The 68,916-nt window shown below is 37.6% G+C and overlaps 1 protein-coding gene across 1 annotated transcript; it reads left to right on the top strand.

Annotated features, from left to right (window-relative positions):
* Positions 1 to 25,971: 25,971 nt before the first annotated feature.
* On the top strand, positions 25,972 to 45,358 carry LOC148294998 (uncharacterized). The gene is made up of 9 exons (XM_088252339.1): positions 25,972 to 26,617; positions 32,439 to 33,570; positions 33,724 to 33,996; positions 34,127 to 35,173; positions 35,481 to 36,190; positions 36,479 to 36,566; positions 36,975 to 37,606; positions 37,727 to 38,675; positions 44,636 to 45,358. The coding sequence occupies exons 1-9, from the start codon at positions 26,136 to 26,138 to the stop codon at positions 45,356 to 45,358; spliced, it is 6,036 nt and encodes a 2,011-aa protein (XP_088108465.1). The 5' UTR covers positions 25,972 to 26,135.
* Positions 45,359 to 68,916: the final 23,558 nt, after the last annotated feature.

Below are 68,916 nucleotides of genomic sequence, written 5' to 3' on the forward strand. Positions count from 1 at the left end.
AGCTTGTGGATAAATAATGAGTTACTCTTTTAATAAACTCTTTAGTAGTTCCGGCTTGTAAAATAATATAACTATTTCAAGCTTTCAGATGTTGTTGTTTCGAATATTCTATGTGAAATATTTACTTTATTTATTTAAATGTTTCTTCACATTTTAGTTATAGTTTTTATTAAAATTCTATAATTAAGGTGTGAATCACGTCTTAACCCAAAATTACTTAAATCCGTGGGTTGGGGCGTGACAATTTTGCTTCCACGCAATACCACTTCACCTAATTTCAATCAAACCCATTGATATTCTTGCTTCCTGCCATGCTATTCAGATTTTTCAACAAATATCACATTCACCTTTACTTTAATGCTTCTCCTTTTCCAATAACTAAAAAAGGAGGACTAATTGAACTTAGTAGGAATAACATTAAATGTAAAGAATTTACTAATTACCTTCTCAGCTGCTTCCTTATGTTTCAGGAAAGGGCGTGAACCTCCTGTGTGTTCATATTCTTTCTTTTTCCTGTTATTAACATTGGCTTTGCACCTTTTCTTTAATAAAAGCACAAATAATTTGTTATATTCCTTCTAACTAATAAATAAGAAAATGGTCATAATCAATGAGTCACAATAGTACCTAATTAATTAAGATACCTGGTATTTCTCATCTGTGTACAAGTTATCAACTAACCAGTGCCACTCCTCTATTTTCCTATGAGTTACAAAGACCTTGTTAGTGGGAGGTGTGGCCCGTGCAAGCTGAAGGTCATGAGCATATTCCTTAAAGTGCTTATGGAGCTTTGCTTTCCATTCTTTATAACTCTTGCTCATATGGCCATCAATAAACTCCCAAATATCCGGATCCTCGAGGTCGACGTCAAACTTAAACTAACAATTAACCATAAAAAATATATTAGATTATCATTTAAATAGTAAACAATATCTCATTATCAGCTAAACATAAAAATCATCTGCAACAATAACCCAAAAAAGAAAAGCCATATCCATATCCATCAGTGTTGTCTAAAGTAAAAATTAAAGAAAGTAAGTGCTGACCTTCAGTGCTTTCGCCATATCCATCTTCTACTCCAAGGTTACTTTCTTCCACCCGTTTACATTTAGTGGAGCGTTTGCTCGAGTAATTAACCCAATCTCATTGACAAACATATTTTGGATCTCCACAGTTGCCACCAATTTCTGTTCTGGATTAATTCGCACCGGAATCAGTGTTTGTGACTTATTAACCACAGAACAAGTACCAAGCCCCACAGTTGGACCACGAGTGTTCCTCCGCTTTGACAAAGTCTCTGAACAATCTCCCTGGCCTAAAAACCAAAAACAACTTGTCTAAGAAACTAAATTGTTCGTACAATTGGAGTTCTGCTCCTGAAATCAGCTCAAATTTAAAGAGAAATTCATATAAACATCCATATAAAATTGGAGTTCTGGTCCTATATATATCTGCCAACAATTAAGTTCATATAAAATCCTAGACAAATCAGTTCAACATCATAATAAGTCCGGACTTCCAATCATTAGTCATCAGCTAGCATATTAAGTTCATAATAAAAATATCTTCAGCATCATTCTGACACTTCATGCAGGGACATTTGGTCTCATTCTTGTCATTTACGTGCCGACTTGCTGCTTCCATAAATGATTGAATACCATCTGTATAACGTTTACTCAATCGGCTTCTTTCCCAAATCCATTGCTTATACCATCCAGTAACACAATTTAGATGATGTCATATCTCATCCATGCCTGTTTTTGTCTCCTTATACAATCAATATACAAGTTTGTCTCCTTATGACTCCGGTAAGGCCCTATCCCATTCCAGAATGCATATTCTGTGCGATAGTTAGCATCTGCAACAGGTCTAAAGTATCTTAATTACTGAGTAGTTAACTACTTCAAATGAATTCTAGGGTGAAACCTAATGTGAACTCTTACGAACTGTGCTAATCACAAAAGTTTCAAGCCAATGCATAATGTCAAAAAATACAACAATTCCATAGCATAACCAAAACAAACAATTAAATATATATGAGTGAAGAGCATTTAGATGTATTATGTAATATGTTTGCTTGCCCCATAGTATCCATTTCTTGCTTATTACATTATTATCCAAATAACACGTTTGAGATAGTAACCTACTATAAAATATTAGTTATTTGAGTTAGAGGGAGATTAATTTTGAAAACTATATTAATAGGATCATTCTTTTTCTTCAATTAAAATTTAGAATTTTTATTTTCTAATATTATTACAATATTACTTATTCTTATGCCTTTGAAATTACCTCATCTCTTTGTAGCTGTAAACTGTAAGTGTTTTGCTTGCATTTGGTTTTACTTTGGGTAAATTATCATAGCCTCCCTTGAAAAATCTGGCCCTCAATGAATTACCAACATCCCAACATCTAAATCCTATTGTCTAATTGCTGAATCTGTGTTTTTTTTTCTTTTCCGAAGTACTGAATCTATTCAATTACTAAATATGTATTTAGAATTTTTATATCACTTATCAATTCATCAAAAATAATATGCAATCATACAAATCCAGCAAAATTTGTAAATTTTCATAACCCACAAAATCTTAACTACAAATCCACCAACAGAAGAATTGCATAAATTAAAAAAGTTCCTCTTAAACAAGCAATTCAACAATCTACAGAAAAATTGAGACAAATGAGAAAATTATATCAATGCTAGAAAATAAAATTCAAACCAGTAAAAGTCAAATAATAAAAATACCAGACTTAGTGTGTTTGGAGAGACCCAAAACTCTAATTTCAACCTTGCGAGTGCATACTTGCACAAGTTTAGTGCATCAAACACTCACAATTTTGGCCAATATCCAAACAAAGGTTCTAAAAGAATTTTTATACTCTAACCTTTTAATAAACCAGTCCCAAATAAGCTCTGAATCAGGACCAACTCAATCAGAACTCGTATCCAAATCAAGCCCTCCTTTGTGTGCAAACCATTTTGAGGACCTGATCACCAAAACAATATTAATTTCACCACTAAAGCTCATCATTCAACAAAACAAGACATCATAATTTTCTAATATCACTATGTAACTTGTAGTCAGTAACATTGAGAGCAATTGATGTGAAGAGATAGTTTTATCACTATGTATTTAAATCCCCAAATTTCTAATATATGATGTTCCATTTTCTTTGCATTATTTGAACCTTTCACCATTAGCAGACCTTGGACCCCAAGATTAGATTCTTCTTTACTTAATTTCATACATATTTGTCATAATTTAGTTGTCGCTTAACATTTGTAAAACTTCAATGACAACCAAAAAAAGAAGTTCTATAACAAAGTCAGAGTCATGGAATTCAAATTTGGCTTGATGACAGATAATTATCGACTTTGGAGGAATAAGCTTGTATTGCAACAAACAGAATATGAGACAAAATAACGTATAGCTTTGTCAATCATTGATATAAAGGTATTAAAGTTGGAGATAGAAAGTAAGCACAAGTTGTAGAATAAAACAGAAAATGAGACAAAATGAAGACTGGTTTGCAGTTGAAGTTACAATAGAATTTCAGAAAAGAAAATCATGCCATATAAATTTTCTTCCCAATGAATAAAATCAAAACAGCACAAGGTAATTTCAACAGTGACACAACACAACAGGTTTTAATAAAAAGGAAAGGATCAGTACTGTCTAACCAACCACCATATCAAGGATAACTTTCTGATGCTGATAGTATCTTTTGCAGGTACGAGGTTAACTCCTGAGGTCAAGGGTCATGTAGAATAAATCAAAAACTCACGGCAGCTAACTCAAGACAAGCAAACCAAATAACACAACAAGCAAGTAAAAACTCACAGACACGGAAGAGAATAGAAGGAAGAAGACTCAAGCTGGAAACTCAGAGAGAATATGGAAGAAAGGCTTTTGCCGTCTGATTAGTTCACATTCAATAATAATAGTTTTTACAACAACACTCTCATTACAAAACAAGAGACCAACGTCTCTTTGAGAGACAAACTTTTAGTCAAAAGAGAAAAGTTGCCTAGAGGACATCAACCGACATCATGCCTATAGGGTAAAACAAAATACCCTATTGAGTTAATAAACAAAGCCAAGCCTAGCCGACAGCATGCTTACATGCTTTTACAAAATATGGATAAAGTTGGATTCCTTTGGCTTGGTTTAACTTTCAACAGCCTCCCTTAAACCAAGCTCATCATAACTCTCCATTCCCATCATCTTCTTCAGGTTCATGAACGCATCCATCCTGAGACCCTTTGTAAATATATCTGCAATCTGTTCTCCAGTTGGACAATATTGGACTTCAACCACCTTGTCATTTACCAAATCCCGAATGTAGTGGAACTTCACAGGTATATGTTTAGTCCTCCCATGAAAAACAGGATTCCTTGCCAATGCAATTGCTGAATTATTATCACAATAAATTGTTGTGGGGCTCTTCTGTTCATGATGAAGATCACCAAGTAATTGGCGCAACCATACTGCTTGTGTAGCAGAATTTGTGGCTGCAATATACTCTGCTTCAGTAGATGAAAGGGCCACAACTTGCTGCTTCTTTGATGACCAAGAAATCATTCCAGAACCAATATGAAATGCATAGCCTAAAGTACTTTTTGCTGTTTCAACATCACCAGCCCAATCACTGTTCGTGTATCCTTCAAGCTTCACAGGACAATTAGCTGAATAGAAAATACCATCACTTTGAGTTCCTTTGACATATCTCAGAATTCTTTTTGCTGCCTGCATATGTAACTGTCTTGGAGTTTCCATAAATCTACTAATTAACCCAACACCAAATGTGATATCTGGCCTAGTAGCAGTCAAATAACGCAAGCTACCAACCAACTGTTTGAAAAATGTTGGATTAACCAAATTTCCAGCTCCATCTCTCTGTAGCTTCAATCTTTCTTGAACTGGAGTTGAAATTGGCTTGCATGACTCCATTCTAAAACGTTTGAGGATGTCACCAGCATATTTCTTTTGAGAAATAAAAGTCCCTTGTTCAGTTTGTTTCACCTCAATACCAAGAAAATAACACATCAATCCCATATCAGTCATCTCAAATTGAGATGCTAAAGCCTCCCTGAATTATGCAATCAATCTCATATTATTTCCTGTAATTATCAAATCATCCACATACAGACAGACAATAACAACATCCCCTTGCTGATTATTTTTTACATACAAAGTATGTTCATATGGACACCTTTGAAACTTATGCTCCATGAAGTAAGAATCAATTCTGGTGTACCATGCTCTTGGAGCTTGTTTAAGGCCATACAAAGCCTTTTTCAGCTTACACACCATGTCAGCTTGCCCTTGTTTTACATAACCTGCTGGTTGCTCAAGATAAACCTCTTCTTCCAAGGTTCCATTCAAAAATGCAGATTTTACATCCATTTGGAATATCTTCCAAGCATTATGGGCAGCAAGAGAAATAACAATTCTAACAGTATCAAGCCTAGCAACAGGAGCAAAAACCTCAAAATAATCAATTCCTGGTTTTTGCTTGTAGCCTTTAGCTACTAACCTTGCCTTGAAACGATCCACATCTCCATTCTGCTTGTACTTTGTCTTGTATACCCATTTAACTCTAATAGGTGTCTTTCCTTCAGGAAGAGAAGTAAGCTCCCAAGTGTCATTCTTTTCAATTGCACGAATCTCTTCACCCATTGCTTTAATCCAGTGCTCATGTTCACATGCCTCCTCAAATGATAGAGGATCACAATCTGCATACAAGGCAAAATTCACAATTTCTTCATCTGAGGCAACATTTCCTGTCATTTGATAATCTTGGAAGCGAGATGGCAATCGATGCTCACGTGTTGACCTTCTTGGCTCAACTTCCTGTTGAATTTCTGGTTCATTTACTTGTTGATCATCTCCAAAATGATAATTATCAGCTGCTGGAAAATATGTTGCAGGTCTGCTTTCATTCAAGGACCAATCCCAAGTTCCTTGTTCATCAAAAGTGACATCCCTGCTGATTATAACCTTCTCTGTCTTTGGATTATAAAGCTTGTAGCCTTTTGTGACTGTGCTGTAGCCAATAAAAATGCATTTTTCTGCCTTCTCATCAAGTTTCTTTCTAATATGATCTGGGACATGAGAATAAGCAATACATCCAAACACACAAAGATGCTGAATATTTGGCTTCCTGCCACTCCAAACTTCATAAGGAGTTCTTCCATTCACACTTCTGCTAGGAGCCCTATTCAAAATATACACAGCACAAGCAACAGCTTCTGCCCAAAAATACTTAGGCAAATTCTTCAATTTCAGCATACATCTCACCATATCCATAATTGTTCTGTTTTTTCTCCCAGCCACACCATTTTGCTGAGGTGTATACCTGGCTGTCAATTGATGTTTTATCCCATTCTTCTCTAAAAACTCATCACAGACTATGTATTCTTGGCCTCTGTCAGTTCTCAGTACTTTTATCATTTCACCACTTTGTTTCTCAACATAGGCCTTGAACTTCTTGAAAGTGTCACAAGCATCAGATTTGTTCTTTAGAATATACACCCAAGTCTTCCTGCTGAAATCATCAATAAATGTAATGAAATATTTTCCACCACCGTGTGAGGTTGTCTCAACACTACACAGATCAGAGTGTATCACTTCAAGAGGCCTTTGAGCTCTAAAGGCTTTTCCTTTAGGAAAACTGTCTCTATGATTTTTACCAAGAACACAGGTCTCACATAAATCATTAGGCACAGAAATATGAGGCAAGCCAAATACCAAATTTTTCTGAGCAAGGAGATTTAAACTGTTAAAATTTAAATGTCCATATCGCATGTGCCATAGCCAGTTATCATCAACCATCGTTGAACTGAAACAAGGTAATTCACAGTAACTGAGATACAATGGAAACAGCCGGTTTGGTGTCATTTTTACCTTTGCTATTAGTCTATGATTGGCAGCATGGATGGTGCAAACTCCATTGACAATTTGGATGTCATATCCTTTCTCTGACAACTGTCCCAAACTCAACAAGTTGTGCCTCAAACCAGGAACGTAGTAAACATCTGATATGGAATTGGACGAGCCATCCTTTAGCTTGATAGAGATTCTCCCTTTTCCTTTGGCTGGAATCTTTGTTTGATCACCAAATGTAATCACAGACTGCACAGACTCATTCAAATCACTGAACAAATCCTTATGCCCACACATATGATTACTGCATCCATTATCCAACAGCCACTTGTTTTTCTCATCATCATTTACAGCATTAAAAGCCAGCAACAAAGTTTCTTCACTGCCTTTATCATTTTCTGCAAACTTAGCATGATGCCCCTTATTTTCAAACCTCTGAGAATTGCATTCATTTTTATAGTGGCCATATTTCTGGCAGTTAAAACACTGAACATTAGATTTATCACGAGCTTGACTCCAACTGTTGCTATCACGGGCTTGGCTCCAATTGTTGCTTCTTCCTCTTCCTCTGCCTCTTCCTCTTCTGTTTTCAAATCTATTCTGACCCCTTCTGTAATTTGAGTTATGATTCTTGCCATTTGATCTTGCTTCATTGCAGGACTCCTCATTCTTAGAGTCATTCTTTTCCTTTTTCACGTTCACTTGGGCCTTCAATGCTTCTTCAATCCCAATCTCTGACTTCTCATTTAATCTTTGCTCATAAGCTTGCAGTGAACCTTGCAACTCATCAACTGTCAAAGTACTAAGGTCACGTGTCTCCTCAATAGCTGTAACTTTGCCTTCAAACCTGTCTGTCAAGGTTCGAAGTATTTTCTCCACAATCTGGAGCTCTTTCATATCCTCACCATTGGCTTTCATTTGGTTAGCCAAGGACAAGGTGCGTGTGAAATAATCAGAGATGGTTTCTTTTTTCTCCATCTGCAGTAGCTCAAACTGTCTTCTCATGGTCTGCAACCGTACCTTCTTCACCTTCTCTCTTCCAATATAGCTGTTGATCAACACATCCCATGCCTCCTTAGATGTAGAGACATGTGCAATCTTCTCATAGACTGCTGGATCAATTGCACCAAAAATGTACATCAAGGCCCTGCTGTCTTTCTTCCTATTTTTCACCAACTCTTCTCTCTGGTTCTGTGTAAGAGTTGCTTGATCTCCTGGTTCTGCAAAACCATTTAATACAACATCTGTGTACTCCATCACTTTGAAGAAAAGCTCCATCTGAGAACGCCAATATTGGAAGTTCCCCTTCCCATCAAATTTACCGACGGGGCACTGCACAAAGTCATTTCTGTTTGCCATTCTTCTTGAGCCTCAGCTCTGATACCAGATGTAGAATAAATCAAAAACTCACGGCAGCTAACTCAAGACAAGCAAACCAAATAACACAGCAAGCAAGTAAAAACTCACAGACACGGAAGAGAATAGAAGGAAGAAGACTCAAGCTGGAAACTCAGAGAGAATATGGAAGAAAGGCTTTTGCCGTCTGATTAGTTCACATTCAATAATAATAGTTTTTACAACAACACTCTCATTACAAAACAAGAGACCAACGTCTCTTTGAGAGACAAACTTTTAGTCAAAAGAGAAAAGTTGCCTAGAGGACATCAACCGACATCATGCCTATAGGGTAAAACAAAATACCCTATTGAGTTAATAAACAAAGCCAAGCCTAGCCGACAGCATGCTTACATGCTTTTACAAAATATGGATAAAGTTGGATTCCTTTGGCTTGGTTTAACTTTCAACAGGTCATGGGTTTTGGGGACATAATTGGTTTTTGCTGTGTAAAGCTGCTGTTATTATTATTATTACAACTTGGTGATTAGTTCTTAATGGTGAGGCAGTTGTAGTGTGCGATTGCTTTTGTTGTCTTATCTCATGTTCTAACTTCTAAGTCTTTGTTCAAAATTTTGTCATCATCAGACCACAATCGAACCTTTCACCATTAGCAGACCTTGGACCCCAAATGCACAAACTTATTACAGTCTAATAAGTGCAAAGTTTTGTCATCTAATAAGCTCAAATACAATACAAAAATTAAAGAAAAACATAACCTTGGACCATCATCAGACCACAATCGAACAAATATAGATGAAATTTAGAGGAAATACAAAAATTATTTGTTAAAGCAACTACCTTTTTCAAATTCTGCTCCTTGACTAATGATAAAAAAGCTGAATGCAAATTATGAAAGCTTCGGATTGGATTTTCACTTGACCTCAGAGACAAAGGAAGGAGTGGGTTTTGATATTGGGTTGGTGGATGGCTGAGATTTGGGGTTGAGCAGAGAGACAGAGTGTGAGTGAGAGAATGGGATGTAAAGATGATCAGTTGCACTAGGTGTGGCTTCACATCATCTCTCTAGGTTACAGAGATGACAGAGAGAGTGAGTGAGAGAGCGTTTGGTTGAACAAAGCAAAGTTTCTCTTGCCTTTTATATTTTTTGGTCTGAAGGCAAAGTGTTCTCTGATTTTGAAGTAAACGGGAAGAAAAGATAATAGAGCCAGGGAATTTATTGCGCACCCTTTCCAACGACCAATTTTTTTTTTCTCGTCCCTTTGCAATGACCACTTATATTAAAACGCTGTCGTATTACTAAAAGTATTGGTCACCAAAAGGTTTTAGAGACCTACCCTTTTGGTCGCTTTGTTATTGCCAAATTTTAGGCGGGAATATAATAATGGCGACGAAAATGAACCAAAACAGCGACCAAAAGTTTGGTCGCCTAATAATTTTAGATTTCGCGCCACCTAGCTCTTATCCCAAAGCATTGGTTAGAGACGAAAATAATATTTGGTCGCCCAAATCCGTTTTAGAGACTAAAAGGTTCGTCGTACAATGTGCCACTTCTCGTCGCTGAACATATTCCAAAAGGTTCCGCATGTGCAAAAATCCAACCAAAGTTTAGACGACCGTATAGGAAAATTTGGTCGCCATTTACATTATCAGAGACCAAAAATTATTTGGTCGCTCATTAATTTGTCGCTAATCACATTTTTCCTTGTAGTGTGTATTTATTATTATGATTTTTTTTCATTTTTTCAGTCTACTTTATTTATTTTTTAAAATCATGTAAAAATTTTCCGAATTTGCTCTTGAATTTAATAGAAAAGACAAAAAGTTTTTTTTTTGGTTCTACACGAGATCTTTCAATCAAGGACTGAAATATTGATAATATCGAGGATATTATCGTTTTTGGGGAGAGGGATATTTTGGAACATATCCGTGTACTTATTGCATAAATATTGTGGTTGATTAAACCCCAATTTTCAGTTTTGATGTGTGTCATTCGTTGGCACTGTGGGACTGGATCTGATTGTTGGCGTTAGTGGTTGTGGTTGAAGTTGGTTTTTGGTTGGATGGTTGTTGGTGAGTTGGGGTTGCTCGGATGGGAGCTTTGTAGGGGTGTGGGGATTAGATGAGGTCCATCCTTGAGATTTTGAGAACCCTGTGTGAAACTTAAATTGGGGCCTCACATAATCTAATACGAAAATACTATAATTTTTTTTTGCCATACCTTAATATCATAAAACAACATACATTTTCATTATGCTCAACATTACCCACACATTCATCCATAATGTTTTCAATATCTTGCAATTCCTCAACATCATCTTCTTGTGTTCATTGGAAATATTTTCATCAATTGTAGCATGTGATTCTTTAACAATGAATCTATATAGAGCTCCTCTTTGAGATTGAGTCAATTCCTTGATTTTTCTTTTTCTAAGTCGTTTTGTATATTCAGAAACGTATTTTCTAGTAGGTGGCACTGGCATGTTTGGATTACAAAGAAAAATTCCAAAACCCTATAACCTGGAAGATAACCCCAACAAGAAATAGATAAATATTTCTAAAAACTATGTTTTCTTATATAACCAATCATCAACATGTTAATAATTTAATAAAATAAGTCATGTAATATATATAAATTGAAATTTAGATGCGTACTTGGATTTGAATTGAGATTTGGTTGAATCTGACTATATGATTTTGAGTGGTTTTTATGAATTTAGGAATTAGGGTTTTCGCTTTTTGGTGTTGAAATTCATGAATTTGAAAGAATAATAAAAAATTTCCAAGGATTGAAAAAAGAACCAAAGAGATTGATGAATGATGGTGATTACTTACTAGAAAATCAGAGTTTAAGAGAAAGAAGAAGCTGTGAAGTTTTTTTTAGTTTTTTATTTTTATTTTTTTGTGTGGAAGTGTTAAGGCCCAAAAAATCCAAGGCTGGGCTCAAATATATTTTTAGCCCAATACGACACCTAACTTGGGAAGAAACTCAACTTGGGTACGCAAGAGTTCGTCATATGCACTTGCACACATGCCACGCCATGCAAATAAGCAACATGCCACACTACAAGCTTAAGTGGGCCCAAGCCACGCGAATGCCTGGGGCTTGCTGAGCGGGTTGTGGTATGGATGGTTATAAGCATTCACGAGGCTCATTGATGGGCTAAGAAGTGGAAGTTTTGGGCTGCTTAGGAGCACCAAAACTCAAGCCCATTCCTTTAGCCAAAACATATGGGTAAGCATGAGAGAGAAAACCCAATAGCCCATCACCTTAACAAAAGGCCCACAACGCTTGGAAAAATCCCACATCAGTCAAAACATCCTGCACCTTGTCAAAAAAACAAAGGAAATAGGCTGCTTCCAATAGCTTGACAAAATCAAGGCAAACTCACAGGTCGCTGGAAACAAAATAGCCCAGCCCAGCACCTTATAAAATATCCAACATCGTGGAAATATTTAGCATCTTTGTTAAAACCAGATCGAAGTCAAACCATCACAACCAAGCAAACCCATGTGCTGATGGAAGTAAATCACCTTTTGACTAGCACCCTTACCCATTCTTTCCTTTGCAAGCTCTGGTGGGAAAACAAAAAGGAAAAGTAAGAGGCTCAAAACAACGGTTAATGGGGCAAAGTGGGCCATTTTAACTTTTAGGGGACGATGTGAGATTTGACCATACTTTTAGAGGGTACTAGTGTAATTAAGCCTTTATTATACGAGATAGTAATTGTTACACAAAAGTTGCAGTCACTTTTCCTTTAGGTATTTCATCTGTTTTGGAAGGTGAAGCGTTGAGTCTTAAATATGATCTTATGGGCTTTTTTGTTTCACAAGGTTAGCACCAGGATTAGACTATTTAGCCCTAATACTTATTTTACCAAACATGGGTTTATTTAACAAGCTGACTAGCTAGGACAAGAGAAGACCCTCACTAAGGCCCTATTTGGTTCATGGGAAAAGGAGGCTTGGGGATGAGATATCAATTGCTTTCCCATGTTTGGTAAGTCCATGCATGGAAAATTGTTGCCTTACACATGGGAAAGTAGGGGAAAAGTGAAGCCTTCCTCCCTCCTTGGGTTTTGTTTTCCTACTCATGGGAAAGTTTGAGAATGGGAAGTTATTTCCCTTCAAATCCGTTTTGTGAACCAAACGAGGCCTAACAGGGTTTATCTTACCCCACACGCAAACACGCGACAACCAAAAACACGTGTGAAGCGATCGAGCGACCTTCGTCTTCAACCTAGCCAAGCAAACTTCGTCTGGTCTTCACCTTCATCTTCGTCTCCGTCTTCATCTTCATGTCCGTCTTCATCTTCATGTTCGCCTCAATCTTTGTCTTCGTCTCCGCCATAACTATCAACCAATTGATGTTTCTGGTTCGAATTTTTGTGGTTTGTTGTTCAACTTCAGATTTCTCTTTAATAATTATCCATCCACTTAAGTATTTGCTTGAATCTCAAATGGGTTTCTTTATTTCTTGATAATTTTTGTTGCCATTGTTGTATTTAGGATGACGTTTATGTAAAATTACTTTACCTATATATAGAAATTCTATTATGCGGACGTTCGAACGTTATTATCATGCGGACACCAAATAATGATGACTGTTGCCAATTTTTTTTTTTAGCATAACTTTAATTTTTATATATAGCAATGCCATGGCTATGTTTCCTTGCATACAAGAAGTTTACCACAAAGTCAAATAAAAAAGAAGTCATATACTTAGAGGAAGTTGAAATGTGCACGTCAGATATGTAAGGTAAAGTTGAATTGTTTTAAAAAAAATTCAAGAAGATAAACCTATAGCTCCAATACAGATTTGTGGACAATGGTTTTAACATTTATATATATATTTTGGTGAATAAGAGGGGATAAACCACAAAACAAACTACTCAGATTAGTTTAAACAAACCAATCGAGCTTTAGCAACTCCTAACAAATCATCAACAATTTTCGAGCCAAGCCAAAAGGAAGCAGAATAAAAAATGCACAGTCCAAGATCCATAATTTTTAACATTTATCTTTATATATACAGATTTGTGAACTTTAATTGTTTGTTAAAGCTGCCTATCTTAATTATATGAGTAAGTTGCAGTTGTAGCTTAAAGATACTAAGCTGTATTTATGTCCTCTCTTTACTTTGCCTAAGTTTGTTTTCTTTTGTTAGTCTTAATTACTTAACTACTGAGTTTTAGCGTGCAAATTGGTTTCTTGGCATAGGGCTGCAGTTCGTATTACCTTTCAACATTTTTGTTGATATTGGCTCACTTAAAGATGTAGAAGGAGTGAGGGAAACAGACAGTCGAAAGAGTTGCAGTAGTTTTGATTGGGCTCTACTGCTCAAGCAGAAACTACAGGCGCTCAAGAGGCAGAGCGGTACTTCTCACTTAGACCCAGGTACTCGAGCGCCTGCTTGAGCGACAGAACTCAGACTCGAGCGAACACAGGTGCTCGAGCAGGAGGCACGGATCCAATGTGTAACCCTAGCGAATCTAGACATATTTTCTCCTAATTTTGGAGTCCTTTAAGTTTTCTATTCTTTATATAATTGTATTAAAGTCCTATGACATATAAATAGGCACTTTAGCGCTAAATTATTGTAACGTGAGAAAGCTAAGGCATCAAATTGGGTTTGAGCCAAGGGTGAGAGAAAAAAGAGCTAGGGTTTGTGAGAGATCAAGGAGGGTTCTTCATTATAACCAAAAGGGTTCTTCATTATAACCAAAGGGGTTCTTTCATACTAGTGAATTTCTCAAGGATCACCAAGAGGACGTAGGCACAATGCTGAACCTCTATAAATTCTTGGGTTCTTTGTGTGTATGTTTACTTTGTGATTTTGTGTGTGCTTTATCTTTGCTTGATTTGTGCGTGATAGTTGAGTAGTCCATCAACAACAAGGTCTTAGAGTGTTTACGTACAACCATTTTTTTCTTTGGCTAGCTGGGGCCTTAAATCATATTGCATCTGCTAAATTTCGGAGTTGCTTGCTCCTTTGTCTGTCTTTCATTTGTTGTTGTCTTCGGTTACTGTTCGGACTCAAGCAAAATTGAAACCTTTTATATTTGTTTTCAGTGATTAGATTTATCCAAAAAAGTTGTTCATGTATTTTTATAATGAAATTCATGATGATATCTATTGTCAATCATCTACAGATATTTATAAATTCATTATAATGTTTTTTTTAAAATTATTGAATAACAATGCTCCTTGATCTGACTTTAACTTTGAGTCCATCAGTTTGTGAATATAGTTTGTAGGTTTTGGAATTTGAACTACTCTAGCTCATAGTTTGTGTTACACTTTTAATTATTTTTAATGCATTACTTTTGATGCCAATGTTAGACAGATTAGTGACCACTAAATACCCTAAAGCCCAATTTGAATACCCTTTAAAACATTCCACTAAAAACAATTCCAACAATTGCAATCACACTTAATTATTGGGAAAACATAGAACAGTGCTAAATACACTTTAAAGATTAATTTTGATGCGGCTTGACACTCTTTTTCTCGCCGAGTTGGTGCTGGGTATTATTATTCGTAATGCGCAAGGAATGTTTGTGGGCACTAAGGCCGTTCCTTTCTTGGTTGAGTCGGAGATCATGGCCGAAGCTAATGTGGCACTTGAGGCTTGTCTCTTTGCAATAGAGCTGGGTCTTACTTGTGTTTGCTTTGAATTAGACTCAAAGGAACTCGTGGACAGCATCAATGGCAACATTCGAAGGGGATGATGGTGTTTGTTCCTCATTCTCACTAGAATTCGCGATTATCATCACAACTTCAACCATTGCACCTGGACTTGGATGCACAGGTCTGGAAACCAAGCTGCAGATCATTTGGCAGCTGTCACAATATCGAGGTTGAGCTCGGAAGTCTGGACATCCAGACCCCCCACCTCACTTGTGCATGTTCTCAACAACGATGGTCTCCATTGCCCGCCAATAAGGGCCTAATGCTGTGTGCCAGTCTGGATGGCTCTGACTCCTCTGAGCTTGAGGTTGTCTTGTTGTTTCTCACCCAGCAATTGGTTATCTAGACGCGGTCCTTGTGTTGTGTTAGGTGTTTTTAATATTGTTTCCTCTGTTTTGCTGTCAATGCTCAGTGATCATGTGCTGGCCAGTTTGATAATTTAGGAGTCTCTTCTTTTGGGTTCTCCCCTATTATTAATGAAGTTCGATTCATTCGATTTGACCAAAAAAAAGTTCAGGCACACCAAACATTACACATGACTAAGTCCAAGCTAAGCCAGTCCTTGAATTTAGTCATGCCCAGCCCAATCCGATGTACCAAATGCCCAGTACATGGACAAATCATTTTGGGAACTGATTTTCCCACTCCCTTTTTATCCACTTACACTTCATTTTTCTAAACAAAAAGGAGTGTAGGTGGATAAAAGGGGAGTGGGAAAATCATTTACCATTATTTTTTCAGTATCTTTATCAAAAGCAACACTAAACCTTTACAACAGTTGCATTTATTCCATATTTCTGGATATCCAAGACCTCCTATACATTTCTATATTTTTGAAACTTGACATTTATGTATTGTGAAGCAAATATGGTTGTCGACACAGCAAATTTTGGACACCATCAATATAACTTTTGTGTTTGGTTTCATAATTTTCCAAATGAAGTGGCTATAATACTTTTGTATCTTAAAATAAATTTAGGAATACTTATGAGATCCTCTTTGTAATTTTATTTTATTTATAAAAAAAAAAAACAAAAGCTGCGGAAAAAGTCGTTAGGTTTTGAAGCTGGCCATTATTTGTTTTTGCACCTTCACATTTCCCCGAAAGTGGAAGGCCAAGAAGCTGCTTGAGAATTTCTGTTTGTACGTACAAAGCTGTGTGACCATTTCATTAGGTGGATCGTAGTAATTTGTAATGTTAGGGAGGGAGATTTTTGTTTACAACTATCATCTCAGAAGACCTTTAAGTCTTGGTATGCAAACTCATGACGACTACGTTAATTCGTTTCTTTTCTTTTTCAATTTCACAAGAGACTTTTTAAGTCTCCATGCTAAAGACTTTCAAGTCTCCACAGCCATATGTAACTCACACGTGTCATATGTAACTCACACGTCGAGTAGGTGTTGGCTGTCCGATTGGACTAGTTAAAAATGATGAAGAGTTTGCAGAGAAAGATCAACTAAGATTTCTTTTGCTGGAAAAAGGAGGATGATAGATGTAGTGTTCATACTACTATTTTTTAATTTCGATTAAAAAAAAAGGTACTATTTTTAAAATTTTGAGAATTAGGATTTTTGCTTTTTGGTGTTGAAATTCCTGAAATTGAAAGAATAACAAAAATTGTCAAAGGGTTGAAAAAAGAACCAAAGAGATTGAAGAATGGTGTTGATTACTTACTAGAAAATCAGAGTTTAAGAGAAAGAAGAAGCCATGAAATTTTTTGTTTTTGATGTGGAAGAAAGTACTTTGATACTCGAACAAAAGAGATTGATATATACAGCTACTGGTTAGCTTAGTTTGATGTGCGGTGGCACCACTTGCACAAAAATTGGGGTCCCTGTGCGGTGACACCACTTGCATAAAAATTGGGATCCATGTGCGGTGACGCCACTTGCACCACCCAAGGTTGCCTCTGAAGTAGATGGTGATATTAGCTGGGGCAGGGCAAGGAAGGATGGAGAGGTAGGAAGAGACATAATTTTTTTTTTTTTTTTTCAAAAAAGGTTTAATTGTTAAATTATTAGAATTCTCGCACGTGTCATCCATTTCAGCAAAAAAGTAAGTCCTACTCATCCCACATCATCGTTTTTAACTGATGATTTAACGAACTTGACGGTGGGGGCCAAAATGAGACTCAAAATAACGGTCAATGGGGCAAAGTGGACCACTTAAACTTTCAAAGGACGATGTAAGATTTGACCATACTTTTAAGAGGCATTAGTGTTATTAAGCCTTTATTATATGAGATAGTAATTGTTACACAAAAGTTGCAGTTACTTTTCCTTTAGGTATTACATCTGTTTTGGAAGGTAAAGCGTTGAATCCTAAATATGATCTTATGGGCTATTTTGTTTCACAAGGTTGGCACCAGCATTAGACTATTTAGCCCTAATACTTGTTTTGCCAAACATGGGCTTATTTAACAAGCTCACTATCTGGGGCCTTAAATCATATTGCAAATATACTTCTATATTTTTGGGTTGCTTGCTCATTTGTCTGCCTTTCATTCGTTGTTGTCTTCGGTTACTGTTCGTACTCAGGCTAAATTGAAACCTTTTAGATTTACTTTCAGTGATCAAATTTATCCAAAAAAGTTGCTCATGTATTTTTATAATGAAATTCATGATGAGATCAATTGTCAATCATCTACAGATATTTATAAAAACAATTCCAACAATTGCAAGATCACACTTAATTAGCGGGAAAACATAGAATAGTGCTAAATAACACTTTCCTGCCACTCAGTCTAAGGCACACCAAACATTGCACATTACTAAGTCCAAGCTAAGGTAGTCCTTGAATTTAGTCATATCCAGCTCAATCAGCCCTCTATATGGACAAATTAGTTTCCCAATATCTTTATTGAAAGCAACACTGAACTTTTACAACAGTTACATTTATTCCATATTTCTGGATATCCAAGACCTCCTATACATTTCTATATTTTTGAAACCCGACATTTATGTATTGTGAAGCAAATATGGTTGCCGACACAGCAAATTTTGGACATCATCAATATAACTTTTGTATTTGGTTTCATAATTTTCCGAATGAAGTGGCTGTAGGGGTCTTTTTGTTCCAGCAGCCTAACAAATGGGCTTGGACTGCCGTAAGAAGAAAACGAACAGAAATTCCCCAAGTATCTGAGTTCAGTAACCAAGCTCCTAAAAGAGTTTTTGAAAGGTTTGATGAAACCTTAGAAAAACACCCTCAGGTTCTTTTCACCAATAGCCAAATAAACATGATAGATTGATTAATGGCTTAGCATGAGGAGCTCGTGGCATGGGAGCTAAGCTTTCACAAGTTTAGCAATTTGAGAGAGAGAGAGAAGCACAAATTTCTTACAGAGAACGAAGGTTTGGAGTAGGGCAGAGGAAAATTAGGAGGATTTCTTCCTAATGGGAAGATGAAACAACTAGAGGCGAAAATTGGGTGGCTTGAGTAAAATTCCCAGTTTGCTTGACAAAGCTTGGTCAGGCTTTGGATGATGATCTTTGCTGGGTAGAAGAAGCTCCCTTTTATAGGCACAAAGAATCCCTAATTTCATCTAACCTTCTTCTCCCTTTTCGTTGCTCCTTCCCACTTGATCCTATTTTATGTAATTTTCCTATTCAAGGCGCATGGGTAAGGAGCCCTTTGTGGTTCCAAGGTTTTGACACAGCTGGTCTTCTCCATAAGGGTGAAGCGCCACCTGCTTTCCCTCTGGTTTTTCAAGATAGAGCTTGCAGTGGAAAAGAAGATGGATAGAGGCTTTTGTCTGATGGATATTCTTCCTACACTCATGGGTTTCCGTTGGTCTCTGTCATGGCTTCCTATTTGACCATCTTGGAGTCCTAACAAGGGTGGAGCATGGTGAAAGCTTTTCTACAAGTTGCTGGGCTGGGCACGTGTGCAATATTGGGCTGTCAACACGTTATTTCCAGTGCTTAATGGGTTTTCGTCAAGCTACTGGGAATAGCCTATTTAATTTTGGGCATTTTATTGATGCTGGCTTTGTCTAAGTGCTATGGCAGACTATTAGATATCCTCCTAAGGCATTGGATCATTTTCTCCCCTCTCTCATGCTAACCCATGTGTTTGGGCTCAAGAAATGGGCTTGAGTTCTGGGGCTCCCAAGCAGCCCAAAACTTCCATTTCTTGGCTCATCAATGGGCCCCATGAAAGCTCGTTACCATCCATACCACAACTCACTCAAGCAAGCCCCGGGCATTTGTGTGGCTTGGGCCCACTTAAACTTGTAGCGTGGCTACATGTGAAATAATGATTTCATGCTTGGCATGACATGTCAATTGGTGTGCTTGAATTTTATAGTCTTTGAAAAGAGATATAATGCTTGACAAATTAATTAGCATGAGCTTGTAGAGCCAATGCCTTTTATAGGCTCATTTTAATTCTTAGCGTGATAAATTGCATATTTATTTGGCATGGCATGTGATCGTGGCTCGTGAAAGTGTGCATGACGAATTCCGCATGCTCCGAATCGGGTATTTTCTTAGTAAGGTGTCGTATTAGGCCAAGAATTTATTTGGGCCAAATCTTGGATTTTTGGGCCTCAACAGTGGCTATAATACTTTTATATCTTAAAATAAATTTAGGAATTCTTATGAGATCCTCTTTGTAATTTTATTTTATTTTTCAAAAGAAAAAAACAAAAGCCGCGGAAAAAGTAGTTAGGTTTTGAAGCTGGCCATTATTTGTTTTTGCACCTCCACATTTCCCCGAAAGTGGAAGGCCAAGAAGCTGCTTGAGAATTTCTATTTGTACGTACAAAAGCTGTGTGACCATGTCATTAGGTCCATCTTAGTAATTTGTAAGATTAGGTAGGGAGCTTTTTGTTGATAGCTTTCATCTCAGAAGACCTTAAAGTCTTAGCATGCAAACTCATGATCAACTAAGATTTCTTTTGCTGGAAAAAGGAGGATGATAGATGTAGTGTTCATACTACCACTACTATTTTTTAATTTCGATAAAATAAAAAGTACTACTTTTAAAATTTTGGGTTAATTTTTTTAATATAAAAAAAAAAATTGTGTACGTTCGGTGACGTAGCATACAGTTATGATGCATAGTGACATAACTCAATGATGCTCTCATACCATGCCATGTGGACAACCACCCCATATATGTAGATTCAATTTCAAATACATATGAATGTATCATTCAGAAAGGAAAAACCTTGCTATCACCACAATAATGCTTGAAAAATAATCCTACGTGGTTTGAAACATTTACTAGTATACCTTGTGATTAGTGTGGCAAACAAGTTTAAGGGGAAACGTTTTAAGATGGAGTAATTTTTTTTAGATGCAAAGGAAAATTACTAAGACAATCAATGCGGGATCTCTAGTAACACATATTTTACCGGTCAATTAAAAAATGACATGTGGAAAATAGATATTCATTTAGTCAACTAATTATACTAATTAAATCCTATTGAGCATTGTTCGATCTTAGTAATTTGTAACGTTTGGGTAGGGAGTTTGCTGTGGACAGCTATCTTCAAGTAGACTTTGAAGTCTTCGTACGCAAACTCACGCATCTGCGGACGGCGATTTCTTTCTTTTACTTTTTCAATTTTTTGGTTCTACAAACACACTGTTAAGTCTACATACTTGAGTGTAAACTAAAGACTTTTAAGTTTTTTAAATAAGCAGTCTCCCACAACTTTACCAAACACTTTTCCTGGCAGAATTTTTTTTAAAGCTGCTTTGTAAGCACAGCAATCCCAAACCCAAATTCAAGCCTTGTTCGCTCAAAGCAACTCGTATGTATCACTTGAGAAACTTATTATTCAGTTCCCTTAACAAAGAGATTGATATATACACTTAACAAAGAGATTGATATATACTGCTACTGGTTAGCTTAGTTTGATGTGCTGTGGCACCACTTGCACAAATATTTATAAATTAATTATAATGTTTTGTTTTAAATTATTGAATAACAATGCTCCTTGATCTGACTTTAACTTTGAGTCCGTCAGTTTGTAAATAGTTTGTAGGTTTTGGAATTTGAACTACTCTAGCTCATAGTTTGTGTTACACTTTTAATTATTTTTAATGCTTACTTTTGATGCCAATGTAAGACAGATTAGTGACCACTAGATACCCTAAAGCCCAATTTGAATACCCTTTAAAACTTTCCACTAAAAACAAGTCCAACAATTGCAAGATCACACTTAATTAGTGGGAAAACATAAATAGTGCTAAATACCCTTTAAAGATTAAATTTGATGCGGCTTGGCACTCTTTTTCTTGCCGAGCTGGTGCTGGTATTTTATTCGTAATGCGCATGGAATGTGTGTGGGCACCAAGGTCGTTCCTTTCTCAGCTGAGTCGGCAATCATGGCCAAAGCTAATACGACTCTTGAGGGTTGTCTCTTTGCAATGAAGCTGGGTCTTACTTGTGTTTGCTTCGAATCAGACTCAAAGGAACTCGTGGACAACATCAATGGCACCATCTAAAGGGGATGATGGTGTCTGTACCCCATTCTCACTAGAATTCGCGATTATCATCACAACTTCAACCATTGCACCTGGATTTGGACGCGCAAGTTTGGAAACCAAGCTGTAGATCATTTGGCAGCTGTCGCACTATCAAGGTTGAGCTCGGAAGTTTGGACATCCAGACCCCCCACCTCACTTGTGCATGTTCTCAACAACGATGGTCTCCATTGCCCGCCAATAAGTGCCTAATACTGTGTGCTGGTCTGGATGGCTCTGACTCCTCTGAGCTTGAGGTTGTCTTATTGTTTCTCACCTAGCAATTGGTTATCTAGACGCGGTCCTTGTGCTGTGTTAGGTGTTTTTAATATTGTTTACTTTGTTTTGCTGTCTGTGCTCCGTGATCATGTGCTGGCCAGTTTGATAATTTGGGAGTCTCTTCTTCTGGGTTCTCCCCTATTATTAATGAAGTTCAGTTCCTCCGATTTGACCAAAAAAAAGTTCAGGCACACCAAACATTGTACTTGACTAAGTCCAAGCTAAGCCAGTTATATTGCCAAACATAGATAGAAATTCTCAAAATCCAATATATATAAACTCAAGATACTCAAATATGCCAAAACCCAATTATATTGCAAATACTTTTAAAAAATATTAAATTCAACTATTGAACATATAACATATTCAATAAACCATTAAATCAATATGCAAAACTTTTCCATCATAAATCCATGCTTATTAATTTAAAACAAAGTCCACTCACAAATAGTCCCACGCTACTTGACTCTGAGAGGGTCCCGCATGCTGCGTTCACGTGTTCGGAGCACCTATTTCAGAATACGAGTACGGAATTAATAAAGAATGCTTCGAACGAGAACTTTAAATTAAAATCCTAGTTTCCCGAGTTTCAAGTAAAGGCACGAGGAATGAGACATTCCTAAAGTCCAACTATGTGTTTTGGAAGATGGAATAGCCTTGGAAGATGCTCGATCAACCGGGCAGTCAAAATTTTCCAAAATGGGTCAACTGGGCCCACAGGACCCACGACCTCCGCTTTACGATTCGAAAGTTCCTAAGAGTTCAACAGGGTTCATAATACATGTCCTGCAAGTTTGGTCCAAAACGAATGGTCTGATCGCTCACGATCGCATGATCAGATGATTATCGTTTAACGCAAACTTTATGTTATTGAATCAGAACATTCGGGGCTCCGATTCAAGATCCGCGAAATCCTACATGATCCTAGGGATGCCTAGATCAACATATACTGAAATGGAGTCGATCCAACGGCCCGAACATGTCAAACCCGGATAACCCCTAATATGAGATATCCGATCGACGATCAAACGATAACCAAATTCAAATATGAGCATACCGTCTTGCTCGGGACGACATGGGGATCATTTTAGAACTCAAAGACCGACCAAAAAGTGGCCCACGCGCGGGTAGCGAGTGGGTGACCAAAGCAATTTCCGGCGATAAGAAAAACTCCAAAGCACCAGTCAAGACTTATACCTACATAATCAACACATTGAGTGGAGCAACTTTTGTTGTTGGACCAACCCTAAAAAGTCACCGGAAGTGGCCGGAATTAGGGGCTGAAATCGGCCAAACTTCCATCGCTTATTTGACCATCAAAACGCAAAAATTTCTCCTAAACAACACAACCATCAGTTAGAACACATTGAGAGGATGAGAAAACATACCAAGTTCGAAAGATTTGGTGGCTGGAGGAGTTCGAATGAGCTCCGTGAAAAACTCACAAACACGGGCCTAATTTCTGCGTTTTCCGACCAAACAAACGGCGGATCGTGGCTGAGCTGGGGTGGGGCTGGAAGCGGGAGGTGAGGCTGTCCTTTTGGGACCGGTGCCGCCAAGAATGGCGGCGTGTGGCGGCGGTGTGAAAAAAAAATGGGGGAGGGGGCTGCTGTTGTGAGAACCAGAGGGGGGGGGGGGGGGAGAGAGATTTTCAGATTTTATTAAAGGCTTTTTGTCACAAAACGTCCATGACGTTTGCGAAACTATCAGATTGCATCCTTAAAGTTTTTTTGTATCACTCGTGGTCCCTAACGTTAATATGGGTGCTCTCAAATAGTCCCTCCATAAAAAAATAGTTAAATCCCCAATTTTATGAGGGATATAATCGTCAGATCAACTCCCTTTTACCTTCTCACCTTCTCTAGTAGTTGTCAGGTTTTCACAACCCTCTCCAGCACCTCAAGTGGGATCACAACCTCCTACTGCACACAATTCTTCATCCCAGCAAGCCTCAACATCACAAATTGTCCAAAGAAGGAAATTAAAGTCTCCAGCAAAGAAAGGAAGGACATGGAGAGTTTGAGATGATGTTTTATGGAACTGTAATTGGAAAGTGGTCTAAGGTTTTTGATGGAAGGTTTCGAGGGGTTAAAGTGATGGAACTGAAAGTAGTTTTTGATGGAAGTGGTCTAGGATTTTTGTATGTATGGAAGTTATTTTTTATGGAAGTCATGTAGGGGTTAATGTGATGGAATTGAATGTGGTTGATGATGTAATTGAAAGTGATTTTTTATGTATGGAAGTGGTTTTTGATGTATGCAGTTGGTTCAATTTGTTCACAGTGGTTGGTAGTTTAGTTTATTCAATTTGTTCAACGTGTGTTGTTTATAGTGCAATTTGGTCATGTTCTTCCCTTCCATTTTCAACGCTTGATCTTTGTCCAGAGTAAGACATTCTTTTAGCATGTGAAAATGGAACTTCAGCTTTAGTTGCTCTCCAATTCCAACAAGAAATGGAGGGAAATGGTTCTAAATTGGCAGCAAATGGGTCTGAGGCGTTGAAGAGGTTAAAAGGGATTGATTTGACGATTATATCCCTTAGAAAATGGGGATTTAACGATTTTTTTGACGGAGGGATTATTTAAGAGCACCCATAGTAACGTTAGGGACCACAAGTGATACAAAAAAATTTAAGGATGCAATCTGATAGTTTCGCAAACATTAGGGACGTTTTGTGATAAAAAGCCTTCATTAAAACCATTTCAAGAAAATTACGGTTATGCCACTGGGTTTATTTTGATCGTAACTTCCTCGTTACAACTCCAATTCAAGCCCACTACATGTGTACGGACTTATCTCGGTACGATCTACGTAAAAGTAGCGGTCATTTCCTTGAAATCCTTCCGGATTAAAAAGTGACCAAATTACCCCTACCCCGAGGGAAAAATTGGAAATTGATAATTAAATTAGAGTCGGGGTGTTACAAGCATGTTCTATTTTTTTTTAAATTCTTCCCCTCTGATTTTTCTTTGTAACTCATCAAATATTTCACTATAACGTCAACGAATAGAAAAACCTTGTATTAATATTTTTTGTATAGGCAATATAATATTTGATCATGTGTAATAAATTTTAATCTCCCTCTTTAGAAAAATGTAAAATTAGATTTCACTAGTATACCTCTAAAGTGATTTAAATATAATTTTTACCCAGATAGAGCACGACATGGTATAATTATTTCTCATGAGTTGCTTAGTCCAACAAAGTCTTTAGATATAAATATTCCAACCAAGCAAGATAGACGAGTTGAAATATATAGCTTCAGGATAAGCAAGAAAGGAGAACGATTTTTGGATGAACTGTTCAACTTTGCATATCAGTCAGAAGCAGAAGGTAATGACGACTCGTACTGAAACAACTTAGGAAAAGAAGAGCTACACAATATAGACAACATGATGGATGCATAATGAAGTCATATCAGCAAATGCATGAAGTCCATGTGAATAGATCATCCCAGCAGATGCATCATCAATCCAAACTTGTTGGCACTATACATAAAGCAAAATATGAAGTTTTTGTCAGTATGTGAAGAAGCCTTCTCAGGCAATTATAAAAGGATTAAGGCAATTATTGTCCAAATACTAAAAAAATTTGTCCTTCTTTATGAAACCTCCCCCATTTGGGCAGCGCTGAATCAAGAATGTCCCATTATTCTTCTGCTAATGGGTAGGAAAATGATAAGGTCATGACCAAGAGGTTAGTGTGCTGACTGGGCAGATAATAGGCCATTGTATAAACATCTTAATACTATATAAATGTTATAAGTCCACTCCTATGTTCACACACACAATTTTAATAACAATGGCGAACACGTGTCATAATCTAAATTATAAATAATAATTTATAACACATGTGTCCTCTCCTAATTGTTTGGATTAAATTCGTTGTTGTTACGTTGTATATAGAATACATTATCTTCCTCACCACAGTCACCTTATTGAAAATATCATACGGTAGGTACCTCATCAATATGACAAAGTACCCCATCTGAGGAAAGTTTCTCGACTGTTAGGTAAAGCATAGCTACTAGAGAAAACAATATAAAAAGTGGATTGTAATAACAACTCCCTCATCAAATGTTTCTTTACATGTCACACCTGACCTGACGAATAAATGAACATGTTTAGTCATAAAATAATATTATATTAACTAGACATAATAATTTACTTGATCCTTTGATCATAGTTTCTCAGTGGTTTTCCCGTACTCTTTCCCAGGGAATTAGTTCAACCAGACGCTACTTAATTGATTATAAATATCCCACTAATTCAAGCCTTGTTCGCCCACAGCAATAGAACTTTCCATCTCTCGTCCATTGCCTTCAATCGATCAAAATCATTGTTTCATCTTCATCCTCCTGCTCTTCCTCTATTTTTCTTCCTGCTCGATCGTCTTGTTCTTTGTCTCTTACTTTTCTTGTCGATTCGATTGCACCAGCACCTAAATGGCTTCAACCTCTTCTTCAACCCCTACTATATGGACACATGATGTGTTTCTCAGTTTTAGGGGTGAGGACACCCGAAATAATTTTACGGACCATTTGTACCATGCTTTGATCGATAAGGGAATTAATACCTTTAGGGATGAAAAACTGAAGAGGGGAAAAGACATTGCCCCAGAACTCTTTAAAGCAATTGAAGAATCGAGGTTTGCAGTCGTCATTCTTTCAAAAGATTATGCTTCTTCAACGTGGTGTTTGGTTGAACTTGCACATATTGTTGATTGCAAGAAAGAGAAGGAACTCCAAATTTTCCCGGTTTTCTATCACGTAACAGAATCCGAGGTCGGAAATCAAACTGGTAAGTTTGGCGAGGCCTTTGCTGAACATGAAAAAGTTTTCAAGGGCGATATGGAGAAGGTTGACAAGTGGAGGAAAGCTTTAGGGGAAATAGCCGATATCAGGGGATGGGTTTTGGATAAAGATAGGTAAATAATATTTCTACTTCTTCAATTATTTGAAACTTTAGAGTATTCTTATCTTGTATATGCCCATTAACCAAAATACTGAAACTTGAAGATGATGATGTTTGGCGCAATAACGATACGGGCACTAACTAGCTTTTGTATCTCATGATATTTATTACTCATTTTGCCATATGAAATAAATATGAAAGAAACTGACATCCTGATTTTATGCATCGATCTTTACTAATTCGAAATTTGAATTATGAATTATATTTGAACAACAATAAATATATTCACCACTAATATATAGGAAAATAATAAAAGTCATATTAAGGCATTTGCAAGAACATAAAATACCTACAATATAGGTTTGGAAGTAAGGGGCTTATAGCTCGAGTAGTTAAGGGCATTTACTCATGCACCCAAAATCCCATGTCTGAATTTCCCCTCCCTCAATCGTTTGAAGATTTGGAAAATCAAATAATAAACCTATATATAGCATAGTTTGAAAAATAGTATAGGTTTGGAAATAAAATAATAAACCTATGTTAAAGGTTGAAAAACATTCTAAAAAAACTGAATTTATGTAAACACACACAAGAAAGTAGGGCGAGGACACTCAATACATATGATCTACGATATAGGATGAAACAATTTCAAGAACAACATACTTAAATATCATGCAACTGCTAATCAAAATATCCATGCTTACAACATATCTACACCATAAACAACTATCTATAGGAAAAGAAGAAGACAACAAAAGAAAAAGAAGATGAGAAAAAAAAATAGATGAATAATAAAAACTAAAAACTAATGTGATAATTATAGATGTTTGACATTATAGATCTAATATTAAATGTGATAATTATTGAATAAGTATTGACCTAAAATAAACAATCAGATAATAATTAAGGAGTTGAAAACATAGTCAACGAGATCTAACCGAGTAGAAAATGACATTGACTTACAAATCAATTGTTTTTTTTTTTATATATAGAGAAAAACGATAATTGTATTCATAAATTAGGTACCAAGACCATCGGCCACAAGGGCAAATACAAATACCCACAAAGGGATAATACAAATATGGAAGCATGGTAACCACAAAGTGACAAGACCCGCCCCAAATTCCTCGGAACCCGAGACGAGTCCTGTGGAAAATTCCGACATCACACCGATGTCAGGCCCACTTACTAAGAACCGAGACTTTCTGCCGAAATTTCGGCAGAGTCTCCCCTGTAAATTTGACTTTTCCCAAATTTTCAACCTGTAAAAAAAATCACAGTTTATATCCCAACAGGCAGCACACACAATACAATGCACACAGTTTACAGAATAGGCATCCAACCTCCAAATAAAATCAAGGCAAAACCACTACCAGTTATACAAAATAACCAAACCTAAAATCAATCGTTTACTTCAAAAAGGTCCTCAGACCTATCAAAACCATGTACACTGTTTAATAGAATTCATTCAAGTGATAACTGAGGAATAAACAAGCATTTAATCTCGCTCAAGCTTAAATCAAGCTTCAGGCATACCAACATATTCAAAACCGAACCCAACAATAATAATTAGGATTCGCATCCAATAACCACCCCAACATCCAATCACATACTCAGAATCGATCAAATCTTTTAAACATAGTATATCTCGCGGCTGCACCTAGGTGAGACCCCAAGCTACCTACGTACCCTTGGCTGAGGGATCAAGCCACATGTAGTTCTTTTTCAACGGTCACAACTCCGATAATATAAAATTATTTAAAGTAAAACCAATGAATAACTTTCGATTCCTTACTACATCAAATTCGACAAGGCAACCCCTGAACCTTTATGAGTTCCTTTACTTTTATCAATTCTTTCCACGCAACCATATCCTATCCAAGGCGTATGTTGCCGAACAACACTTCCCAAAACCAGGGCTTAAACATTCATACATGTACAGGGTACTCATAAAGCACAATCTCACTAATCTCAACCCAAAATCAAATCCACACATACATATATGAAATGTGTACGCCTATACATGAATAAATAAATAAATAAATATATATATATATATATATATATATATATATATATATAATAACACCCACCTCTCACCATCATCATGTACCAGGGGAAAACAATCCAACTGGGGATCGTTTGACTAGCTCACAAGTATCCGTCCTCAAATGACCATGTGGCTAGGGACAAGCCGTCCAACTGGGAGACTAACTCTCAGCCAGCACGTATGGACGAAGAATCAAGACCCGTACGCCTGTAAACAGCCCTACGAGCGTAGACTACCCAATTAAGGGTCTACAGCGACACCTCGTTAAGGTATGGCCCGAGATCCGTCATATCCAAACCATATCCATATATCCATTTCCATGTATCCTAGTGTCCATATCCACTGCTTCCAAGTACCCATTTCTACTGTTTCCAAGTATTATCATCCAAGAGGAGGTACATATGATGGCGGAGTTCGTAACCCATACATAAATATTATATAAATAATATTCCCTTCCTTAATTCAATTTTCCCACAATACCCCTTCATAGTATAGACAAAAAAACTCTCACGCATAAAATCCATAACCGGGGTGGTACCTAGGGTAGTGCTAATAGCACTCGAACTAACATTCTAGTCTCACAACAACATCCCAAGTACCCCACACATAATCAACAAAGATAGCACTTTCTCAATTCTTATATATATATATATATATATATATATATATATATATATATATATATAACTCAAGATACTTGGATATGTCAAAACCCACATATTCACAAATACTTTACAAAATTAATCAATTCAGCTATTAAATATAAAATGAAATTCAATAAACCATTAATTTCAAATGCATAAAATTTCCATCACAAAACCATGCCATTTAGTGAAAACAATGTCTACTCAGTTCCTAATAATCATAACCGAGTCCAAAGACTCACTTTCACAACCCACCAAATCGAGTATCCCTTACTCATCCCTTTCATAATTTCAAGGGTAAATTACTCAAATGGTCCCTAAATTTGTACACGGTTTACATTTTGGGGCCTCAATTAAATTATTTGTTCAAATGGTTCATCAACTCTATATTAATCGCTCCATTGGTCCTACCGTCTAATTTTCTGTTAGATTTAACCAAATTTTAAGGTAAATAATGACCAATTTGCCCTAATATTTAACGGAAATACTGACAGAATGTAACGGTATATAGGACCATTGGAGCGAATAATATAGAGTTGATGGACCATTTGAACGAATAATTTAATTGAGGCCCCAAAATGTAAATCGCATACAAATTTGGGGACCATTTGAGTAATTAACCCTAATTTCAATTATCAAAATAATATCCAAGAATTTCATAAGATATTATAAACAAGCTCACGCTCCCAAAATGATCAAAATAACTCAATGAACGGTCAAGACTCGTTCACACGGTCGTGCTAGTACTTCACGAAGGGTGAAACTACCTCGGAAGACTCGTGGTCAATCGAGGGTCAAACTGTCCAAACTTGGTCAACCAGGACCGTGGGGCCCATGACCTCCTATTTCCCATCCGGAAGTTCCTAGGAGTTCCACAAAGTCTAAGATACACGTCCTGAAAGTTTTGTCCAGATCATACGGTCGGATCGCACACGATCGCACGATCGGACGGTTATTGAAAAACACAACTTTAAGTTATTGAATCGGAACATCCGGGGCTCCGATTCACGATCCGTGAAATCCTACACAATCCTAGGAATGCCTAGATCAACATATATTAAATTGGAAATGATCCAATGGTTCTAACATATCGAACCCGAAAATCGCACAATATGTAAAATCCGATCGGGGTTCAAACGTTATCCGAATTGAGAGAGATCCACAAATTCCCACGTGCTCGTGACATCAAGGGGATCGCATTGGGGCACAATGCCCCTTTGTTACAGTGCCCACGCGCCGCCACAAGGGCAGCCGGCGCGTGGGTGTTCAAAGATATTGCGGCTCGCCAGAAAATCTCAAAATCATGGCCCAAGACTCCTACCCTAGGTAATACACCTAATTTGGAGCCACTTTTGTTCTTGGACCTACCCCCAAAAAGTGGCCGAAAGTGGCCGGAATCGGAGGCCGAAACCGGCCAAAACTTCTATCGCTTATTTCAGTTTCAAAATGCAGAAATTGCTCAAAACTAACACAACCAGAGGCAAGAATAGCTCAAGAGGTTCAAGATCCATACCTGGTTCGTCAGAAATGGTGGCCGGAAGTGGGAGAACGAGCTCCCCAAAGTTTGCTAAAAATCTGCCCAAAACCGCCTGTTTCGTGGCTGTTTCCGGCGACCACGACGGCGGATCGGGGCGGCGGCGTGTGGTGGCGGTGGCGACTTGGAGAAGTTCCTGCCGTCGCAAGCCAAAAAGGGTGGGGGGTGCTTGGGTCTGTTCCAGATCGTGAGGGAGAGAGAGAGATGGGAGGGTTTTCTGGTTTTTAATTAAAAATCAATTTCAACTTATTTATGAATATGCCACTGGTGATGTTTTGCTCGTAACTTTCTCGTTACAACTCCGATTCAAGCCAACAGCATGTCTACGGACTCGTCTCAGTACGACCTACGTAAAAGTACTAGCCACTGCCCCGAAATTCTCCCATATTTAAAATGACCAAATTACCCCTACTCCGAGGGCAAAATTGGAAATTCATAATTCTTGAAATTAATTAATTCACTATTCCTTTTATTTTGGGTTGGGATGTTACACAAAGGGTTAATCCATATACAAGCCACAAAAGGCCAGAGAAATTTCAGCATAAAAGTTGCATGCTTGAACAAACCAAGTATGAATCACGGTGCCACTACCGTCAACACAGACGCCGTCGCTGCCTTGGAGACAGAGATCACCATCGAGATTGCAGCCAATCACCATACAACTAAAACACCAACCAACAAAACCCCAAATCCAGTAGATGGGGAAGGGGAAAATAAGTGTGGGGAGGTAAGGAAAAGAGAGAGAGGGAGGAGTGGCCTCCTCTCCCCTCCCTAGAACAAAGCAAAAGAGATTTGAGAGAGAGAAGGGAGGCTAGGGTTTGAGAGAAACAATTGATATATCATATGTTTACAGACCAGTGATCTCACGTTCGAATCCCCGTGACATCTTGGTAGTATCTAGTGTACTTGAAAAACACCGCTCCCCCTTGTAATTTAGGTTATCGCTTGTATTTTATAAAAAATAGTTGAAAATATAAGAAGTTATTAAGGGTTAAAAACACATTAAAATTTTTGGAAAATGGGAACCATAAATATTGGCCGACTCATTAGCTTACTATGGAAAGTTTTTTATTGTTTGCCAAGTTCCTATGGTAAGTTTGCTAACATAGAAAGATAGTCAATGGGCATCCAAAAATAAAATTACTCTGGTTATTTCGAGAAATTTTTATATGTTCCAGGTACACCACGTGGATGGTGTACCATCCAATGAACATAGGACATGTGGAATTATTGTCTAACTTACTGTATTTCTTTTTATGACATGTGGCGGGCTGTATTGGAAATATTTCATATGTCCTCCTTCTATTGGATGGTACACCAGCCACGTGGTGTACCCGGAACACCCAAAAATTACTCGGTTATTTCTGATGAACCCTAATACTTTTAGATTTATATCTAATTTTTTATATTTAATTTTTATTATGTTTGCAGGAGTGAAATATCAGAAGTTACTCAAGAAATATCTAAAGAGATTTCAAATAAATTGTCCTGCATGCTAATATCTATAAAAAATATTAGCACTGATGCTTTTGGATTTATATATAATTTTCTTAATTATTGGCTTATCTAGGCTTTATAAAATATCTAATTTGTATTCTGTTTTCAGTAAGGAAGCAGAAGTTACTCAAGCAATAGCCGAGAAGATTTCAACTATATTACACTGCATGCCGTCATTTAGTGAAGATTTAATTGGAATGGGTCCTCGAATGGAGAAAATGGAGTCGTTGTTGGATCTTAAGGAGCGTGATGATGTTCGTACCATAGGGATTTGGGGGATGGGGGGTATTGGCAAGACAACTCTGGCGGAACTAGTGTATAACAAGATCCGCGACCAGTTTCAAACTAGCCACTTTCTTCACGATGTCAGAGAGGAATCTGAAAAACAGGGTCTAGTTTCCTTGCAGAACGTTCTTTTCAAAAAACTCCTCCAGGGCTCCGGGAATGACATACATAATGTCCATATGGGAATGAGTTCATTGAAGACACGACTGCGTACTAAAAAGGTGCTTATCATTCTGGACGATGTTGATCATCAGAAACAAATAGAAGCTTTAGTTGGAAATGATTGGTTGGGTCAAGGAAGCAGAGTCATTATAACGACTAGAAATGAGCAATTGTTGAAGGCATATGGAGCGCACCACATATTTGAGGTTGAGAAACTGAACGATGAAGAAGCCTTTCAGCTCTTCTGTAAGAAAGCCTTCAAGAAAGGCCATGAGATGGCTGATGACTACACAAAGCTGTCCAAGGGTTTTATCAAATATACCAATGGCCTCCCTTTAGCTCTTGAAGTTCTGGGTGGCGCCTTGTGTGGGAAAACGGTAGCTCAATGGGAGAGTAAATTTGCTAAACTGAAAGAATATCCTGATGACGAAGACATTGTTCCTGCACTTCGAATAAGTTACGATGGATTAGAGGAAACAGAGAAGCAAATCTTCTTGGACATTGCATGTTTCTTCAAAGGAGATTATCACAGTCGTGTACATCCAATTTTGGATGCTTGTAACTTTCATCCAACAATCGGTATTAGTGTCCTCCAGGATAAATGTCTAGTTAAAATTATTAAAGGAAACAGACTGTGGATGCATGATTTACTACAACAAATGGGTTGGAGTGTTGTTCTTGAAGAATCTTCTGAGCCAGGTAAACGCAGCAGATTATGGGTTAGTGAGAATGTCTTGGAGTATAAAGATAGCAGGTCGTGGGATGACGTCAACACTGTACTCGAGGATAATTTGGTAAGATATCAAATAATATATATGGTACATGTAGGCACCATTTTGAAACAAACATAGTATGCATATTTGCTCATTTTGAAACAAACCTAAATTTTTCAGATGCAATAATTCTTATACATCTTACACTTGAACCTTTATGATTTTGTGGTATAGGGAACAATTTCTGTTCACGTTATATTCCTAACCTTGCCTGCAAAGGAAGAGATAGAGTTGGATGCTGATCCATTCTCAAATATGCGCGGACTAAAATTGTTGAAGATTTGTAATGCCAACTTTTCTGAATGTCCTGAATATTTCTCTAGACAGTTACGGCTTTTGGAATGGCATGAATATCCTTTAGAGTCCCTACCCCCAAGTTTTCGGCCATCTTCCCTTGTTGAACTTAGGTTGCCTAACAGCCGCATTAAACAACTATGGCATGAAATGGTACTACGATAACTTTTCACTTAATTATATATGTTTTACTTGCATTCAATTAGACAGAAATTATTAATTCCAAAACTAATTACTACAATAAGTTTGTTTAATTACTACTGTTTTCTTGCCTTCATAACAGCGCCTCCCTATGATGGAAAAGTTGACGCTAATCGATCTTTCCAACAGCAAATGCTTGACCAAGACCCCAGACTTCAGTAAGGTCCCAAATCTTGAGGATTTGATTCTTGAAGGTTGTGAGAAGTTATCAGAGCTCCACCCAACAATTTGGGATCTCCAACATCTGGTTGTGTTGAGCTTGAAGGGTTGTGAATGTCTAGAGAGCCTTCCCCACTCCATTTGCTTGGAATCTCTTCAAATTTTTGTTCTTTCGGGATGTTCAAGACTCGAAAGGTTTCCAGAGATTGTGGGAAACATGGGACACTTGTCAGCACTTCATTTAGATGGGACCGGGGTAAGAGAGTTGCCGCTATCAATCGAGCACTTGACTGGCCTTATTGTGTTAAATCTCGGAGAATGCAAGAACCTTTTGAGTGTTCCAAGCATCATTTGCAGTTTGGCATCCTTGGAAAATCTATATCTGGCAGGCTGCTCACTGATTGACCAACTGCCAGAAAACATAGGGAGGCTGGAACTTTTAAAAGAGCTTGATGCCAGTCAAACTGCCATAAGAAGATTGCCTTTGTCTATTTTACTTCTCAAGAACCTCCAATGGTTACGTTTAATTGGTTGTAAAGGTTTGCAGCTCCCTCACTCGTTCTCGGGTTTATCCTCTTTGGTATTGTTAGATCTTAGCGGATGCGGTCTAGGAGAAGGAGCAATTCCTGATGATATTGGCATATGCTTATCCTCATTGCGGAGTTTAGGTTTGAGTGAAAACAATTTTGAGAGCATACCTAAAAGCATATCTCAACTTTCTGAGCTTAGAGAACTTACCTTGTTCAAGTGTTGCAATCTGCGATTGTTGCCAGAACCTCTTCCATTGAACCTAAAACATATGTATGCATATGATTGTCCTTTGCAGACAAACTATCCAAAAACCTTGAACGTATGGACTTCTGCTGAGGGTATCTATTTCATAGATTGCCGAGAATCAAAGGGGGTTGAATTTCACCCACTGCCAATTCCTGAAGAGCATTCTGAAGAACTCTTTCCTATATGGTTTGAGGTCTCTCTCTCTCTCTCTCTCTCTCTCTCTCTCTCTCTCTCTCAACATATATACAGTTGTAAGTTGCCTTAAGGCGCCTTCCAGTTCCAGCCCAACAGGGGAATTATATATATATATATATATATATATATATATATATATATATATATATATATATACATGATATATATATAATGATCCTATATCAGGTTGGATCACCTACAACCTCTTTTGGTGAATTGTAAAAAGGGATCCTGGGGCTGCTCATACATACATGATATATGTGTGTGTATATGTATAATGTCATTGTTTTTCTTATTTTGTACAGGAAGCGATTGATCGTCAGCATGAATTTGAAATTCGTGTTCCGTATACTAGAATTCCAGATTGGTGCAGTGAGTATTCGAGTGGGACTTCTGTAACAAGCCAACTATCGGATCCAGAAGATAGTAATTCGTGGATGGGAGTTGCCGTTTTTGTGTTTTTCGAAATTCTTGAGAAGAGTTCGGAAATGGAAGAGACCTTCTGTCATTTTCACGCCTCGGATGGTCGTCTTCTAAATCGAAGAGACTTTGAATTTAAAAACTTCAAAGTTGGGTCGTATGCAGTTTGTTGCTATCAGCCAGCACGCAAATTTGCAGGGAATTTGAAAAAAGAAAGGGGAGTACTTCGAGCATCAGTCTCAACAAATCGACCCAGTTTGAAAGTGAAAGGGTGCGGAATACGTTTAATCTCCCATCAAGATGCGGCAAAATTTGCCCACGATTTAAGTCAGACTGCTCATCAACCCTTCGATTGTAATTTTGGTCCACATTGTAAGCATATGATAGATGAGGCGATGAAATTGGAAAGTTCTGGTGACGTGATAGAAGTTGATTACTTTCTACGGGAACTACCATCAACTTCAACTGTGAATCATGGCAGCAGCAGCTCTACCACAACTAGTACTGATTCTAGCATCCAGCCAGTACAATCGTTGCTTTCAAAGCTTTATGAGGTTACTATAGTGTCTATCTCTCTCTCTCTGCCTTTGTTGGAGTTATATTATTAGCATGCATATAACCATATGTAGGGGGCGGATCCGCGGCATCATATTTTATACAAAACTTTTGACACAATTTTTGAGCCATTAGATTGCTCCACTTTAATGGATGAAATTAAATCTTATGTGGTATCACTTAAAATTGTTTCTTTTTGTCACAGTATTTAGATATTCTCTGTTTTTCTTTCTCTAGCTGGTAATGGTAGTTGTTGTGATGGAGATGCGTTATAAAACTTACAAGAAATAATAATGGGTTAAGAGAACTTAATTAAAATAATTATCAGCAGTAACTGCAGCAAGAAGAAGAAGGAGAAGGAGAGATTGCTCAAGAGAAACTGTTCAGGCTATATGAGGGCTGATTTCAAATTTTTTGTAAAGAATGAGAGAAAGATCAACAATTTTTTTTGGTCTGATGAAAGAAAGAGTTGGCAGAGAAGAGGAGAGACAAAAAAATGTTTTGGTGACAGAAATTTACTTCCCTAGAAACAGAGAGAAGTGAGCGAAAAATATTTTAATTTAATTTTTATGTCAAAAAGCTAGGTAAGATTTAATCTCATCCATTAAAACTGGAGCAATCTAATGATCCAAAAATTGAGTCAAAACTTGTGTATAAAATATGATGCCATATTGACAAAAAAACAAAATGATGTCATGGATTCGCCCCATATATATATATACTTCATAAACGACAAAAATAAAAATTTATATTTAAGGCAGTTGTTTTTGGAAGGTCTCAGCCATGAATTAATTATTTACTACTTGTGTGCTCAATATGGACAGGGAAGCAATGGACGCGAGAAGAATTTCTTTTTCAGTTTTTGTGATGAAGCATTACGAATTCCAAACTGGTTCGACCATCACTACTTGGGGAATGTAGCAATGTGTGACCTTCCTCAAAATTTATTTGATGAAAGCAGATGGGTAGGAATAGAACTCTATGCCATAGTTTCTTGGCGTCGATCCCTTTCACATCTCTTTCTTCTTCCTTCCTTCCTTTGTGTTGATTTGTGTGACCAAGATGGCAGTAGAATACAAGGATCTGCTGTAATAACTAATCGCCTCCGTCAGCAAGTTACAAGGTTCCATGAAATTGTAGTGTTCCATGCGCCGCGTGCGTATTTCCAACAACATCAGTGGAGTCAATGCCAGGTTCTTAGGGCATTCTTTAGATCCCCTAACTCAGATGTGGAGGTTGAAGTTTGTGGGACCCGCTTAGTATACGAGGAAGACTTGGGAAAGTTGATCCGTTTATTAACAGATTTAACATTTGGGAGATCAGATAAACTTGATGCGCTTTATGCCCAAGCTTTTTCTGCACAAACAATGGAAAATCCCCTTCATAAAGCCCAAAGTGTGGGCAACATTGATGCAGAAGAAGGAGAAATGCACACTGATTCCATGAGGATCCAAAGGTCATATATATACATGTTAATATTTTGTGTGCGTGGATTTCTATATATATATATATATATATTCTCTCAATCCTGGCATAATATTTAAATTACTTGGACTAATATAAGTTGTACTTATAGGCAGCGGTTAGCTGAATCTGGACAAGAGTTTCTGATACCAATACTGCACAAGTATAGATGCTATCTCAAACAAAAGCATGATGTCAAGGAGGGTGGTGAAGTAATATTACTCCACTCAAAACGCTTCACGTTTGACAACAGCGATTCCACCCAACAAAAGGTTGCAGAAGAAGATGCTCGACTGCCGTTGCCGTTTCCGGTTGGTCATGTACACGTATTGGCTGAGTCTCGACTCTATGGAAGCTATAGTCCAGCACAATGGAAAATGTACCTGCAGGCTTTCCTTCAAACCTACCAGATGGCAACACTCAGTCTTAAAGGAGATAAAATTTCTGTTTTCAAGCATTTCAATCCTTGGAGCACATACAATTTTTGTTTCCCTCGGAAGGAAATTCTAGAGTGGTTCAAAGGTTGGACTACTATGTCATCCATGATTGAAATTGAGCTACCTCCAAAATTGTATGATAGTGGCGATTGGAGGGGACTTGCTATTATTTCTTCTTTTTCAGTCCATGAGCATCCAACTGCCACCCTTGAAGATATGGGCTCCCAAATTGCTGTCAAACTTCTGTGTCACTTGAGAATTGGTGATATTTGCTTGAATCCGGTCGCCATTTACTCCATCACTAAAGAGAAATTCAAGTGGCAGCATGTGCGGGGATTTATTTGGGTCACCTACATACCCCGTGTATTACTATCACAGTTTAGTGCTGCTAATTCTGATATTGTAGGGGCTAGAATTTACAGTTATTGCCCAGCCTTGACAGTGCATGAGTGTGGTATCCGTCTCTTGTATGAGCACGAAGTGGAGGAATTTAAGCAAACGATAAGCCAGTCTTGGACCTCCTTCTTCGACAATGTGGATCTCATCCATCAGTTTGTGGAAGGTATCTCTCCGGAGCAGCCACATCAAGATCTTAGGAGGCATACCAGTAAAATGCCACAACATGTGCTGCTCTCTCTCTCTCTCTCTCTCTCTCTCTCTCTCTCTCTCTCTCTCCAACATCAGCTATCTTAATCCAATAATATTTATTACTTTGATTTTATATTTTGTAGGACTTAAATGGAGAAGACATACTTCACGCAATTTTATATTTTGTAGGACTTAAATGGAGAAGACATATTTTGTAGGACTTTTGAAGGTTGAGTAGAGATAATGGAGAGTGTAGAGAATTTTGGGAGCTATGCATATTTTCTGATTTCAACATATTTTCATTCTATTACACATCAAAACATATATACATGTAATAACCCTAAAACATTCCATGAAACATTCCCTAAGACATTCCATGAAACATTCCCTAAAACAAGGATTACATTGCTCAAGAAAAGTATTCCCTAAAACAAGGAATGAGACAAGTGCCATGAGACAAGGGGTGTCTTGTGTTTCATGTCTTTGTGTTCCACAAAGGACAATCACACAAGAAGCCAATATTGCTAACACTCCCCCTCAAGTTGGTGCATAGATATCACCAATGCCCAACTTGACCAGTGAGTTGTGGAATACCCTGCTAGAAACTGCTTTTGTCAAAATATCGGCCAGCTGGTCTTCGGACCTGACAAACGGAAGCTGAATTTCTTTATTGTCAAGTTTTTCTTTAATGAAGTGCCGATCCACTTCAACATGTTTAGTACGATCATGTTGGACTGGATTGTGTGCAATGGATATTGAAGCCTTGTTATCACACTGTAGATGCATTCCTAATGTAGGTGCATATCCAATCTCTGTAAGCAATTTCTTTAACCAAAGGAGTTCGCAATTTCCTTTGGTCATGCCTCTGAATTCGGCTTCTGCACTAGACAAAGCAACAACATTCTATTTCTTGCTTCTCCAAGTAACCAAGTTACCACCAACAAATGTGAAGTACCCTGAAGTTGATCGTCTATCAGTGACATTCCCTGCCCAATCTGCATCTGTATAGCCACTGATATTTAGATGACCATTTTTAGAGAACATAAGTCCTTTACCCGGTGCGGACTTCAAATATTTAAGAATTCTAAGAACCGCATCCATATGATCTTCACTCGGACAATGCATAAACTGACTAGCAACACTTACAGCATACGCAATGTCGGGTCGGGTATGGGATAGGTAGATCAGTCGTCCCACCAATCTCTGATATCTTTCTTTGTTAGTGGGTACTTGATTGGGATATTCCCCAAGGCGGTGATTCTGAACGATTGGAGTGTCCACAGGTTTGCAATCCAACATTCCCGTTTCTGCCAATAAATCTAGAACATACTTCCTTTGGGAGAGAAAAATGCCTTGCTTTGATCGAGCAACTTCAATGCCCAAGAAGTACTTGAGTCCACCAAGATTTTTCATTTCAAACTCCTTTGCTAAACGTTGTTGGAGTTGAGAAATTTCCTGCTTATCATTCCCAGTAATAATCATATCATCAACATAAATGATAAGAGCTGTTACCTTTCCTCCCTTGTGTTTTAAGAACAGAGTATGGTCAGAATTACTCTGCTTAAAACCATAATTCTTCATTGCCAAGGTAAAACGCCCAAACCATGCCCGGGGAGACTGTTTCAATCCATATAATGCCTTCCGTAATCTGCACACCACATTAGCAGGAGTAGATGTAACATATCCTGGTGGGATATCCATGTAGACTTCTTCTGTGAGTTCTCCATGGAGAAAGGCATTCTTCACATCAAATTGGTGGAGAGGCCAATCAAGATTTGTTGCAAGGGACAATAGCACTCGAACAGTGTTAAGTTTTGCAACCGGGGCAAAGGTTTCTTCATAGTCAATACCATATGTTTGCGTGTAACCATTTGCCACAAGTCGTGCTTTGTAGCGTTCAATTGACCCATCAGCATTGTATTTCAAGGTGTAAACCCATCTGCATCCGACAGTCCTTTTTCCCCGAGGTAAACTCTCCAGTGTCCATGTGTGATTTTTCTCCAGAGCATGCATCTCTTCCTTCATTGCGTGAACCCATTTTGGATCCTTCAATGCCTCACTCACTTTGGTTGGAATATAAATTGCAGATAATTGGTGCACAAAGCCTTGGAGAGGTGCAGATAATTTTTCAGCAGAAACATAGTTTGCAATTGGATACTTCGATGCTTTGCCATTATCCGGTGAATACCGAATTGGTGGTTTTCCACGGTTCTGTCTATTGGGTAATTGATAGCTAACAGTGTTATCAACTAAAACATTAGATGTAGTAGAATCACGTACCTCAGGAGTATTCTCAGGAGATTGATCTGCTGGTACTGAGATGTGAGGGGGGTCTTCATCATTATCATCGGCGAAGTAGGAAAAAATATTGTGCTCTCTGCTGTGGAGCGACCGGTCGCTGGGCTCTTGGCGACCGGTCGCTTTTGTACAGATTCGAAACTCATCTTCAGCGCTTGGAAGCGACCGGTCGCTGGGCTCCTGGCGACCGGTCGTTTCTGGACAAATTCGAAACTCAGCTTCAGCGCTTGGAAGCGACCGGTCGCTGGGCTCCTGGCGACCGGTCGTTTTTGTACAGGTTCGTATTTCAGCTTCAGCGCTTGGAGGCGACCGGTCGCTGGGCTCCTGGCGACCGGTCGTTTTTTTACAGATTCGATTTTCTCCTTCAGAACTTCTGAGCGACCGGTCGCTAGGCTCCTGGCGACCGGTCGCTTTTGGGCAGGTTACATTTTCTTCTGGACTTTTGGAATCCGTTTTGCTCCAATCTTCAAGTTCTTGAATTTCCAGGGCCTCCTTGCCTAGTGGTTCTCTTTGTATGTCTCTGTGAGGCGGAGAGTTGGACATCGGATCATGAAAAAACATTTCCGATTCCATAAAAGTGACATCCAAAGTGACATATGTACGACGACTGGAGGGGTGATAACATCGATATCCCTTCTGATGGGCAGCATAGCCTACAAAGACACATCTGATAGCACATGGATCAAGCTTGCCACGTTGATTCTTATGGAGGTGTACGAATGCCACACAACCAAAGACTCGGGGCGGAAGCATCTGAACAGAGGGCAAGGGCCCATGTTGGGCAAGTGCTTGTAATGGAGTCCGGAAGTCTAAAACTTTGGAAGGCATTCGGTTGATGAGGTAGACTGCAGTGACTATAGCATCATCCCAATGATGGCGAGGAACATGAGCTCCAATCAAAAGAGCTCGTGCTGTTTCAAGGAGGTGTCGATTTTTTCTTTCCGCAACACCATTCTGTTGAGGAGTTTGAGGACAAGTGGTCTCATGAATGATGCCATGCATTTGGAAGTAGGTCTGAAAATCATGGTTGATATATTCGCCTCCATTGTCAGAACGGAGAACTTGAATCTTGGTAGAGAATTGAGTGTCAATTTGCTTATGAAATGACTGAAATATAGGGAACACATCAGTTTTATTTTTCATCATGAAGAGCCAAGTCATGCGAGTACAATCATCCATAAAGGTAATAAACCATCGGAAGCCAGAAGTTGTGGAGATAGGTGAAGGACCCCAAACATCAGAATGTATCAAAGCAAATGGAGCACCACTTTTATTTGTACTTAATGGATAAGAGGCTCTGTGGCTCTTGGCCAAGATACAAGTATCACATTGGAAATCAGTGGTACAGGAATTTGAAAACAAATCAGGAAATAGATGTCTCATATAGCCAAAAGACGGATGCCCCAAACGTCGGTGCCATAGCCAAAGTTGTCGATCCTTCCAAGTCGATGAGTGCTTCACACTATGTGCCTTTCCCATACTGAAATCATCCACATAGTACAACCCCCCTCTCTTAGTACCACGACGAATGATCTCCTTCGTGAGAATATCCTGAAATAGACAGAAATCGGGATACATGAGTACACAACAATTTAGTTGCTCAGTAGCTTGGCCAACAGACATCAATTTATTAGACAACGATGGGACAAGCAAAGTATTTTGAAGAGTAAGGGATGGAGAGAGGCCAATGGTTCCAGCACCGACCACGGGAGAGGTAACACCATTTGCGTTGGCAATACTTGTTCGTTGTGGTGTAGTTGTACTTAGAAAATCAGTTGGATCGAACGTCATATGATCTGTGGCTCCTGAATCAATAATCCAACATGTGGAGTCACTTGTATATGATGTATGAAATACATATCCACAGTTACCTGAGTCACTAAAAGATGGAGAGTTCTTTTCTGGTGCTGAGGTAGATTCTTCATGAGGAATTAATGTTACCGGAGAGTCCATGGTGACAAGGGCAGCACGACCCGTTCCTCCAGTAGCAAGTTTACGAGCCTTGAGACCCTCCCACCATTCTGGATAGCCATGTAGTTTAAAACAGGTTTCTCGAGTGTGTTTTGGATTCCCGCAGTGAGTGCAACCATTCCCATTTGTGGGAGCCTTGGGTCGAGAGGATAGTGGAGTAATCGACTTGTTGGTAGTGGTCTGTAGTTGGAGAGAAGCAGCAACTGGGGTTGTAGTTGGGCGAGAGGGTCGGTATGTTCCTTTTGTTGCCAATCCTACTCCGGTTGGTGTTGGAGCTCCTAACATCACAGCTTGTCGAATATCTTCTCGTCGAACATGAGCATAGGCTTGCTCTACTGTAGGGAATGGACTCATTTGGAGCACATCACTTCGGGCTTTGTCAAGTCGGTCATCCAAACCATCCAAGAAAATATAAACTCGATCTTCTTGGATGATATCATAGTATTTCTTGATATCCAGCTCACACTTCATTTCATTTGGACGACGAAAATCGACTTCTCTCCATAAGCCTTGGAGATCATTGTAGTAAGTTTCAATCGAACCTCCCCCTTGTCGCATACGGGAGATTCGCCTTTTAAGATCATACACCTGGGAGGTGTCAGTGCCATCAAAGTAAGTTGTGGCAATTGCATCCCATACTCCTTTGGCCGTCGGGAATCTAATGAAGTTGCCAATCAACCTTGGCTCCATGGAGTTGATTAGCCACCCTTTCACAATTGCATTTTCTGTCCGCCATCGGTTGAATGTAGAGTCTGTCTGAGGAGGTGCTGGGAGCTCACCCGTGAGATATCCCAGCTTGTCTTTGCCAGCAACATACATCTCAAGAACTTGAGACCATAAGGCATAGTTGGAGCCATCCAATTTAATGCCAATTTGTACAGAGGAGGTTTCGTAGGTAATTGTCGGAGTCGGAGTCGTAGTCGATGTTGATGCTTGTGTCTTCATCAACTCAGCCATTTGAGTAGCAAATTCTGTGAAGGTAGGTTGATAAGGAGTAGCCGGATCGGTGGTGCTACTTTCAGTGGGAAAGAAATCGTTTTCTCCCATGATTGCAGCAACGATTCGAGACTAGAGTCAGCAAGATCGCTGCTCTGATACCATGTCAAATTAAGGAGAAATATTGAAGGTTGAGTAGAGATAATGGAGAGTGTAGAGAATTTTGGGAGCTATGCATATTTTCTGATTTCAACATATTTTCATTCTATTACACATCAAAACATATATACATGTAATAACCCTAAAACATTCCATGAAACATTCCCTAAGACATTCCATGAAACATTCCCTAAAACAAGGATTACATTGCTCAAGAAAAGTATTCCCTAAAACAAGGAATGAGACAAGTGCCATGAGACAAGGGGTGTCTTGTGTTTCATGTCTTTGTGTTCCACAAAGGACAATCACACAAGAAGCCAATATTGCTAACATGGTGGTGAGGGCGAGGCAGGTCGTAACAGCAGAACAGACAGCTCTATCCAAGACCCTCTCCATAAAAGATTGTACCAGCAAGACGAGGAAGAATTTAAGCAAGCAATAATCCAATCCTCGACCTCCTTCTTCGACAATGAGGATCTCATCCGTCAATTTGCAAAAGGTCTTTCTCCCGAACACCCACATCAAAATCATATGCCCCAAGGACCAAATGTTAAGGTCTCTGTCTCTCTCTCTCTCTCTCCCATAGATGTTCAGAGTCAAATATATAATTACTTGATTTTTATATTTTGTAGGACTTTGATCGTGACTCAATATTTAACTCAACTTTCCCTCCAAATACTGAAATTCTAGAGTGGTTCAGCCCTCATCATATCAGTGGTCCTTCAGTGAAAATCCAGTTACCGCCATCTCTATGTAGTGACAGCAATTGGATGGGTCTGGCGCTTTGTGCATTTTTCTCACACCTTGAAAATCCAACTGCCTCCTTAGACAAATTGGATGAAGAAACTGCTCATTACCTCATTTGTCACTTGGAAACTGAGGACACTAGATTGGAACCTCTCCACATGTACCAAACGACGTGCGAAGAATTCAAGTGGTTACATGATGGAGGATTCATTTGGCTGACCTATATACCACATAAGTGGTTTCTAGATCAGTTGAATGGGTGCAGTCACTTGGAGGCTTCATTTGCAAGCGAAAGGGGAGGGTTGTCAGCACAAAGTTGTGGTTTCCGCCTAGTATATCAGCATGATGAGGAAGAGTTTAAGCAGCACTGTATCAGAATGACCTCGTTACTTGTCAATCAAGAAACAAATGATCAGCAATACCATGATGGTGAGAGCGAGGCAGGACCTAGCAGAACAGACAGCGACATCCAAGACTCTCAGGATGAAAGATTGGAAGGAGCCGAGGGTCCTAAGTCTAAAGACAAGGGTAAACAAGTTCAGGAATATGCTGCGGATGAAAAATATGTGGCATTTGGTGGTTCACCATGGGTCATCCAATTTAAATAAAAACCACAGGGTCTGCATTATCTTGAACTGTTTGGAATAAAATGTTTGTTAGTAAAGACGTGTCGTTTCCTAAAGGCATACAATATTATGTGTTTGGTTGTGTCCTGTATTTGAAATAATTGAGGATTGATTTCATGTCCTCTTCTGTCGTTTAACCACTAGGTTTAATACAAGTCAAGCAGTGTTGTCTAAGTCACCGTTGTGGATTAAGTATCTCCTTGAAATAATTCAAGAGTTATATATATGTGCTCTTACAAGAAGCATGCTTTTTATTAATATAAGTTTTTAGATTGCAGAAGTTGGAAGTATCTCCAACTGCCTGCACAGAACAATATTTTTGTTAATACTGCATACCTCCCTAATTTGAAAAGCCTAGAAAGCCGTGTGAGTTGTGAATATAAGGCAGATTTTGCCGTACTCACTCAAATGAGTTTTTTAACATATACCTTGCAAGATTCAAATTCTGATCCTTCTCTTCAGTGGCCAACACTACGTTCCTTGGAAGAATAAAGGCACTACGTTCCTTAGATGACTAAACATTGAGATGATCATATTACAAATATTCTGAAATTTCTGTATACTTATGAATATTAAAAAATTACTTCACCTATATACAATTTTTTTGAGGAGCCCACATAGGGGATTTGTGTTGAGGAGTTGGATTCTGTATACTTATGAATATATAAAATTACTTCACCTACATACATACAGAGGCGGATCTAGGAATTTTTCAGGGAAGATGCAGTATTTAAAAGACTAAAAATTCGCAAAGGAGTCAAGCAAGGCCCTGGACTCAAGTCCTAACATCAGTATAGTGTGTTAAAAAAAAAGGCTTAAAATTCAAAATATAATTTAGACAACAAAATGCCCTTAGAATTTAAACAATACTAATATCACTCATAATTAAAACAAATAAGAGTTTTATGTCTATAACTAATTAATTATAGTCTATATAGATATCAATTAATATGAACAAAATCCTTGTCATTGACACAATTAGTTTACCAAAATTCATATCAAATATGAACAAAATTCATGTCAATTATATAATTAATCTAATAAAAAGTCAATACCAATTAATCAAACCAAAAGCACATGTGAGTTGGAGGTCACGAGATAAAAGCACACGTGATTAAAAGTTCGGGGTAATTTTCAGTGAAATTTTTGGCACACATATGAGTTTTTAATGAATTTTTTAAGTTAGGCCAATGAGAAATAGACTTGTGTTGGCTTCCTATTGGACCATTTAAAAAAGAATAAAAATCAAAATCCATGACGCAGAGTCTTCTTCTTCCTTGAACTGTGCCTCTGCAACTAAACTTCAAATATTCTAGAAAATCTTCGAAAATTCATAACTTTGGTTGTGGAGCTTTGATTGATGAACCATTTTCTCCTACATGCTCGTGAGATCGAGCCCAACAATATAAGGTAAATATTCATGGTCTCACACAACAGCAAACAATACAACATTTTTGAGGCATTTAGTCGAACAATTGGTGGGCACTAGCAAAGGGGCAAATTCAGGCATCCCCAAGGAAGTTTCCGGTGAGGGAAGGTGTAGCTGCACCTCCTTGCGCCTCTGTGGATCCTGTTGCGTCGATCAGTTGCACCAAAATGGGTTCAGCTGCATCCTCAACTTGTGATACTCGCAAGTGCACGAGCCGTTCGGTAGTATAACATATGTAAGTGCGAGGTCGATTCCACAGGGATTGGTGATTGAATAATCCAATTCAGTTTTCCTACACAAAACAGAAGAACAAGAAAGAAAATAAATAAAACAAGAAAGAAAGAAAAGAAAATAACTCAAGTAGATAAGTTCCCAAGTTCAATTAGATTAACGGATTGATTCTAGCTAAAGTATGATTAAGCCATGGTGTTTGGTCCTAACCTTGTGTTCCTAATTCCCTAATTTGATCATTTGTTGTCTAACCTAAAATTAAGCATTAGGAAGCCATTAAGCATAGAAGAACCTTTTAAACAACCAAGTATGTATCTAATCCCTGTTGTCGAATGTCCATACATACTCTTCCTATTCATAGTTTAATTTGAATTAAAGCATGGTGTCTACTCTTAATTCAAACCAAGATAGCTAACATGCAAGCCTAAATGGTGATCAATCATTCAAACTAGCATATTAACTTATAAGCATAATGAATAAGAACAAAAACCATAATTGAAACTTGGAAACTAATTAAACTTGAATACTTAAGAAAGAATGTACATTACAAATAAAATTAAAGTAGAACTTGAAAACTTGAAGGAAAATTTAGTAAAATCATTTTGTTACAACAATTGACAAGTTGAAAGGAAACTAAGAGAATTTGAGGGAGAGAAGGGAAGGGAGCTCTAGAGAAGTGTTTGAGAGCTCCCCCCCTTGGGGTGTGTTTTGAAGCTTGAAGACTTCTCTATTTATAGGGCTAAGAGGGAGGAAATCATGATGAATTCCAACACCACAATTCCTCTTTTAATACAACCCATAACTCTCACTTCATCTTGTCTATGTTAGTGTGGTTGGAATCAATTCCATCCCATACTTCTTTTGCTGCTCTTGAAGCTTTCTTCACATGGGTTTTCAAAGGTGTTCAATTGTGGCTGCCTTTTGCTACCAACCCATGTGGTTTTCTTTTGGTTGCTGAAAAGAAATGATTCTTCTGAACCAGACTTGGTGTAGAAAGGCCAGAGGTTTCAAAACGTATCCAATGGGGCTCAAATTTGGATATGTTATACTAGACACCCATGGTAACAACTTGTATGAAGAATGTATTCCCATATGAGCAATACAAGTGTATGTTTTGGGCCTTGCAAGTTGACTGCCGAAAATAGACTGGAATTGACTTCATTGCAGTCAGCTTGTGGGGTTGTTTTGGGCTTGATCTTCCCTCCTAAAAAATCTGGAAAAATCTGGATCTTCAAACCCTTTGAATTATCTTTCCAAGCATATGCAGCCCAGCTCAAGGAAAAATCGGACAGCTCTTCAAATGTCATTTTTGGCCCAGTAACGCAGATGCTGCCGAATTTGACTTTAAGTTGCCAAAACTTGTATAACTTTCTCTAGAAGACTCGGAATCATGAACCGTAAAATTCTCCAAAAACTAGACTTCCGTATCTTTCCAATGATGTATGGCTCGTTATCTGGTTCTTCTTGAGAAAGTACAGTCCAATTCGTGAAGTTGACTGATCTGCAAACACCGTTTTCAGCTAACTTGTCCCCAAAATGCATTTAATGAGTCTCAAGCTTATTACACTGAAACAAACACAAAACTTATTAAAAGAACAAGTTTAACTTAAAAAATAACCAAATCATAAGTTAGAATGATACAAAATGATATGTAATTATGCACCGATCAGATCCACCAGTGCATATATATATATATATATATAAATTCTCTTATGCGGACATCCGAACATTATTATTGTGTGGATGCCATGTATTTTGTACTACCCTTCTCTGCTTTCCTGTCTATTTACAATAGAATCCGCACGATAATAACGTGCGGACATACGGATAAGAGAATTATATATATATACAGAAATTTTACCATGCAGACGTTCGGACGTTATTACCTTGCGGATGTAATGTATTTTCTACTACCCATTCTCCATGTTTACAATGGCATTCGTACAATAATAACGTGTGGATATTTGGATGAGAAAATAACTGTATATATATAACGTCCGTACGTTATTATCATGCCTTATATTCTCTCATCCGGATGTCCGCACATAATTATCGTGCAGATGCGATTGTAAACATGGAGGAAAACAGGGAGGGGAAGTAGAAAATACATGGCATCCACACGATAATAAGGTCCGAACATCCGCATAGGAGAAGTTATCACGCATGGATTTTTGGTGGGCCCTATCTGCACGTTATTTTTGGTGGGCCCTATGCAGACGCTCCACTTACAGCCATTCAATCAGAAAAACTTGTCTGAAACAGGGATATCACTGTTTTGCTATATATCCAAGCCAATCAGAGACTGCCACGTGGAAAAGTTATCATGCATGGCATGCTATGATTGGCCGAGTATAGCAAAATAATGTTATTCCCATTTTACACAAGTTTTTCTACCACTCAAGGCCTACCATGAGTGGTGGGGGTAAGTTCTTGCAAGATAGAATAGAGAAAAAAAGTAGGACGTGTGAGTGACTGTAAATATTAAGGTTTGCTTACTATAGTATCCTTAATTTATAAAGAGGTATTTACACTAATACCCATGAGATTTTGGGTGTTTTCAAACCTATATTTTTCAAAAATTATACTAACACCTCGTGAGATTTTAGATTGTTCTCACAAAACCCCTTCCGTCAATTTTCCCTTTCAAAAATTGCATGTCATAAAAAAGTTTTCTCCAAATGACAAAGCTAACATCAAAAGATTAGATTGCATATAAACTTGTTGAGGTTTTGATGACGTCAACAATTTTTGTATGGAAATTAACGTAAAGGGTTTTGTGAAAACAGTTTGAAACCTCAAGAGGTAGTAATATAATTTTTGAAACTTCAAGGGTGTCAATGTAAATAAATCATTTCGATTTAATATTAAAATTGGTTTACCTAGAAGGAACATTATTGAACTTTTAATCTCAATTTTTAGTGTTTTTTTTTTTTTTTTTTAGAAAGAGAATTCATTCATAGAACCAAAGACGTACAAAAAAAGACATGATACAATGGCCTCGTTAAAACCTTCCTAGGACAACCTCATGGGACAAACCCCAGGAGAGGAAAGAGTACCACACATGTCATGGACTAACAAGAGAGTCTGATTCGGTCACTTTGGACCAATACAATAAAAGAACAAATCAAAAAACAAAACTAACACATAGACCTCCGACGAGAACCGCAACTATAGACCAACACAGCAGACATACATGAGAGGACCGCAGAATATCCCAACTGTCAAAAGAAGCATTCTGTTAGCAAAATCATAGTCCTTTGACACACACACAAACTGCAAGGCATATCATAGAAGAAACTAGGAGAGAACACGTAGGAGAAACAAATAAACAACATCAAAAGAACCCCTGAGAAGCACTCTACTTCAACTCAGAATCGGACAAAGTAAACCTCCTATGACCAAGCATAGTTCTTTGGTTGGCGCAGAGAAGAGAAGAGAACCACATCCCAACAACTACCACCAGCGTCGCTGCTGCCGCCGCCATTGAAACAGAGACAAAACATCAGCCACCAAGTATCACAACTCTCCTGAGGGGAGACAAAATCCAACGTCGCCACATAAACAACAATAAAAGGACCCCCGCGAAGCACTCCACTTTAACTCAGAACTGGACAAAGAAAACCTCCTATGACCAAGCATAGTTCTTTAGTCAGCGCATAGTAGAGAAGAGCACCACATCCCAACAACTACCACCAGAGTTGCAGCTACTGCCGCGGTTGAAACAGAGACAAAACATCAGCCACCAGGTATCACAACTCTCCCGATGAGAGACATAATCCAGCGTCACTACTGTCACCGCCGTCAAGACAAAGACAACACCAGTCACCTAGAACACTGCAAAAAGGGGAAGATTTGGGGAGGGGAAAGGGAGGAGAAGAAGGGATAAGAGGAAGGGAAAAGATGGGAGAAAAATATGGGGCGATGAGGAGAAGAAGGGGAAGATCGGTGGAGGGGATGAGGGGCAGTGGCCACCTTCCCCCTTAGCTTTCTTGTAGTTGGTTGTCGGCAAGGAGAAAGGGGGCCAGAGTGCAGCTAGGGTTTTTTTTTTTTATGACCATAACCACATGTTTTAGATGTAAAACAATCTAGTGTATTTATTTGTTACATGATAATTAGATGAATAAATGATTTATGATTTGCCTAATTATTTGTAAGGATGATAATTGTATGGAAACACACAAAAATAAGGGAGCGTTTTTGCTCACTACTTTAACCCAAGGTGTATGCTAACCACCTTTCTCAATATTTGACACGTGTCTATAAGCATGGTTACATAAATCAAAGTAAAAAATTAACCATGGTTATTCCTATGGACACGTGTCAAGTATTAAGAATGGTGGTGAGCATACACATTGGGTTAAAGTGGTGAGCAAAAATATTTCCCAAAAATAAAGTGCTAAGTAACTAGAGTAGACATCGTACACATATATACAGTTAACTTCTATTGAGAGACAGGCCCACTACGAAATTTATTTTAACGATCCAAACCATCCATTTTTCTAATCTTGATTCATAGATCATTCTACAAAAACATTAGACAAATTTAACATCATTACCCTTTGTTTGGATGAATGAATTGAAAATGACATAGAATTCTAAATTGATGGAATTTAGATTTCCATCATTTCTATTTCTGGCAATTGAAGATTTCAGTGTTTGGATTTATGTATGTCAAATTTTTTAAATGGCACAGTAGGAATTGTGAAATTACGCCTATTTTTGTGGAAATTGAACTTAGAATTTGATGCTCTAATTTCCACAATTTTTTCTGCGCGTCATTTAATAAATTACGCGCTCAAGTTGCCAAACAAACAATGGAATTGTCAATTTCTCCTCTAAAATTCCCGACTTTTAGCTAAATTTCGAGTTATTTTCCTTCATCCAAACGGAGAGTTAAGGAATCTAATTATGACCAAAAATATAGACAATCATGGTGCTTGAAGAATTAAAGCACTAAAATGAAAACCATAAATTAAGTGGTCATATTATGAAAATACAGTACGAGTTCATCAAACATTATAATTTAAATTTTTTTTAAAATATCTTCTTCTTTTTTAATTTGTAAGTTTGATGAATTTTCTATTAAATGGTACAAAATACTAGATAGACAACATTTAAAAAAAAAAATTTAGACTATTAAAAAATTTAAATCCATGTGACACTAGTTTATTAGATAAATTGGCTCCATAAACATTCTATGCCAACAAACTACCATAACTCCTAACGGAACCTCTTGACAAGGACTACTTGTGAGCACGGTTGTTAACCTTAAGGACTAATTATGATTAAAAAAAACATAAAGGACACAAATTGATAATTTTGTCACTACCAAAAAAAAGGAGCAGTAGTGACAAAATTATCCCAAATGGAAGGGAATTATCTTTCCCTGAAATGACTAGATCATATCGAAGAGATTTGCTGGAAATTGGATCCTTGATTTTGGGAGATATTCCTATCATAAATCAAGGATAATTGGTTAATTAAATCGGATTTAATTAACACAATTATTGACCTAAAGAATCTTCCTCTATCCACGTGTCAACTTGTGATTGGATGCCTAAGTCAACAAGATAATTACGATCAATCCATTCAATGAAACTCTGACCACCATTATCCAAATTACCGCCACATTTCTCCTTAGCACACACAATGTCATTAAAATTTCCAAGGATAAGCCACAGAAAGTTAGAAGCTTGAGCAAGACCATCAAAATACCGCCAAAGAGACTCTCTAATCCTAGGACAAGGATTAGCATAAACCACAGTGAGCAACCACCAATGAGTCCCTAAACAAACAAGAGCAGTAATGGATTGGCTAGAATAGGCAATGACATTAAGAGTGACAGAACTCCCATTCCACAAAAGCCAAACACCCCACCGAAAAATCAATAGCATCCACAATATGGTAATGAGAAAACCCCAAATTCTTAGCTACATTGAGATCACTAGGTCCACTAATCCTAGGCTCAAGCACAACAAAAATATCAATGGCATAAATCTTCTTAAGATCCTTAATAGTACTAGCACATCTAGCCTTACCAACACCCCTCACATTCCAAGACACAATCATCATAATAAAAGTAGAAAGAAAGGAAGAACTTAGGAAAAATCCTAAATATGCAATAGCTCTGCCTCAAGAGCAGAGACTTCATGCTCACAAGCCATACCAGTAGGTAGACCAATTTCAGACGCACCAGAATCAATGAAATCCCCATGTTGATCCATATCATCAGAGGCAACACTCACACCAGACGACTCAACTTCATGCAGCTTCATTTGGCTAATATCAAGTGGGTTATGACCATTAACCAGGCCAACCTTGCCCAAAGAAGAATCAGAAAAAGGAGAACCAACAACATTAAACGAGAAAATCCCACGAATGTCATCTTGAACCTCATAACCACTAATTTGCAGCCCCACAGTATCAAAACCTTGAGCATTAAAAGGTTTAACCCCCACTTTAATCCTCAAAGGCTTCCTCAAATTAAGGTCACCAATAACCAGAACACCTCCCACTTTGGACAATGAAGCATTAGTGATGTCTTCCAAAGGCGTTTTAAAAACCCAAGGTAAAAACTCACGAGGATGAGAAGGCTACTTTCCATAAGATTTAGCCTTAGAAGATAGACCAGAACCATAATGAGTGATAGACTTCACATTCCTTCTTGAGCTGACAGGAGTAAACCCTTCCATTGTTAGAAATATACCCTTAAAGCCAACTAATTATGTTATAGTTAGAGTTAAGGACATCTTTGATAAAAGAAATATTATGTTATCAATGGACAAGAAAGGTTGTTTTATATATTAAATCATCCTATATTATCTTTCAATATGTAGAACAACCATAGTCCAAGGAATACACAAGTGGATATGAGAGCTATGTAATGAGATTGCATACATGGAGACTTCTCATCATCCCTAAGTCCTGAAATAGGAATATTGATTGGGTGTCAATATTCCGAAAAGACTAGTACACACAGTATCGTCTCTATATGTAGGGAATGGTAAGGTCTCAAGTCATTAAGTGTGGAGACACATCGATATGTGTGTAGGTGCTTGTAGAAGAACAAGTACAGTGAACGCGATCCAACACATGAGTTGCAGCATGGAAGTCTTTACTCACATGTCAAGCCGGAACTCATAAATTGCAATGGTGCAAACTAATCCTTAGAGTTGAGGCATCATAGATGTTTTGTGGCTATGTTGTTAATGTTTGAGGGCACTATATGGCCATGCTGAATTAGGCATAGCTTAAAGGTGTTCATCAGGATTCTCAATAGAGTCATGGAAGCAAATGAATGTACAACAAGGAATCTCTACTTTCAGTAAATGAGAGAGAATACTCCAAGATATGATTGGTCAAATCTCTGCGCAGAGTAATGGATAAGACTTGAAAGAAGAAGTCTTCAAATCTTACCAGGATAATCATATAAAAGGAATGATTCACATTAGGATATTGACATAAGAGAAGGATTCAATTGCATGGTCAATCCAATTTGAATAGGTTCTTTCACAACGTCTCGTTTAGCTCGGATAATCGTGACTTGCTGCTAGGCGACAACCATGGTTTGTGGATGTCTTAAAAGGTTTCAATTAACCTTTATTAATAGGAAGAATTTAATTGTGGGATTTAATTCGTATATCATCTCTAAGGAGTTGAGTTAACCCACTACCTTGCTAAAAGGAACATACGGATCTGCATACCCAAAGAATGTGATTAGAGGTACAAATAAGGAGAACTGAAATGAGGAGACACAAGTGAATGCTTGATAATAAAATGTCAAAGTCAACGGTCAAAAGTCAACATGTTAACCGGAGCAATTGACCAAAGTCAAAGACTGGGTCAATTAAGTAAGACTATAATTTTCATTTTATAGTTAAATTATAATAAAAAGATTAATTATGGAATTAATATTGACATGTAGAAATATTAGATTGGGCTTTTAAATATGATTTAAAAGGAAAGGGACAAAATAACCCAAAAAGGCTATTAGGCCCAAGGGATAAGTGGCATAAGATGACATGACCCATGGACCAAAATGGAGCCCCAAATACCCACCCATTGCCTTTTTGTGTTGTCCTATATAAGCTAAGTGTTGGAGAAAACCTAGCTAGGGTTTTTGGTTTCCTATTTTGGTTGATGAGTGATCATCTTTATATCTCATCTTCAATAAATCAAAAATTGGTCCAATCAAGAAGTAGACTAGCATCTGTACTTCTTGATTGCTTTCTCTTCATCTCTAGGAGCATTTGGTGTGGTGAGGTAGAGGACTCCAATCTTGGAGCCTTAAGGTGAAGGAGTCAAAATCAAGAGAAAGAAAAGACATTTCCAACAAAGGTGTTCATTCTTGAGAAATCAAGAAAAGGTCATGAAGGGTAAAGATCTATTTCCTTTTTTTCCCTTTTCTATTTGTATTCAAAGAGACTAGGCTAAGATACTTGGTTTAAAATGAAAAAGGTTTAGCTCAACTAGTATAAACAAAATGAATCCGCCATTTAGAATGTTTTTGTTGTATAGGTTGTGGCTAAAGTTCATTTCCTAAGCATTAGATGCATGTTTCCTTCATCCATATCATCCTTTCCACTATCCTTCTCAAAGAGAACATTGAACCTAGACCCAGAGAAGATATCAGCATCCTTAGACCCAGACTCGTTTGAGTTCAATTTATCTAACTCAGAAGCCTTCCTTGAATCACTCACCACCTTCTTTTTATTAAAACTTCTTGGTTTCATTAACATCCACTGACCATGCATCTTAGCTAGAATCTCAGCATCTTTAGTAACAGGATTATTAACACAAAGATCACCACTCTTATCCAAAGTATTAACCTCCATATTCTCAGCATGACCTGAATTTGACTCATGTTTTGTGGCTTGCAATATGAGAGGGTAGGAGTCTCTACCATGACCATAACACCCACATTCAAAACAGACCAATTTACATTCCCTCGTACACAACCCCATAAGAATGACCTTCCACCTCAATGAAAGGGGGTTAGAGGTTTAGCTAAATCAAGTTCAACACAGACTCTAACAAATTTACCTCGAGCTTGACTCATGGTATGAGCATCTACCTTTACAGTGGTGCCAATAAGATTCCCAATCTTCTACATAACATCAGAGCAAAAATACTCCACATTCAAGCCGTTAATCCGAATCCCTCGGAATCCGGGACGAATCCCATGGTATTTCCGGCATCAAACCGATGTCGGGCCCACTTACTAAGAACCGAGACTTTCTGCAGAAATTTCGGCAGAGTCTCCCCTGAAAATTTAACTTTACCCAAAATTTTCAACCTGTTAAAAACACATTTAAAACACCAAATAGCAGCATGCAACAGCAAGATTCAAATAGTTTACATATTAGGCTCCGACTTTACAATCAACCCTAGTACGGGCGATAACAGAGCATATCTAGAGAATTTAGTTTACAAAAGAAAAGGTAGTTCAACAGATTAGAAAGGACTAAAAGTTCATGCTACGTAAGCTCGGGAATTCGGAAGCTCGCGACCCGGCTCTTCTGCTCAGTTCAGTCAACTATTGGCTGGGGGGCGCAAAACAGAAAAGTGAGAGTGGACAAAAATAAAGTTCAGTTCACAGTTGAAACCAACATAATATAACCCCCACTATTTAGAAAACAATGCCGAAAACCATATGCATTCAAAACCGTCAAAACCATATATATATGCCCAATGGCACGGTGAACGAGGAAGTATCCTCGTCGAGAGATATAATATATATTATTTTATATAAGTAACATCACCTAGATTGTAGCGGGGAAACAATCCAACTAGGGGATGTTTAACTAGTCCACATGGAAGAATCCTTAATTGACCATGTGGCTAGGGAACGAGCCGTCCAACTGGGACTAAGCTCACCAGCACGTACAGCAGAATCCTCAATACTCGTATGCCTGTGACAAGTCCTACGCGTGTAGGCTACCCCACTAAGGGTCTATGAAACACCCCGTCAAGGGTGCCCGGGTTCCAACATATCCAAGTATCTCAAGTTCCAAAGCCGAAGTTCCAAATCCGGGGAGGTACATAGGGTAGTGCTTATAGCACTTCAAACTGACATAACTATAATCCACTCTCTTTTCACAATCTCAAACCAACATCCCACGTACCCCACACATAGTCAAACATTGATAGAAATTCTCAAAATCCAATATATATAAACTCAAGATACTCAAATATGCCAAAACCCAATTATATTGCAAATACTTTTTAAAAATATTAAATTCAACTATTGAACATATAACATATTCAATAAACCATTAAATCAATATGCAAAACTTTTCCATCATAAATCCATGCTTATTAATTTAAAACAAAGTCCACTCACAAATAGTCCCACGTTACTTGACTCTGAGAGGGTCCCGCCTGCTGCGTTCATGTGGTCGGAGCACCTATTTTGGAATACGAGTACGAAATTAATAAAGAATGCTTCGAACGAGAACTTTAAATTAAAATCCTAGTTTCCCGGGTTTCAAGTAAAGGCATGAGGAATGAGACGTTCCTAAGGTCCAACTACGTGTTTTGGAAGATGGAATAGCCTTGGAAGACGCTCGGTCAACCGGGCGGTCAAACTTTTCCAAAATGGGTCAACTGGGCCCACGGTACCCACGACCTCTGCTTTACGATTCAAAAGTTCCTACGAGTTCAACAGGGTTCATAATACATGTCCTGCAAGTTTGGTCCAAAACGAATGGTCTGATCGCTCACGATTGCATGATCAGATGATTGTCGTTTAACGCAAACTTTATGTTATGGAATCAGAACATTCGGGGCTTCGATTCACGATCCGCGAAATCCTACACGATCCTAGGGATGCCTAGATCAATATATATTGAAATGGAGTCGATCCAACGGTCCGAACATGTCAAACCCAGATAACCCCTAATATGCGATATCCGATCGACGATCAATAGATAACCAAATTCAAATCTAAGCATACCGTCTTGCTCGGGACGACATGGGGATCATTTTAGAACTCAAAGACCGACCAAAAAGTGACCTACGCGCGGGTAGCGAGTGGGTGACCAAAGCGATTTCCGGCGATCAGAAAAACTCCAAAGCACCAGTAAAGACTTATACCTACATAATCAACACATTGAGTGGAGCAACTTTTGTTGTTGGACCAACCCTAAAAAGTCACCGGAAGTGGCCGGAATCGGGGGCTGAAACTGGCCAAACTTCCATCGCTTATTTGACCACCAAAACGCAAAAATTTCTCCTAAACAACACAACCAGTAGCTAGAATGCATTGAGAGGATGAGAAAACATACCAAGTTCGAAAGATTTGGTGGTCGGAGGCGTCCGAATGACCTCCGTGAAAAACTCACAAACACGGGCCGGATTTTTGCGTTTTCCGGCGAAACGAACGGCGGATCGTGGCTGAGCTGGGGTGGGGCAGGAAGAGGGACGTGAAGCAGTCCTTTTGGGACCGGTGCCGCCAAGAATGGCGGCGGTGGAGCCACCGGCTGTGTGAAAAAAAAAATGGGAGAGGGGGCTGCTGTCGTGAGAACCAGAGGGGGGGGGGGAGAGAGAGAGAGAGAGAGAGATTTTCAGGTTTTATTAAAGGCTTTTTATCACAAAACGTCCCTGAAGTTTGCGAAACTCTCAGATTGCATCCTTAAATTTTTTTTGTATCACTCGTGGTCCCTAATGTTAATATGGGTGCTCTCAAATAGTCCCTCCGTAAAAAAAATAGTTAAATCCCCAATTTTATGAGGGATATAATCGTCAGATCAACTCCCTTTTACCTTCTCACCTTCTCTAGTAGTTGTCAGGTTTTCACAACCCTCTCCAGCACCTCAAGTGGGATCACAACCTCCTACTGCACACAATTCTTCATCCCAGCAAGCCTCAACATCACAAACTGTCCAAAGAAGGAAATTAAAGTCTTCAACAAAGAAAGGAAGGCCATGGAGAGTTTGAGATGATGTTTTATGGAACTGTAATTGGAAAGTGGTCTAAGGTTTTTGATGGAAGCTTTCGAGGGGTTAAAGTGATGGAACTAAAAGTAGTTTTTGATGGAAGTGGTCTAGGATTTTTGTATGTATGGAAGTGATTTTTTATGGAAGTCATGTAGGGGTTAATGTGATGGAATTGAATGTGGTTGATGATGTAATTGAAAGTGATTTTTTTATGTATGGAAGTGGTTTTTGATGTATGCAGTTGGTTCAATTTGTTCACAGTGGTTGGTAGTTTAGTTTATTCAATTTGTTCAATGTGTGTTGTTTATAGTGCAATTTGGTCATGTTCTTCCCTTCCATTTTCATCGCTTGTTCTTTGTCCAGAGTAAGACATTCTTTTAGCATGTGAAAATGGAACTTCAGCTTTAGTTGCCCTCCAATTCCAACAAGAAATGGAGGGAAATGGTTCCAAATTGGCGGCAAATGGGTATGAGGGGTTGAAGAGGTCAAAAGGGATTGATTTGACGATTATATCCCTCATAAAATGGGGATTTAACGATTTTTTTTACGGATGGATTATTTAAGAGCACCCATATTAACGTTAGGGACCACAAGTGATACAAAAAATTTAAGGATGCAATCTGATAGTTTCGCAAACATTAGGGACATTTTGTGATAAAAAGCATTTATTAAAACCATTTCAAAAAAATTACGGTTATGCCACTGGGTTTATTTTGATCGTAACTTCCTCGTTACAACTCCAATTTGAGCCCACTACGTGTGTACGGACTTATCTCAGTACGATCTACGTAAAAGTAGCGGTCATTTAAATTAGAGTCGGGGTGTTACAAGCACATTCTTTTTTTTTTTTTTTAATTCTTCCCCCCTGATTTTTCTTTGTAACTCATCAAATATTTCACTATAACGTCAACGAATAGAAAAACCTAGTATTAATATTTATTGTATAGGCAATATAATATTTGATCATGTGTAACATGATCAGCATCTATTGATTGTATTTCCAATATATATATATATATATATCACTTGATTGGCAATTGATTATGCATAATCTTCGGGTGTGCCCATTTCATGTCACACCTAATAAATGAACATGTTTAGTCATAAAATAATGTTATATTAACTGGACATAATAATTTACTTGATCCTTTGATCAGCCAGACGCTGCTTAATTGCTTATAAATATCCCACTAATTCAAGCCTTGTTCGCCCAAAGCAATACAACTCTATCTCTCATCCATTGCTTTCCATCGATGAAAATCGTTTTTTCCAGAAAATATTAAGGGTCATATGATTATATTAGAATATGAGAAAAAATACAGCCCTTTAGTTATATATCCAAGTATTTCTTTTTAATTTAAAAAATAATCTACAACATTGTATCAAAATTATCAAAAAAAATTGTTCACGTTATACTATTTATTTAGCTAGTATTGACATGGTAGAATCACTACTACAAAAAACACTTTGCGCGACGAATGATTTTTGGTCGTGCAAAGGAAAATTTCGTCGCGCAAAGTTTGCGCGACGAAATTTTGGTCGCGCAAAACTCGTAAAGAAAGGGTTTGCGCGACGACTAAAATTCTTCGTCGCACAAAGCCACTTTGCGCACGAAGGATAACAACTTGCGCGACGAATCATGACGACTTTGCGCGACGAAAATAACAATTTTGCGCGATGGAAAATAACAACTTTGCGCGACGAATACTAATTACTTTACGCGACGAATATTATCTACTTTGCGCGACGAATATTATCAACTTTGAGCGACGAAAGTTAATGCTGCGCAAATGTACTTTGCGCGACGAATGTTAACGTCGCGCAAAGGTTTGCGCGACGAATTATTCATTTTTTTTATTTTTTTATTTTTTGAAAATTTTAAACTAAAATAAACTAATTTAATAGTCTGCGCGACGAAATATTTTGTCGCGCAAGGTTTTTGACATTTTTTATTATTATTTCTCTTATATCAATTTCATTATATTAATTTTTTTAATTTAATTTAATTGTATGATTTTATTTTTCTTAATTACTTTAATTTAAATTGACATATTCAAAATAAAATTACATAAGAAAAATAGTGGTCAAATTATCCAATATACATAATATTCAAAATGTACACTTAAATTAACAAAGTACAATAATAAAATCTACAAGCATCTTATATCAAATCCTCAACTTTAGCCTCAACAATTCCCTACAAAAAAAAAAAAAACAAATATTGTCAAATAACAAAACAATAACATAAAATAATGACAAATAATTGGCATAAACTCAAAACTAACTCCAAAAACACATATTAATGAAAAAAAAATTAAAATTTACAGAGAAGTGAGTGTGAGAGAATTAGAGAAGATAGTGAGAGAGAGATGAGAGAGTGAGTGAGAGTGAGAGATGATGAAAAGAGAGATGAGAGAGTGAGTGAGAGAGAGAGAGAGAGATAGTGAAGAGAGAGATGAGAGATTAAGTGAGAGAAATGGTAGGATTTGGGGAGTGGGAAAGAGAGAGAAATGGTAGGATTTAGAAGACATTGAGAAAATGGTGGAGGAGTTATTTTGCTTTTAAAGAACGTATCACTTTGCGCGACGAAATAATATATTCGTCGCGCAAAGTGTTTAAAAAAAATTTTAAAAAAAAATTCCCATTTTCGGTGCCCGCCAAATTTTTTCAGTTTTGGGCAACGAATTTCTGGTCGCCCAAACTTTTGCGCGACCAAAATATTCCCGCATCGCATTTTTGGTGCCCGCCAATTTTTTAGAGAATACTTTGCGCGATGAATACTTATATATTGGTCGCGCAAAGTTGAAATTTTTTTTAAAAATCCTATTTTTTGTGCCCGCCAAATTTTTAGAATATATACTTTGCGCGACGAATAATTATATATTGGTCGCGCAAAGTCGAAATTTTATTATTTTTTTTAATTCCCATTTTGGGTACCCCGCCCAAATTCTTAGAGCAAACTTTGCGCGACGAAAAATATATATTGGTCGCGCAAAGTCGTAAATTTTTTTTAAAAAAAATTTCCCATTTTTGGTACCCGCCCAAATTTTTAGAGTATACTTTGCGCGACGAAAAACATATATTGGTCGCGCAAAGTCGTAATTTTTTTTTATTTTAATTTCCCATTTTTGGTACCCGCCAAATTTTTAGAGAATACTTTGCGTGACGAATAATTATATATTGGTCGCGCAAAGTCGAAATTTTTTTTTTTAAATTCCCATTTTTGGTACCCGCCCAAATTTTTAAAGTATACTTTGCGCGACGAAACACTATATATTGGTCGCGCAAAGTCGTAATTTTTTTTTTTTTTAAATTTCCCATTTTTGGTACCCGCCCAAATTTTTAAAGTATACTTTGCGCGACGAAATATTATATATTGGTCGCGCAAAGTTGTAAATTTTTTTTAAAAAAATTCCCATTTTTTGGCCCTCCCAAATTTTTTAAAAAAATTTAAAGCTACTAATAAATATATATACTATTCAATTTCTTAAGTGTTATACGTTCAAAATAAACAAATTTAAAGCTACTCAACGATCCAACCGTCAAACTTGTTTGTTTATACTTCGAGATCATATACGCCAAAATTCAGAAAAAATAAACATTAAGAGATCAATTAATGGGACAAAATATTTCGACGGTTATAAAAGAAAAATCAAGATTTAACGGTTATTTCAACTCTGATTTTGATGATTTTTTACAGCTACACTTCTTGACCCTATATGAATACAGTGACTACATTCGATCGTCAATTTAAAGTATTTACACTAGTAGATACCACAAAATCTTATGTTATATTTAATAAAAGTATAAATAAACTCTTAATTGTTAGTGAATATATTGTTTTCATGGGATATGTATTCTATGAAACTAGTTTCAACGATCCAACCGTCAAATTTGTTTGTTTATACTTCAAGATCGTATACCCCAAAAATCAGAAAAAATAAATATTCAGAGATCACGTAATGGGACAAAACTTTTCGATGGTTATAAACAAAAATCACGATTTAACGGTTATTTTAACTCCGATTTTGATGATTTTTTACAACTACACTCCTTGACCCTATATGAATACAATGACTAAACTTGATCTTCAATTTAAAATATTTACACTAGTGGATACCACAAAATCTTATGTTGTATTTAATGAAAGTATAAATAAACTCTTAATTGTTAGTGAATATATTAGGGCTGGAAACGGTGCGGGTGTAGGAATTTCAAAACATTTTTCCAAAGTTCATTTGAATATTAAACATGCATTTAATCAAATTAATCGCAGCGGAAGTCTAAGGTGGTTGTTTAAATCCAAAAACAAAACTTCTTCCAAGTATCTTAAGCCATGAACATTGATATGTTTTTCATAAATGAAAATTCAAGAGAAAGGATAAGATCTAATTACCCTTGAAGCAATTATATGAACCAATTTGTATTTGGTCTTCTCTTGATGATTTCCTCTTTGTTGATCTCCTCTTTGATCTTTGATCTTTGCTCCTTGATCTTTCTCCTCCATGTGAGCCACAAAAGTATATGGCCTCTAAGTCTCCACACCAATGGAACCTTGAGATGAGAAGAAGTATCTTGAGAATACTTGGATGCTAGTGCAAGATTCTCAAGATTGGTTTCAATCTAAACCACTTTGAAAGATGAAAGTGTTTCGCTCTTGAAAACTCTCTTTTTTTCTCTCTTTGATCTTCCAAACCCATTTGGTTGATGTTGGATTGTGTTTGTGTGTTAATGAGCTTATGGAAACAATTCCCATACACATTCACTTAAGCATTTTCGGCCAAACCCCATTGGGCTTCCAAAATTGGGCCTTATGACACTTAAACCATAATATTTAGGTGTCTTAAGCCCTTGGACTTGATACCCAACCATTTGGGCTTTCCGTTAACTATTACTTAGCCCAAATACGTTTTTACACGTAGTAAATCATCCACATCAAATCAATCAAATTGATTTCCTCATTCTCATTTGTATTACTCAAAGTTAACCATTTAAGGTGTGCGATCCATTAGGTTCTAATTAGCAAGGCAGTGGGAAAATATTAGAACTCTTTCTAACCAACTGGAATTAAAACCCCCTTTTTAATTCTTCCTTTATTTGGATCGATCACAATCAATCCTAGGACTTCCACAAGCCAAGAGTGACATCTAGCAATATATCAAGGCTACCCGAGCTAACCAGAATAGATGAAGAACCTATTCAGTTGGAATTGCAATGCAATACGGTCCTTCTCTTATACAATGTTTCAAATCATATTATTAGGGTACGGATTGTTTATGTCAAACCCCTAATATGATTTATAACCTCATGTGATTCAAAAGAACATGATTAAGAACAACTTTCTAAATCAAGCTCAAAATACTTTGGCCAAAGATTTACTGAATCACATCTTGAAACATTCTCCTTCTTTATCGAAAGTAGAGATTCCTTATTGTACATTCACATGCCCCTATGATGAATTAAGAGATCCCAACAACACTTAAGACAAATATTTTACGGCTTGCCTTTAAGAGCTATCAAAGATCAATAACGCATCATAGGACAACCATGATGCCTCAGGTCTAAGGACTAATTTGCATTATTGCAACTATGAGTTCTCATTTGACATGTAGATAAATACTCCATACGAGAACTACGGTTGATCGCGTTCAGTGTACTCATTCACTAATGAGCACCCACATACTTGTATTAGTGTCAACTACACAAATGGTTTGAGACTAACCATCCTCCCAATTGAGCATACATAATATGCGCTAATCTTGACGGTTTATCAATGCCCATTTGATAACCTATGATTAGGAACATTTTGGGATGCTACAGTTAGAGATTAAAGGTCTCCCGAATCTAATCTTCTTTAGATTACTTTATCTCTTATTTAGCATACCCTGGACATTTGTTTCTTTACACGATGTAAAAGATAACAAATTAAGTTTGCCCTTTATATATCATATACGAAATGTATTCTAAGGAGATTACATCAAATGTATTGGCTCTTAGGGCACATTTCTAACAGCGGGTTGGGTCGGGTTTGGGCCCAAACCGTACGCCGAACCGGAGGTCATCGGCATATCCATTTTGGAGACCGCCGCCGCGCCGAGGAGATACAAGACCGACTACAATCGGCACGCCGAGAAGTCGGTGCGGTTTGGTTTGGTTCGGCGAGATTGAACTGAGATTGAGAGCTTGAGGACCACTTCCTGGTTGAGGGTATGGGGAGGAAGAAGAAGAAGGTGAGGAAGAAGAAGGAAAGAAGAAGATGGAGAGAAGAGGGAAAGAAGAAGAAGGAGAAGATGCAGCCAGCAGCTTGAGGACCACTTCGTGGTTGAGGGTATGGGGAGGAAGAAGAAGAAAAGAAGAAGATGCAGCTATTTACCCAAAAAAAAAAAAAAAAAGAAGAAGAAGAAGATGCAGCGGCGGGAGGAAGAAGAAAGAAGAAAAAAAATAAAAGATAAAAGAAGAAAGAAGGAATGACAAAAGGATGGAGAGAGAAGAGAAGAAAGAGGGGATGACAGCTGAGATGGGAGAAGGAAAAGAAAAAGAAAAGGAGAGTTTGTGGAAAAGGGAAAACAACCCTAACTATTTTTTAAAATGTTCTAGATTGTAATAAATAATACAATTATACACACATTGCACAAGAAGCCACATTAGTCCAGTGGTAATTGGGCTTTGTAACTGAACTCCAGACAGAGTTCGACCCATCTTGGCATTTGTCTGAATTTTTGGCAATTTAAATGGAATCGGTCCGGTTCGGGTTTTGCCGGTTTAAAAAATTTCAAACCGGTTCAAACCGGTTCACCATCGGTCCGGTTCGGGTTTATGCCGATTTCAATAATTTTAATTAAAAAAACCGAACCAACCTGCCAAAACCGATCCGGTTCGGCCGGTTCGGTCGGGTTTTCATTATAAATTCCCACCCCTAGAATATATTGTTTTGATGGCATACGCATTCTACGAAACTAGTTTCAACTATCCAACCGTCAAACTTGTTTGTTTACACTTCGAGATCATATACGCCAAAAATCGGAAGAAATAAACATTCAAAGATCAAGTAATAGGACAAAACTTTTCGATGGTTATAAACGAAAAATCATGATTTAACGGTTATTTCAACTCTGATTTTGATGATTTTTTATAGCTACACTCCTTGACCCTATATGAATACAATGAATCAATTCGATCGTCAATTTAAAATATTTACACTAGTGGATACCACAAAATCTTATGTTACATTTAACAAAAGTATAAATAAACTCTTAATTGTTAATGAATATATTGTTTTGATGGCATATGTATTCTATGAAACTATTTTCAACGATCCAACCGTCAAACTTGTTTGTTTATACTTCGAGATCATATACGCCAAAAATCGGAAAAAATCAACATTCAGAGATCAAGTAATAGGACAAAATTTTTCGACGGTTATAAACGAAAATTCACGATTTAATGGTTATTTCAATTTCGATTTTGATGATTTTTTACAGCTACACTCCTTGACCCTATATGAATACAATGAACCAATTCGATCGTCAATTTAAAATATATATTTTCTAACAAAAACCCAATCCGAACTACAATAATATATGTTTCTAACAAAATAATTTTTTTATTTTATTTATTTTTGTACAGACTTTGCGAGACGAAGATTATTATTTGTCGCGCAAAGTCATCCAAAATATTTTAAAAATAATTTTTTATTTTATTTATTTTTGTAAACACTTTGCAAGACGAAGATTATTATTTCGTCGCGCAAAGTCATCCAAAAATTTTTAAAAATAATTTTTTATTTTATTTATTTTTGTAAAGACTTTGCGAGACGAATTACACTTCGTCGCGCAAGATTTTGTGCACCGAATTATTGTCTTTCGTCGCGCAAAGTCATGCATAGATTTTTAAAAATAATTTTTTATTTAATTTATTTTTGAAAAGACTTTACGAGACGAACCACACTTCGTCGCTCAAGACTTTGCGCGACGAATTTAAGTGTTTCGTCGCGCAAAGTTACTTTTCGCGACGATGCTTTGTCGTCGCGCAAAGTTTTGTCGCGCAAAGTGACTTTGTGCGACGATTTGTATTTCGTTGCGCAAAATTTAGTCGCGTAAGACTTTGCGTGACAAAGTTTAATTTTCGTCGCGCAAAGTCACTTTGTGTGACGAATTGTGTTTCGTCGCGCAAAGTTTGGTCGCGCAAGGGGTTTTTTTTACTAGTGAATATAGAGAAGTATCTTATTACTTCAGGATTCTTAGCATAGTATGGTTACTTAAGTCAACTTTTTATGCTGAAAGTAGTGATCACTGATCTTCATTTTCTTCCAAAATAAAAGAAGTAATAAATTTTAATCTCCCTCTTCAGAAAAATGTAAAATTAGATTTCACTAGTATACCTCTAAAGTGATTTAAATATAATTTTTACCCAAATAGAGCACGACATGGTATAATTATTTCTCATGATGAGTTGCTTAGTTCAACAAAGTCTTTAGATATAAATATTCCAACCAAGCAAGATAGACGAGCTGAAATATATAGCTTCAGGATAAGCAAGAAAGGAGAACGATTTTTTGATGAACTGTTCAACCAAATAGCATATCAGTCAGAAGCAGAAGATAATGACGACTCGTACTGAAACAACTTAGGAAAAGAAGAGCTACACAATATAGACAACATGATGGATTTATAATGAAGCCATAGCAGCAAATGCATGAAGTCCATGTGAAGAGATCATCCTAGCAGATGCATCATCAGTCCAAACTTGTTGGCACTATACATAAAGCAAAATATGAAATTTTTGTCAGTATGTGAAGAAGCCTTCTCAGGCAATCTAAAAAGGAATAAGGCGATTATTGTCCAAATACTAAAAAAATTTGTCCTTCTGTATGAAACCTCCCACATTTGGGCAGCGCTGAATCAAGAATGACCCATTATTCTTCTGCTAATGGGTAGGAAAAGGGTAAGGTCATGACCAAGGTTAGTGTGCTGACTGGGCAGATAATAGGCCATTGTATAAACGTCTTAATACTATATAAATGTTATAAGTCCACTCCTATGTTCACACACAAAATTTTAGCCTTAGAAGATAGACTAGAACCAGAAGGAGTGACAGACTTCACATTCCTTCTTGAGCTAATAGGAGTAAACCCTTCCATATCATCCTTTCCACTATCCTTCTCAAAGAGAACATTGAACCTGGACCTAGAGAAGATATCAGCATCCTTAGACCCAGACTCCTTTGAGTTCAATTTATCTAACTTAGAAGCCTTCCCTGAATCACTCACCACCTTCTTTTTATTAAAATTTCTTGGTTTCATAACATCCACTGCCCATGCATCTTAGCTAGAATCTCAGCATCTTTAATAACAGGATTATTAACACGGAGATCACCACTCTTATCCAAAGTATTAACCTCCATATTCTCAGCATGACCTGAATTTGACTCATGTTTTTTGGCTTGCATTATAACAGGGCAAGAGTCTCTACCATGACCATAACGCCCACATTCAAAACAGACCAATTGCATTCCCTCATACACAACCCCCTAAGAATGACCTTCCACCTCAATGAAAGGGGTTAGAGGTTTAGCTAAATCAAGTTTAACACAGACTCTTACCAAATTTACCTCGAGCTTGACTCATGGTATGAGCATCTACCTTTACAGTGGTGCCACTAAGATTCCCAATCTTCTCCATAACATCAGAGCGAAAATACTCCACATTCAAGCCGTTAATCTGAACCCAAGCAGTCATATGAGTGATTTTTTCCTCTTTGGCATTAAAACCAGGCTTCCATTGTTAAGTGACCACATATTGCCCACTAATTTGCCAAGGACCACCAGAGATAACATACAACATATCTTCCACTAATAGGAACTTAGCAATGAAATAATTATTCTCTAAATCGATTAGGCTCATCGAACCCTTAAGATCCCACTTATGAAAAAGACGAGTCCTCAAG

The sequence above is a fragment of the Prunus avium genome, chromosome 4 (assembly GCF_965620075.1).
Source record: "Prunus avium chromosome 4, drPruAviu1.hap1.1, whole genome shotgun sequence".
In the NCBI taxonomy this organism is placed as follows: domain Eukaryota; kingdom Viridiplantae; phylum Streptophyta; class Magnoliopsida; order Rosales; family Rosaceae; genus Prunus; species Prunus avium.

What these genes read in the sequence shown, in the direction of transcription:
- LOC148294998 (XM_088252339.1), top strand. Translation starts at nt 26,136, where the DNA reads ATGGCTTCAACCTCTTCTTCAACCCCTACTATATGGACACATGATGTG. An exon ending in GATTCCATGAGGATCCAAAG is followed by an intron (nt 37,607 to 37,726) that starts GTCATATATATA and finishes TTGTACTTATAG; the next exon opens with GCAGCGGTTAGCTGAATCTG. An exon ending in CCAGTAAAATGCCACAACAT is followed by an intron (nt 38,676 to 44,635) that starts GTGCTGCTCTCT and finishes TATATTTTGTAG; the next exon opens with GACTTTGATCGTGACTCAAT.